We start from the raw sequence: 60,948 nt of genomic DNA, 5'->3' as shown, positions 1-60,948 counted from the left end.
CCCCACACTCCCCACGCTGCCCCCCACACTCCCCACACCACCCCACACACACACTCCCCACACCGCCCCCACCACCCCCCACACTCCCCACACCACCCCCACACTCCCCACGCCGCCCCCCACCCTCCCCACACCACCCCCACCACCCCCCAGAGTCCCCACACCACCCCACACACTCCCCCCACAGTCCCCACACCACCCCCACACTCCCCACACCACCCCCCACCCTCCCCACACCACCCCCCACACTCCCCACACCACCTCCACACTCCCCACACCACCCCCCACCCTCCCCACACCACCACCCACACTCCCCACACCACCCCCCACACTCCCCACACCACCCCCCACACTCCCCACACCACCCCCCACACTCCCCACACCACCCCCCACACTCCCACAAGCTCACTTCCCTTCCCTCAGTGGCTGCCTGCCTCAACCTTCTCACCCAGCCCATTCTCCCCTCCCCAGACACTGTCCACCTCACCCCTCCAACCCAACCCTCTCCCTACCCTCCCCCTTGGTTTTATGAGATCCAACCCTAGGCCTGAAAGCCACTCTAACCACCAGTTCTCCATTCCAATTCACATCCAGTCATTTCCAGCCTCCTCGTTAACTTTTGAAGTTTTTTATTCTTTTTTTTGTTTGTTTTTGTTTTTGTTGTTCAAATTTCCCTTTTACAATAAAACTATTGAGATGACAGCCATACCCCGCCACCTCCCACATGGCAACAGCAACTTCCTGTTCCCTGGATGGAGCAATTAGAAAAATCAGGAAGGAGCCGGGAACTACAGCAGAGCGATGACTTGACATCCGGTGGACAAAGCAACCACGTTGGCTGGTGATGGAGGTGGCGGCGGACTTGGTGCCCGAGGGCAGCTCTGGTCTCATACTGAGCTGGGAGGAAACTGAGGGAACACCCACTTGTGTACTGGGGGGCAGGAAGAGGTATAAGCTGGTCACTATGGAACAGCGGCAGTTGCTAAGTGCCACCGTCAGCTAGACCAGTCAGTAGGCCACCATTCTGGTCACTAAGAAGGGAGCTGTGTGGAGTCCGAAGAGAGTAGGAAATGGAGGATGTGATGAACAAGACAGCCATCTGGGCTATTGGGGGACAACACAGGGGTTCTTGGGGTAGTCCTGTTGAGTGACAGAGATTATACTGAAATGTGGAAAGGGAAGAAGACACTGGGCCTACCACCGCAGACGGCAGGCATCTTAGAAGTAGCACAGAGAACACAGGAAGGGAGGTCCTGGGACGGGCCACTGAATACCAGGAAAGTCCTCCGCAGTAAGGACTGTCCTGCTCCCCTTCTCCACAGAGTAAGGGCCATCCACCTCCCTCCCCTCCACCCCCAGACTAAGCCACTTGAGTTCCAGCCAGATGAAGGCACTTCCAGTTCCTGCTGCACTGCTTTTGCCACTTCGCCAGGCCCCTTCTGTCCAGGCCTGGCCGCTTCTTGTCTGGAGCAAATCACTTCCTGTCCCAAGTGACCCATTCGGCATCGGACCAAGTCCATCATGTGTCCCAACCAGTTCGTGTCTTGTCATTGGCCACTGGACGAACGGGATACTTCTCGTCGCAGCTGTCATAACCCACCCACCCCAAACGGCTGGAGCGAGTATGCAGAGGCCTGGGGCAGGGCAGAGACGGAGCCCCGCTGCCCATGCCCTGAGCGGGGGTGGGCTGCCAGAGCTTCCCCCATAAGGCCCCCGTTTTTGGCAGATTGAGGGGAGTGGTTGACAAAAGGTCAGGAGAGGGAGCTGAGGGGAGAAAAGCTTTGATGCCCCCACCTAGGGGATGGGAGAGGCACAGGATAAGAAGCCAAGAGGGTGCAAGGTGATGTAGGGAGGGGAATGCTAGGGAAGAGGAACAGACCTAGAGACAGGAGAGAGAGAGAGAAGAGAAGAGAAGAGAAGAGAAGAGAAGAGAAGAGAAGAGAAGAGAAGAGAAGAGAAGAGAAGAGAAGAGAAGAGAAGAGAAGAGAAGAGAAGAGAAGAGAAGAGAAGAGAAGAGAGGCAGAAAGAGGTGCCCAGCGAAGGCAGACTGTTCCCGCCCCAGCTCTCAGCGGGTATGGGGAGCAAGGATCCCTGGGCCATCAGAAGAGGTGGCCGAGTCTCTGCCTCCTTCCCAAGGGAACAGGACACGGGACCACAGACAGAGAGGGGCACACGTGGCCAACCACAGGGCAGGAAGTGATTCGGTGAAAACCTTAAGGAATCCTACAAGTAGAGGAGAGGGCAACAGCCAGGAGGAATAAAGAGGCTGGTGGGGCAAAGGGGGCCAAGGAGATGCCAGAGGTGTCCCTCCAACCATGAATTACACGGAGGAGCACCGCAAGGAGGGCTGGATCCGGGAGAGCAGGTGGGCGGAGCCCTCATACCTTGTAGTAGATGTTCGGAGGGCTCTGGGGGGGCCCGTCCTGCACGATGTACACAGGATGCCCATAGTCACCACTCACCTTCTCGTAATGGGGACAGAAGGGGGCGTCTGCAGCCCCACTGCCCCGGAGAGCTATCCCCAGTTCCCCGGGCTCAGCCTCCCTAGGTCCCATCCCACCTCCACCCCCCAGGCCCAGAGACCCTCCCCTCCCAAAGGAGCCAGGACCGGGGTGGCGACTCTCCGAAGGCTTGGCCCGCCGTCTCCGCCAACACATGGCACCCCCAGCCCCTGCCACGCCCAGCAAGAGCAGCGCCAGCCCCCCTGCTGCCCCGGCCACTGCGGGCATGCTGGGAGGGGGCAGGGGGCCTTCAGCACCCCGGGAAGTTGCATTGCTGGTGGGGTCACCTGGCAGGGAAGGGGTGAAGGAGGAAAGAGGGGAAGGGGCTGAAGGAGCCACCTGGGCATCTGGCAGCCAGCCTTGGGGGGCCCCGTGGGCTCCCAGTGCACAGGCCCCTTGGGGACCCCAAGTCCCCGCCACCCCTCCAAGCCCAGCTCCGAATCCAGGTGTGTCCAGCCCTTCCGCTCTGTGCCAGAGTCCTCCCCGCTTCTCTGACAGCCCTGATTGAAGCGCTGACTTGGCTAATTAGTTCTAATTGAGTCTTTTCCTCATTTGGCTTCCATTCCCTTCTCACCCTCCATCCTCTCTTCCCCTCTTCCACCACCACCCCCCAAAAAAAAATCTAAAGAAGGAGGGAGAGGGCGAAGGCAAGGCAGCTGGGATCCAAGAGCAGAGAAGGCTGGGGAAGGGAGGAGCCGGACCCCTCGTTCCTACCTGGCACGTTCTCCTTCCCTGGCTGCAGGCTGTGGGCTGCCCCTCGGTCTCTTTCCACCGGCATTTCAGACACAGGCTTTCGAGGGGCAGCCCCTCCTCGGGGACCTGGCAATAGCAAAGGCCAAAGAGAAAGGGGTGCTGACCGTGACGGGACTGCCCCCACCTCCCTCAGCTCCTCGGAGGCGCCCCAGCCCCACTCACTCTGTCCCACTCGGAGGAGAACCTTCATGCCTCTGGTAAGGCACACGCCGCCCTGCAGGCTCTCCAGACCTTCCCGGGTCCCGTCGGACGTGGCTGGGAGAGAAGACCCACAGGGACAGGTTGGCACACGAGAGTCTGGCCTCAATCTTGCTCCATGCCCTGGCCCCAACACCACCCCAGGGCATCAGGGGTCGCTCTCGGCTCCGGTGGTCCTCTCCCTCATCTGCCCTCCCTCCCAGGAGCACCTCCCCACTCAGCCCTGCCCTCTGCCCAGCAGTACCAATTATGTAGTAATCATGGTGCGAGCGGAACTCGTGGCCCCAGAGGTTAGGGCTATACTCCTGGAACTTGATGGTGAAGCGGAGATCCAGGTCTGGCCGGTCACAAGTGAGAAGGAGGTTTGGGGCAGGGGGTGCCTCACAGCGTCGGCCCTGGGCACCCCCTACCAGATACAGCTTGTAGAACTCATAATTAGGAGAGGAGTGGGGGCCGGGAGGCCGGGCCCGGGGGCAAAGCAGGTCTAGCCGGTCCCCAATCTGAGGGTAGAGCACATAACCACCCTCTGCCTGGAACCTATGGGGAGGAGGTTGAGGCGGACAAGGGGGAGAGGTGTCAGAGGTCTGGCCCCAGAGCTTCGCCTCCCTCATCCCACATCCCTGCAGGTCAGCCTTTGTCTGACTAGGAAGTCCGTTCCGAGAGAGCAGGCACTAAGGGCTCCGTCAGCTCACGCTGGAAGCAGCAGGAAGCCAGGCTCAGAGGTCTCCTGCCCCCTTGGTTGCCCAATTGCACTCTTCAGCCTGCCCTCACCACACACACACTACCATCTATCCCTTCATCACCAGCTCTGTTGCCCTGGCAACAGGATGCCAGTTACCAAGGAGCTGGCCTCTCTGGAACCACACAGCCCACCCCTCCCAGGTGACTTCACTATTCTATGGCAGTCAACCATGGGGGCAGAGCCTCCCCTCCCCCAAGCCACAACCGAATTTCAGGGTTTCAGAGCAGAAAGGGGGAGGGGGAAAGAGAGTGACTAAGACTAGGGTCCCAAGTTTGCCAGGCAATGTGGCAGGAGGCAAACGCCTGGCCTGGCAATGATCCTGAATGGGGCAAATGGGGACCAGGGTCTGGGGGCCAGCTCCCCCACATTGCCTTGCTCGGCACCTCTCTTCCCTCAGGTCTCCGACTTCCCAGGGAAAGTTGCCCCATTGCTTTGGAAAGGAAGGAGTTGCCTTTTCTAACCACCACCGACACAAGCCCACATCTCCCTCCGCTCAGGCACCCATCGGCCCAGCACAGCCACTCCTCGCCGGCCTGCAGCCCTTCCCTCTTCACGGATGGCAGACAGGTCTCAGAACTGGACCCCAGGGGACTGCTGCTCTGTATCTGACCACCCGACACCCCAAAGAGCCTCCCAAACACCCCGATTCCCTTTCCTCAACTCTATTAGAATAAGCCTAATGTCTTCAAGCCGAAGCAGATAAAATGCACCTGGGAGTTGACAGGTACGGGGCTGGGTAAGGAAAAGACAGTTGAGAGCCCTGGCCGGGTTAGCTCAAGTTGTTAGCTCCATTGAGCATCATCCAGATTCTCTCATATCAGAGAGAGAGAAAGGACAGTTGAGATTATACCCAAAGAAATGGGAGGGAGGCCAGAACGGTGAGATGTGGGAGGCTGTGAATGAAGTAGAGAGAAAGACCAATAATCCTAGTGAGTATGTATGTATGTTCCAACACCTCACCTCTGATCCTCTACGAGCTGTGAGGACTGGGGACACAAACCCAGAGAGGTTAAGGCGTGTGCCCAAGGCCACACAGCTCACCCATTAAGATCTGAAGTGCTCCAAAGTCCACCCTCTTCCCAGGGCCTCATGCAGCCTCCCCCCGGGGATTTTTTCCAAAACACACAACTCCTTTGCTGATGGGGAGAGAGGTTTGCAAGGAGGCAAGAGACCCAGATGACCTCCCAGGGTTCTCCCCAGTGTGGCTTGAAGTTTCATCTGACCCCTGGCCTTTCTCCAGAGCGAAGCAAGCCTGCCTTGCCACGGAGATCTAATGGGAGAGTTTGCAGCAAAGATGGGGGAGGGAGCCATGGAGTCCTGGGGACTTCAGATGCCAGGGGGGCCTCCCGGCTTCTTTCAGAAGGAAGTCCAGAAGCCAGAGCGCAGGAATAGCATCGGCGGGGACACTGTTCCACCCAGGGCTACTGTCCGCCTGGCTGGGGGCAAGAGTCGGGAGCCCGATTGTGTGAAGAGAGCCAACAAGCCCTGGGGAGTTGTCCCCACACTGAGCCCCCTTCCCTCCCATCTCCACTGGAGTCCTTTCTGGGGCGGGAGGCACCCTGCCTTTCCCTTCAACGCTTCAGCAGCACCTACTCAGCGGCTCTCCTGAGAGCTGACACTAACCAGGCTCCCGCCAAGTCCAGCCTCCGACACCAGGCAAGGCTCCCACAAACCCACACCACCACTCCACTGCCCGCCCGGCTCCCCGGGAACTTTCCGATCTTTGCCCTTGGGGTCTCTCAAACTCCCAGTACCTGGATATCACCACACACACCTCCAGCTCCGTGTGCCACCGGGAGGCTGGCTCCTAAGACCATCCGTCCAGTCACCATCAGCTTCCAGCAGGGCGCCGGCACCCTCCCTCCAGGGCCCTCCCAGCTCAGGGGATTCAGCTCCCAGGTCCCCCAGGCTCCCACACTCCCTGCTGGGAAGGGCTAGGGTCTCCCCAGCCCGGGTCGCTCACCTCTTATTCGCCGAATTCCAGTAGACGGGCTCCAGGCTGAGCCCAGACACCAGCCCCCAAAAACCGAGCAGCAGCAGGGCCCCGACTCGCACGCCCCCCGGCCTAGAATGGGGGGCCCCCATGACCCCGCCAAGGCCTGGGGGCGGGGCACCAACTCCCCCAAAGTCGATCACCCCCTGGGGTGACTGCCTTCGCTGTCCAGGCTATTCTGCCCCGACCCCCCGGGCGGCCGACACCCCCGCTCCCACGCGGACCCGCGTCCTGCTCTGCCCGCGCCCGGCTCCGGGGCGCTCAGCCCTCCGGAGCCCTTCCAGGGGCGGTCTGCGAGCTCCCCGCGCCCAGCCCAGGCGCCAGCACCCCGGGGTGGGAGAGCGGGCCTAAGTCGGGGACTGCGGGAGCCGGACGCCCGGCGGCGGCGGCATGGGGCGTCGGACGAGGGAGCGAGGAAGGGGGCGCCGAGCCGGAGCCCCAGCCTCGCCGGGATTGAGGGCAGCGGGCTAAGGGAGGAAACCAGTCCTGAGCCCGGGAGGGGGAGTTAAAGGAGAGACGGGGAGGGGGAGAGGGTGGCGGAGGGAAAAGCCGGAGCTGGAGCTCGCGGCGGAGCGGGCGGCAGGCTCCCGCAGCCCACGCCCCCACACCTCCCGCGGCCGCGCACCTCCCGCCGCCGCGCTCCCCGCTCCCCGGCGCGGGCTCTCACGCCCCCTTTGTGTTGACGACTCCGGTCTCTGGCTCAGTTTCTTGCCCATCTCCCCTCCGGAGCGCTAGGGATCTTCATCTCTCAGATTCGGAAAGGCTCTCGCCTTCTCCACCCCGGGAACCCAGCCCCTGTCGCTCCCGCAGCCGCCGCCTCCCGCATCCCAAACACCACCGCCGCCCCCGGGAGGCCGGGGAGAAGGGCGATAACCTTAACCTAGGGGCTGAGCGATCATGGCGACCACCTGTGTGCGGTGGGCGGGCAGAGCTAAATAAAGGAGCCCCATTGCAGTGATGAGGAAACTGAGGCTCAGGGAGGCCCTGGGACTAGCCCAAGGTCACAGGGTGTCTAGGAACCAAACCCAAGTTGCTGAAAGAGAAAGGGGTACCGAGGGGTCTTTTTACCCCTGGGGTCCTGTTGTCACAGCCTCCTGTGCCCTTTACTGCTATCCAGGGGTTGGTGAAAAGCAGGAGATTAGGGGGTAAACCTGGGCCCTTCTTGGATGGCTATGGGGAGACACAGGCTGGGAGAGGAAAGGGAGTACAGACAGCCCCAAACTCGCATTCAGCTGGAAGGCTGTTTCCAATTATCCTGGGGGAAGGGAGGGGGCTGCCTGCTTGTGTGCAAGAACCCTAGCTTTCAGCACCTCTGGGCAGAGGTGGCATTCCTCTCCCCTTTCGAGCTGTTACAGGCCTTCAGTCCCTTCCCTTTGATTTTGAGGTCCAAATCAACCCCCCTACTGACAGTCTCTTCAGATTCCTGCTGACAGTAACCCTTCACAGCTCCCCAATTCAGTGTTTGTCAAGGTGTGTGTGTTGGGGTGGGCGTCGGGGGGATGAAGCGGGGGATAAAAGGGGGAGCAAGCTGCTGCTTGAAATAACATACTGCCCCCCCTCAAAGACAGAGCAGATAAATGGAGAAACACCAGTAACAACTGCTGAATGAGAGACGCTCACCCTTGTCCTGCATCTAACGGAAATACAGATGTGACGTGTGTGTCTCTGAGCACCTTTACTCTTCTCATGTGTCCTTGACTCTGGCTACTGAGACAGGGCCTCCTGGGGGAGCCCAGGGGAGGGGGTGGGGGTGCTTCTGCTCCCCTCTCCCAGCGCTGAGTGATGGTCCCTCTGCTGCTGGAGGAGGGTAACTAGTGTTGAGCAAGAGAGAGCGGGTGTCTTGTCTGTCACCATCTGCACAGTCTCACATAGTCACGCCCAGCAGTCTGACACACAGCTCCTGCCACTCCTGCTCCGCCACGCTCACTGTGACCCCTGCCACCCCACCTTGGGAGTGAGATTTCAAACAGGTTCCCCCCTCTTCCGTTTATCAAGTTGCCTAGCAACCAACCAGTCAATGGCATGAAGCCCCACCCCCACTACTTGACTTCACGCTGAGCTCAGTAGTCCCATTGGCTCCTGCCTAGTACCACCTCTCAACCCTGGTTTTAGGAACAATATGCCAATCCCCACTGCTGCTGGACTAGGGAGCCCACTAATGGGCACACCCCCCACACCCCCGTACACCCCCGACCCCCCCACCTCTCCCACCGCCCGCAACCTTCTCTCCATCATTTGCCTTCCCAAACAGACACAGAGACTCTGGTATCATAGAAAACCTTTTTATAGAAACTCATCCCCACCACTGTTTGTGCCCCCCTGTTCCTTCTCCCCCTGCTGAGCATCAGGGAGACCGGGGTCTGGGCCCCCCCCACACCACCAGAGCTGAAGCTGACACTCAAGGTGGGCGTGGCGCATGGAGAGCAGGGGAAGGTCCGCCTCCTGCTCCCCCTCGTCCCCACTGTCCGTGGGCTCCGGAAACACACGCTGACCGGAGGCCGTGGCCAGCAGCGGCAGGCTAGGGTGCAGGCTGGAGGGAGAGACAGGCGGCGTCTGTCAGCACCCTCAGAGAGGATGGATGCTGGCTCCCTCTGCACTTCATTCCCCTCCCCGCCCGAGCCCCACGCTCTGTGGTGTGACCTCACTCCGTTGGTGCAGTCCCTCTGAGGCAGAAAGCTCAGCACCGGCTCCGGCTTCCTCTCGTGCCCGGCCTCGCCAGTGTCCCACACAGACACAGCCCCGCTCGTGCTGCCGCTCACCAGGAACTGCCCGGTCCTGGGGAGAGAGCGGAGGCTCGCTGGCACGGAGTCGTCGTCCCGGCCCAGGAACCCCTCACACCCGGGGGTTCGAATCTGGGCTGCAGGGGGCACCAGAGCCCTGGGAAGGAAGGACCCACGGCCACTCACGGGTCCAGATCAAAGTAGATGCGCTGGTTGGTGGTCACCTCACGACTCAGGGACCACAGTGGATGACCAGGCTGCCGGAGGTCCCAGCACAGAAGCTCAGCATCCTGAAGACATAGGACAGGGGCCTGGAGACCACCACCTCTGCTTCCCTCAGCTGTACAGGCACTCCTTTAGCTTGCGGTGATTTTTTTCTCATGTCTACCCCCAACATAGGCTACATCCCCACTCCTGCCTACTGCCCTTTGGGAGCTCAGCACATGACGCCTACCTTGCGGGCTCCTGAGAAGAAGCGGTTGCCATCCGGGTGAAAGCAGAGGTGGGTGATGCCCCCTCGGTGCCCTCCCAGCAAGGCGAGAAGGGAGCCATCGTCCGAGGCATACAGGCCCAGGGAGCAGCCATAGGACCCACAGGCGTAGAGGGGCTGGGCCGGGTTGAAGGCTATGCAGGAGATGATGCCGCTCTGGCCCTGCTTTTTTGCTAGAGGGAAGGGACAGAGTGGGGGAGCGAGCAGGGCACCTGACATTAACCGGGCTCATCAGAGGCGCACCTCTGTCCCTGTCCCACAGCTCTTGCGCCAGAACTCAGTATCTCCCCCACCCCATCTGCCACAAGATCCTCCTATCCCCCCCAACCCCCACAAAGGACCTAAATGCCTGAGACCTACTTCCTTCCTCTCAGATCTGTTTTTCCTGAAAGGAATGGAAAGCTGAAGGCTTGTAGTAAAATAGAGTCAGCTTCACCTCCAATATCCTAGCGATGCCAAGATTGTGGAGACCAAAGGGTACACAGCCAACAGGAACTGGGCTCAGAGCGAACGAGCTCTTTGCTCACCGGTTTGACCTCGGGAAAGTTTCATGCCTCCGAGTGTTTTCTCCTCTGCCCACCATGCACTCCTGCCTGCCAGGGCTGCACGGAGGAGGATGTGGCACACACACACACACACACACCCCAACATGTGGTCCCTGGCTCACACAAGGCCCCTCTGCGCATGGCAGTGCCCTTTCCTTGCTTCTTCTCTTAGAAGCACAGGTGCTTACCAAACGTGGCTCGGACCTCACAGTCACGGCCGGGCCGGGCCGTGGAAAAGACACGCACGGTCCGGTTGAAGCCACAGAAGAGCTGGGAGCCGTCCGGGGAGAAGCAGAGTGAGTGAGCTGCCGTCAGCTCATCCTGGGAGGACGAAAACAGGCCTCGTAAAGCACGTCACCCGTCCTCACGGCGGGAAAGCTGGGCCAGGACAAGCCGGGGCTGGGCGGGAGTCCCTACCAGGTGGTTGTAGGCGCGAAAGGAAGCCCGGAGCTCTCCGGTGAATGCATCCCAGATGTGAATTGGGTTCTCCCGGCTGCTGCTGGCCACGCTGAGAACAACAAGGACACTGAGGCCCTGCTGCTACCAGGGTGGGAAGCCAACTGACCGGCCCCCTGAGCTCACACCTGAAGGGCACACCGAGCTCCCTCCCCCCAGAATCCCTGGGCAGCCCTTGATTCTCGGTAGAGGATCCCCTTGGAACTGTTTGGGGGGTGGGGGTGGGGGTAGCAGAGGCAGAGGCAGAGGACTTCACTTACTAGGAGGTGTCTGGCTGGTTGGAAGACATCAGAGAATACCAGCAGTAATCATAGATGGTGTCGCCTTCCACCATCCGAAGGACGGGGACCTGGACAGAGATGGGATGCCTAGGTCACTGGCAGGGAAGGGAGGCATCTTGGACCTCCAGCAGCTTTACGGCAGAGGGAGACCATGTGTCATCATTTAACCAGGCAGGAGAGGGCAGATGGGGTCAATATGAAGAACAGAAGCTTTATCTCAACATTCAAAGGTCAGCTCATACGTTAATGTCAGACTTGGGCCACCAAAAGTCATACACATTCATCCTTTGCTTTTTAAACACTCAGAGAAGAAAAAATAAATAACATGCCAACAAAGAACCAACCAATAATATGCATATTTCATTTTTTTTATTGGTCTCAGAGAGGAAGAAAGAGGAAGAGAGAGATAGAAACATCCATGTTGAGAAAGAATCATTGATCAGCTGCCTCCTGCATGCCCCCTCCTGGGAATCGAGCCCACAACAGGGCATGTGCCCTTGACCGGAATCAAACCCAGGACCCATCAGTTCACAGGCCGATGTTCTTTTCTTTTTTTTAAAAAATGTATATTTTATTGATTTTTTTTATAGAGAGGAAGGGAGAGGGATAGAAAGTTAGAAACATTGATGAGAGAGAAACCTCGATCAACTGCAACCAATGTACATGCCCTGGGCATCAAAACTGGGACCTTTCAGTCCACAGGCTGACAATCTACCCACTGAGCCAAACCAGCTAAGGCAATGATACGCATATTTACTAAGCATCTACTAGGTGCCACTTGAGGCCTTAAACAATTAAACAGCCCTAGTCAGTTCAGTGGATAGAGCACTGACCCAAGGACTGAAGGGCACCCGGTTTGATACTGGTCAAGGGCATGTACCTTGGTTGTAGGCTTGATCCTGGCCTCAGTTCTGGGCTCATGTAAGCCAGGCCACTTTTGGGAGGCAACCAATCAATGTGTCTCTCTCACATCAATGTTTCTCTCTCTCTCTCACATCAATGTTTCTCTCTCTCTCTCTCTCTCTCTCTCTCTCTCTCTCTCTCTCTGTCTCTAGTTCAGTAGTTGGATGTTGACCCAAAAACCAACACATCAGCTGTTCAATTCCTGGTCAGGACACATGCCTGGGTTACTGGCTCAATTCCCAGTGCGGGGCGTGTAAGAAACAACTAGCCAATGATGTTCCTCTCTCATTGATGTGTCTCTCTCTCAATGCCTCTCCTTTTCTCTCTCTCTAAAAATCAATAAAAACATAGGTCGATGCTCAATCACTGAACCACACCGGCTAGGCTAAAAACACATATTTACTTTTTTTTAATCATTGGAAAATATCCTAAGGAGAGGGTTAACAAAAAAAATCAAAATTAAAAAGTTAAATAGTTCAAATATGCAAAGTATTAAAAAAAAAAACACAAAAAAAAACTGTAACTCTTTCACCCAGCTTAAGAAATAAAATATACAAAACAGTTAAAATTTCAGCCCTGCCGAAGCCGGTTTGGCTCAGTGGTAGAGCGTCGGTCTGTGGACTGAAAGGTCCCAGGTTCGATTCCGGGCAAGGGCATGTACATTGGTTGCAAGCACATCCCTGGTAGGGGGTGTGCAAGAGGCAGCTGGTCGATGTTTCTCTCTCATCGACGTTTCTAGCTCTCTATCTCTCTCCCTTTCTCTCTGTAAAAAATCAATAAAATATATTTAAAAAATAAAAACAAAATAAAATAAAATAAAATTTCAGCCCAATAAAACCTTCCCTCAGAGTTAAACACTATCCTGAATTTGCCAATCTCATGAATTTCTTTAGGAATACAGTAGGTCCTTGGGTTACATCGGAGATCCCTTCTTATGGCATGACGTACACAATTTTCACCGTAAGTCAGAACCCACCTATTATATATAAGCATCTATGTCACTCACATGGAGCACATACACAGCAGTAATGAAGTGAAACAGAAAAAAAAAATTTTTTTTTTAAAGATAACAATTCCTGACCTTTACTTGTGGTAAGTAAATAATAAAAAAGCATAAAGCACATATGTACATATGTCGAAATGACAGAACTTTTTTTTTTTTAATAAATAAATGGGAGATGGTGACATAACCATGAAACGATTTATATCCAGTTTGAAGTAACCAGAGGACTGCCTGTATATTTATACAAAAGAAAAACAATGTAGCCCTAACTGATTTGGCTCATCGGATAGAGTGTCTGCCTACAGACTGAAGGGTCCCAGGTTCAATTCCAGTCCAGGGTTGCAGGCTTCTCAGTGGGAGGCATGCAGGAAACAGCCCATCAATGATTCTCTCTCTGTCCCCCTCTGAAATCAATAAAATCACTGATGTTTCTATCTCTCTCTGTCCCCCTCTAAAATCAATAAAAATGTATTAAAAGAAAAAACAATGTATAGCATTGTCCTGCATGCCTTTAAACTTAATATTAATGATATCACACTGGTTGTGATTGTGAGATTTAGCCATGATGACACATTTGGTGCTAATTCGTGCATTTTCACTGCTGTAGAGTACTTCACTCATCTCTCCTTTCCTATCGACACTGATGTCTTTCCATTTTTTAGCTAGTGTGCTTTTTAACATTCTGGTACACAGAGGGTGGGTTTCTCTGTAGCTTCTGCTAACAAGGAAAATTGTTGGGCTCAATGGCATGTACTTTGCCAACTCTGCTAGGTAATGTCACATTTTTTCCCCAAAGGGCTCAACCCAATTCACTCTTCCACCGACTGCATGAGAGTGCCTGTTGCTCTGCATCCTGCTGCTATTGCCAGCCTTACATTTTTCTCAGTCTGAAGGCTGTGAAATGGTATAAATTGGCATTTCCTTCATACTACTGAGGTTAGACATTTATTTATGTGGGGTTTTTTGAGACACTTATCTGTTTATTAGCAATTTAAGTATGCCTTTTCATAATTTTTGTTCATTTTTCTACTAGGCTTTTCTCTTTTTCTTACTGATTTGAAGGAAATCTTTAAATCATCTGGACCAGTCCTTTGTTAGTTATTTGCTTAACTTTGAGTGATGTCATCCAGCTATGACTTCAGTTTTCACTTCTCTATTCTGAACCCATATATTCAACTGCCTGGTAGAAAGCTCCACTTGGCTCTCCCACAGGTACCTCACCCTCAATTTGTCCCTAAGGGACCAGCACCTGCCACCTTCAAGACAGCTGTCCCTCCTGGGCTCCACAGCCGATTTTCAAGCCTGAAATCAGCACCAGCCTGAATGACTCCTCCTCTGACTCCTCCTCTTTTCTGCCTTTCCACTCCTGGTCCAGCACAATATATTTTGCCAATTCCACCTCCTAGAGTTCTCTTGCATCTGTCCATTTCCCTTTGTTCCTCAAGGAGCCACTGCCTTCTTGCTAGCATTTCTACAAAACTTTAGATGTTCTCCAGGCCTCCCTGTACCCTCACACTCCAATCTACCCATCCATTCTCATTTCCACATACAGCCACATCGAGGCCCTACAGACCTTGTTAAATGGGATTCTGTACAGTGTCACCTTCTTAACATGATTCAATGACTCTTCATAACCCTCATATAACCCCCTCTTTACAAAGCTTTCCCTTACCAGGTGTCTACCCCATCCACCACTCATGGCTCACCTCTCAGTACTCACTCCTGAAAAATCCCTACATCCTACTATTTTGGCTCTCAGTTCTCACCATACTCTCAACCTGCAGGCTTTCACGCATACTAATGTTTCAGTCTGTAATACTCTTCTCTCACCTCTCCCAGCTTCTGGTTGAATCCTAGTCAGCCTTCAGGTCTCCTAGATGCTTCTTCTCCTGGGAGGCCTTCCCTAAGCCCTCAAGCTGAGCAAGGTGCCTGCTCCATGTTCCTATAGCCCTCTGTGCTCACTCTGCCCCGTACCTATCTGAGAAGGCAGGAACCACGTCTGTCTTGCTCGTACTGTTTCTCCAACATCTAGTATTTTAAATATTTTATTTTTTAATCCTCACCTGAGTACATGCTTACTGATTTTAGAGAGAGGGGAAGGAGCAAAGAGAGAGAGAGAGAGAGAGAGAGATCAATGTGAAACAGAAACATCGATAGGTTGCCTCCCATACATGTCCTGACTGGGAATCAAACCCGCAACCTAGATATGTGCCCTGAATAGAAATTGAATCTGCAATATTTTGGTGCATGGACGATGCTCCAACCAACTGAGCTACACTGGCCAGGGCTAAATAGTATTTTTGTGTGTTTTTTAAAATATATTTTTATTGATTTCAGAGAGAAAGAGAGAGGCAGAGATAGAAACATCAACGATGAGAGAGAATCATTGATCAGCTGCCTCCTGCAGGCCCCACACTGAGGATCAAGCCTGAAACCCAGGCATGTGTCCTGACTGGGAATCAAACCATGACCTCCTGGTTCATAGGTCGACACTCAACCACTGAGCCATGCAGGCCGGGCTAAATAATGTTTTAATGAGCAAATGAAGACAGGAGATTGTTTCAGTAACATAAGGCCCACAATAATAGGACCTTGAATTAAAGTAGAGGCAGTGAAATAGAGAGAAGTAGATGGATCAGAAAGATTAGGTGGACTTGATGGGATGTCGTAATTAATTAGATGTAGCGGGGGGAGGGGGAGGACATTAAAGGATGAGACCCTGGCTTTTGGTTTGAATACCTGAGTTCATCAAGATGGTGAAGAATGTGGGGTTCACGGGAGGGCTATGAGGTGCCAATGTCCTTGGTGAGGGTGAGCGGGAGAATCAGAAAGCAGAAGCCTCAAAGGAAAAGTTTTTACCAAGAGAAAGGACAATTGTCTGGATATAGTAGTTGGGAATGAGGGCTCCCCTCTGCCCCCAGTGAAATATGTAGGGCACACAGGACGCACAGTCTTCTCTGGAGAAGGCAAGAGGGAAGTAAATTTAAAAAATTTAAATTTAAATTTAAAAAAAAGAGGGAAGTAAATGCCTCAGGCAAGTGCCACAGGGAGGGAGAGTTCTCAGAAAGTGGCTGGGGAGTGGGAATAAGAGTTCTAGAAATGGGAGAGAAGGGAGGAAAGATAGTGGGAAACCACGTTGGGAAGAAGCAGTATGTGGATATACCCCAAAATACTCTGCAGCTTCCCTTCCTACATAAACTTTATCCATTTCCAAAGAGTAAACCTTAAAAGGAAATAGCTAACGAATGAGGTTGGGCTAGAACTGATACCCCCACAATGCTAACAGCATTGTATAAAAACACAAAAATGTTCAAGATAAATGGACTATCTATATCACAAGATACACAAATATATGTACTTTTTTAAACATAGTTTTATTGATTTCAGAGAGGAAGGGACAGGGAGAGAGAGAGAAACATCAATTGTGAGAATCTGATTGGCACACCCCCAACTGAGGATCAAACCTTCACCCTAGGGATGTGCCCTGACCAGGAAATGAAACCGAAACCTTATGGAGTACAAGATGAAGTTCCAACCAACTGTGCCACACAGGCCAGAGCCTGAACCCTGAGGCACCGCTGGTTTCTGTTCCAGGAACCGGGGTATGGAATGCCTTAAATTTTGCACTGAGAACTCAAAGGCCTGCAGCCTCCGCTCTTACAGAGCTGCATGCTGGATAAGCATTTAGGACCATCCCCAGAGTTTAATACCCTTCCTTCTTTAAAGAAACCACCAAGAATTTCTTTAATTCTCACCCTCTCTCCCCAATACAGGACAGGAGGTGGGTGTCAACTGTGCTCCCCACTGTAATTTCTAAGTCTTTCCACTGCTCCAAACTCTAGCTTCTCTCCAGTTCTTGCCATCAGTCTAGCTCCCCACTTTTTGTCATCTTCCCTCATTCACTGAGACTTTATCTCCTGGTTTATTGTCTCACTTCCTATAAATACTCCTGTTATTCTTGGTGACTTTCACTTCCACTGGGACTTTGAACTTGCTATTCTCTCTGCCCATTGTATTCTTTCCCAAAACATCAGCTTGGTTCACTCTCTTCCTTCCTTCACATCTCTGCTCAAATGTCATCTAAATAGTAAGGTCAGCTCTGGCTGGGTAGCTCAGTTGGTGGGAGTGTCATCCTATACACCCGAAGGTTGCGGGTTCAATTCCCAGTCAGGGTACCTACCTAGTTGTGGGTTTGATCCACAGGCTGGGCAAGTATAGGTTTTTCTCTCTCATTGAAGTTTCTCTCTCTCTCCCTTCCTCTCTCTCTAAAACCAATGAATCTTCTGATGAGAATTAAAAAAATTACGTGGACATAATCCTTGACTGCTTTTTTCCCCTCACCTCCACATTCAATTGACCTCCAAGTACAAAATATACTTCAAATGCATCCACATCCCTCCATCTCTCTTGACACCACCCTAGCCCAAGTACTACATATATGTTTTACTTTGTTATTTTTTTTAGTTGCCTATTCCCACACTAGAATATAAGTGTCACAAGGACAGGGACTTTTGCCTGTTTCTGTTTGACTAATCCTCAGCTTCTAAAACAGGGCCTGGTACATAGAATGTACTAAAAACAAAACAAAACAGTGTTGAATAAATGAATCAATGAAAGAATGGTGCATCCATCCAATATCATCCAATATCCATTCCTTCACCTCCTCCGCACCCACAGCCATAGCTGACACCATCATTGTGTCCTGGGCCTTGTCACCACCACAGTCTCTGGCTACCATCTCCAACCCATCCTGCTCGCTTGCTCTGCCATTTCTACCACAATTAATCTGCTTCATCAACAATATATTTACATCATGGCTGGTGTAGCTCAGTGGTTGAGCATCAACCCACAAACTAAGAGGTCACTGGTTCCATTCCCAGTCAGGGCACATGCCTAGATTGTGGGATCGATCCCCAGTAGGTGTGCAGGAGGCAGCCGATTAATGTTGCTGTTTCTCTCGTATCTATGTTTCTATCTCTCTATCCCTCTCCCTTCCTCTCTCTCTAAATATCAATAAAAACATGCCGAAACTGGTTTGGCTCAGTGGATAGAGCTTCGGCCTGTGGACTGAAAGGACCCAGGTTTGATTCCAGTCAAGGGCATGTACCTTGGTTGTGGACACATTCCCAGTAGGGGGTGTGCAAGAGGCAGCTGATTGATGATTCTCTCTCATTGATGTTTCTAATTCTCTATCCCTCTTTTTTCCTCTGTAAAAAACCAATAAAATATTTTTTAATTAAAAAAGTAAATATCAATAGAAACATCTATTTTTTTAAAAGACACCCTTGCCTTCCTCCCTGAGAAACCCCAACCAGACTATTCTCCATATTTGCACTCAACTAATATCAGTGACTACTTAGTGCTTACTATAGGTCAGGCACTGTTTTAAGCACTTTAATTCTTTTAATTTTCACAGCTATGTGAGGTGAGTGTTATTATCATCATCCTCATTTTACAAACTCAGATGACCAATTTACTTGCTGGGGAAAGATGCATAACCACGCTAATTTTTCTATTTTTCCTTTCCCACCCACTCTAATCATCTTCTGCCTCCATCACTCCTCTGACAGTACTCCTGTCAGGATCACTAATGTCTTCTTGGGTTATTCTCTAAACCTGCCTCACTTTCAACAGCATTTGGCATAACTCTGCCTCCATTTTTGTAATTTCTTCCGCACCCGTCCTCCATCTGCTGGGATGCCCAGAGCTCTGTCTGAGCCTTCTCCTTCTCCATCTACACTCTCTCTGGGACTGAATCCATTCTCAAGACACGACATACTATCTACATGCTCTCCCACTTCTCAATGTATATCCCTAGCCCCAATTTCTCCCCTTAGTTTTACACTTCACATTTAATGTACCCAAAAACTCCTGACTTGTCCCAATACCTTTTTATATCCCTGTTTCCTGCTCTGAGTAAATCATACCATCCATCTGGCAGCAAAACCTGGACACCACACTTGACTGCTTCCTTCCCTGCACCTCCACATCCAATCGACCTCCAAATCCTACAAAATATACTTCAAATCCACCCACATCTCCCCATCTTTCCTGATACCCTAGCCTAGGGGTGTCGAACTCAATCAGAGAAGGGGCCAAAATCTAAAATCCAGCCTAAATCGCGGGCCGAATGGTTTACTGAACAGTCATAAACTGACAATGTCATAAACTGACAGCGGAGTGCAGTGATGACAGCGCGGTGCGGGCCACATTGCAAGGCCTGGCGGGCTGGATTTGGCCCGCGGGCCTTGTGTTTGACACATGTGCCCTAGCCCAAGCAACATCATTTCCTGCCTGGACCATGAAAAACGCATCCTAATGAGTCTTCCTGATTTCACTGTTGCCCACCCACAATCCATTCTCTAAATTTCAGCCATCATTTTACTCCTCTGTTTTAAAACTCTACATGGCTTCCCAAACAAACTCCAAACGCCTTACTGACAAGATCTGACAACGTGGCTACGGGCCATCTCTCCATAACCAGCACGCTTCCCCTCTCACTGGCCTCCGTCCAGGTACATTAGTCTTTTTTCTGTTCTTCTTTCCCAGCTCTTGGTTTTTGGAAGATCACTGTCTCTCCCCAGAATGTTCTTTCTACAGCTCTTCACATGACTGATCTCATAATCATTCAGTTCTCAGTTTACAAGTCTCCTTTTCTTTTCAGAGGAGTCCATTTTTTTAAAATATATTTTTATTGATTTCAGAGAGGAAGGAAGAAGAGAGATATAAACATCCACGATGGGAGAGATTCATGGATCCGCTGCCTCTTCCAAGTCCCTCACTGGGGATGGAGCCCACAACCCAGGCATGTGCCCTTGACCGGAATCAAACCTGGGACCTTTTAGTTCGCAGGTTGACGCTCTATCCACTGAGCCAAACCAGCCAGGGCTCCCAGACGATTTTATCTCCGTGGTATCTTCTTGTTATTCTCTCCTCATTCTGTTTACTTCCTTCATAACATTTATTATAATTCATAATGAACTTGATTATTTATTGGTTTGCAGGTTTGTGTCTATCTCCCAAACAAGAAAGCAAACCAGCTCATCTGTCTCATTCACTTTATCCCAGCACCACACAGTAACTGATATATTGGTAATCACTTAATAAATACCTGTCGGCACTCTCCCTCTCAGGAGCATGCCCACACCTTTCTTCCTTCTCAGGCATGCATCTCCTAAACCAGGGGTCCTCAAACTTTTTAAAGTGGGGGCCAGATCACGGTCCCTCAGAGAGCTGGAGGGCCGGACTATATGAACTACTAATTCCTACTGTAATACCTCGGCTGCGCTCACTGCCCAAAAAACCTGGCGGGCCGGATCAGACTCCTCTGCGGGCCGCATGTGGCCCGCGGGCCATAGTTTGAAGACCTCTGTCCTAAACACTAAGCTCCCCCACAAGACTTGCAACCAGGGGAGCAATGGGCAGCGGCAGTTCAACCTGTCTCCAAGGTTCCTTTTCTCTGACTTTCCAGTGAGCCAAGGCAGCCCTGCCTAGAACCATTTTTTTCTTCTTTTTCTTTTTCTAAAATATATTTTTATTGATTTCACAGAGGAAGGGAGAGGGAGAGAGAGAGATAGAAATATCAATGATGAGAGAGAATTATTGATTGGCTGCCTCCTGCATGACCCCTACTGGGGATCGAGCCTGCAACCCAGGCATAAGCCCTTGACCAGAATTGAAACTGCAACTCTTCAGTTCGCAGGCCAACGCTCTATCCACTGAGCCACACCGGTTAGGGCGCCATTTCTATCTTATAACATTTCTACAGAGCCACAGCAGCCCCGCCTAGGCTCCCTCCTGTTGCTTCTTCTATTCTAAGCCCTTCCTTGTTTCATTGTGCCCAGCTTTAATAAATGTACTCTCAAAAAAAATCTGGGTCTAGCTAGTTTGGATAGGGATGATCAATCAACCCCAGGTATGCAGGGCCCCAGGTTCAATTCCAGTCAAGAGCCCATATCTCAGTTGCAGGCTCAATCCCCATGTGGGAGGCAACCAATCGACATATTGATGTTTCTCTCTGTCTCTCCCCCTCTACTCTCTCTAAAAATCAACGGAAAAATATCCTCGAGTGAGGATTAACAAAAAATAAAATACTACTAAAATAAAATGTTAGCCCTTGCTGGTTTGGTTCAGTGGATAGTGTCTGCCTGTGGAATGGAGGGTCCCATGTTTGATTCCAGTCAAGGGCACATGCCTGGGTTGTGGGTTTGTGAAGGCAGCCAATCAATAATTCTCTTTCATCCTTGATGTTTCAACCTCTCTCTCCCCGTCCCTTCCTTAAAAAAAAAAAAAGAAAGAAAAGAAAGGAAAAGAAAAGAAACAAAATAAAATTTTAAAAATAAAAAAATCTCTAAGTCAATTAAGTACTGTCACTACTCTTATGGAAAACACATATTCCTAACTAAAGAGGAGACAAACATCTCTTTAAATGACTTTATACCCTAGTTCAATTGGGTACAGCATCTTCCCAACACCAAGGTTGCAGGTTCAATCCCAGTCAGGTTGCATGCATAATTAAGTAGAACAACAAACAGATGTTTCTTTCTCTCTCAAATCAATTTTTTTAAAAAATAATAAAGGACTTCAGAATTTAGGGTAAAAAATGCTACCTATGGAAATTCATGATGGAGATGTTCAGTGTCTGGTGAAGAGGCTGGTTTAGCCCTTATCCTTACCATTTCTGCATATTCCAGCTGTTTCCCTTCATTGTACATCTCTGGGGGTAGGTTATAAATCCGCAGGATATTATCAGCACTATTGGTCAAGATGCAGGAACCATCAGGGGCCCTAGGAGTAGGCAAAAGTTAGAAAGCTAGACAGACCGACATTTTCCAAGTGTAGGGCTAGGGCTGAGCCTACGTCTAGGGAGTAAAGCCCCTCCGAGACCTAAGGGAGGTAGAAGACAAAATTCTAGGGGAAAGTGAAGTCCCGTCCAAGAGGGATTCTTACTCCTACTCCCACCTCTGGTGAATCCTTCTCCCAGAGAAATGAGGTATTTGAAGGTGAACATCCAGGTGTGTTTATCTCCCTGCCCCTTTTTCCTTACCACTTACAGCCTTTCAAGAAGTTCTCAGGCTGGGCGCTGAACTCTGACCAGGAACCACTGAGGAACTGAGGTAGCTGGGAGAAGCTGTAGCTCCAAGTGCTGGAAGGAAGATGGGGGACAAGAAACCTGAGTCGCCAAAGCAAAGAGGAAATAGGTCTGGAGAATTGGGACTGAGGACTGGAGGATAAGGTATATATCTCACACTTCCATGCATCTCAGATTTCCAATGTCCTCGGATTCCCTCAGTCAACTGCCGTCACCACTTACATGGATCCCTCATCCTCAGGAACAGGCTCCTCACACACACCTTCCATGGCTTCTCCGGGCCCCAAATCTGGCCAGTTCGTCTCCTCTGCAGGAAGGCTCACATTTTCAGAAAGCTCTTGCTCCTTGATTCCAGGGCTCAACTCACCAGGAGTGCAAAACCCTGTGTCCAGGGAAGTGGAGAGAAAAGCTGGGTCCCCCTCCTCCAGCTCCCGGGACAAAGGTGAGCCAACCATGGGATCCGGAGACGCGGGGGGCGGATCATCCCTTTCGGATGTCAGTGGCATCAGTTCTGGGTCCGTATTTTTATCCATCGGGGAAGCCTGAGGCGAGAGACGGGCTGAAGCTGGGGCTTTGTCTGCAGACAGGCAGTGGGGAGCTAACGGTGGCTCCTCGGACGTCTTCATACCGCAGAGGAAGCCCGGCAGGCATTGGCCTCGGCCAGGCAGCCCTCTTCCCACGGGCTGCCGGCAGGCTGCTCCGGCCGCTCCGCTTCCAAATGCACAAGGATCCCGGAAGCCGACAGACACACCTGCGCCTCCCTTCTTCTCCCGGGAGGGGGCAGAAGACCCCGGGAATGAAAAGTAGCAGCTGGGACACCTAGGTTGAAAGCACCGCGGAGCTTCGCGGGTTGGTCCCTTCGCGCCACTGGCTCTCGCGAGATCTGGGCCAACCTTCCGATTGGATCTCCGCCTCTCGGCTCAGATTTCGCGGGAGACCCGCGGAAGGGGCGGGGCCAGGGTTCACGGTTCCCAGGAAGCCGTGGGGCTCCTCGTGGCTCCTGGGAGTTGTAATCTGAAAGCGTCCGCCGGGGCGAGCCCCCGCGGTCGTCCTTAAAGCGCCTGCTTCCCACCTCAGCTGCAGGGGGCGCTAGCGCCATGCTTGATTTTTACAGGTTTTGAACTTTTCCTTCTCGCCAAGTTCCTCAGACTTTAGTATCTTCATTCACTAAGTACACATTTATTACTGACCGTTTAGTTGCTTCCCAGCACTGTACTAAGCCCTGGGAAATAAAACAGTGAATAAGACAGTAGACTAAAGCTTACGTTGCTGTGTATTTGAAGGCAAGGAACAAATATTTTCAGGTAGTAATAGGGCTGTGAAGAAAATAAAGCAAGATGGTGTGATACAGAGTAATAGGGGATCTTAATAAAAGCATTCCTAAAAGGTGACGCTTTCGCTGAGAAGAAACTGTCCAGCTACCTGGGAGAGAGGTGTTCCAGGCAGAGGGAACGGCAAGTACAAAGGCTTTCTTCCTTCCACCTTCCAATCGGACACAATGGCATTAGTCTTCCAAAATGGTTTCCACAAATTCTGCCCTCACGCCGCTGGCTCGTCTAACTTCCCCATCCCAAAATGTCGGTAGCTACAGCACCCACACGGCGGAACCCGGACTCTTCCCCCCTCTCCAATAGCCTCCGCCCGCCGGCACGCCGCTTGCCCTTACTTGTCATGGCCACTGCCCGGCTTTGTGCCAGTAGTCTCGCGGGGGTTGCTGGGATTGGGATTTTCCCCTCCCATGTGCCCGAACTGGCGCTAAAAGTTTTGAGCTCAAAAGTCCGAAGCCGCCGTCCTGGACGCAGGTGTCCCCTGGGCCCCCAGGGTCCCCTGGCTCCCGGCCTCGGAGGGTGCTTCCCAGGACGGGGATACGCTCCCCGGAAGCTCCGGTAAGCTCCCGACAGTGTGACAAGTCCTCTCCGAGCCCATGAGCTCTCGACCCCGAATATTTTCAGATGGGGAGGCTGGGTGCTGGGGGCTCGGCGATTCGGCCGGGGGTTGCGGGGAGAGGAGAAGCTTGGCTGGCGGCTCTGTTGAGAGGTCTGGGTGTAGGTAATGAGGATGTAGGGAACCTGAACACCGTGGGGGGGGGGGGGTTGAACTTCGGGGAACCTGAACACCTGGGCGCGGGGGTAGGGGGTGGGGAGGGACTTTCCGCTGGCCTAAGGGGTTCTTCACCACCCACCCATTCCTATCCCCATCCCAGGGCCGGGAGCGGGGAATCGTTAAATAGCATGATCTGAGACTTTTGAATCGGGAACTCCCGGCTCTAGATTTTATTTATTTATTTATTTATTTAGTCTAAACGGTTACATGTCTCCTTTTTCCCCCGATCGACCCCCTACCCCCACCCCCAGTCATTCCCACCCCGGCAATGCCCCCTCTGCCCCAGTGTCTGTCCATTGGTTATGCTAATATGCATGCATACAAGTCCTTTGGTTGCTCTAACTCCCCCCCCCCACCCCTTTGCCATTTGTCCCTGGATCTATTCTTATTCATTAAATTATGTTGCCGGCTCTAGAGTTTAGAGCTCATGGTACCCTACTGAAATCTGGGATTGCATTCTGAAATGATTATTCGGGGCGATCTGAGAGCCCACGCTGCTAAGGAAGGTCCCATAACTACCGGACCTTTGTCCTTCCTGGAATAATGTTTCCAACCGGCTCTGCTAGACGAAGAAAATCCAATCAAATACTGAGTCGTGGAAGTGGGAAATGCCAAAGGAAAGGTTTGCCCGCGAAATCCGGGTGGAAGATCCCGGTCTGAGAGGTCCAGGAGCCCTGTTATTGTTTGGCTCTCCATTTACATGTCTGCCCCTTGCAGTGTGCCACTTCCGGTTTCTTCCTTCGGAGCAGCATATTTACCCGACGAAAGGGAAGGGAGAAGAGAGAGAATGTCTTTTAAATTGGTTCCGATGACCTGGGGAGGAAAGCTGATAACCCTCTCCTCAATTTTTTTTTCCTTTTTCTTTCTGGACTACTTAAATTACGGCTTTGGGGAAGGACGGGCGTGTCTTTGTTTTGATGCTAAGCTCTCTCCCTCCCCCTCTGAATGGTGCGCTCCACCCTGGAGGACTACCTTCTAGGCGGACGCTACCATTGCGTGGGGAGGGTTTGTTTGTTTGTTTGTTTGTTTTTAAGTGTGCACAGGGAACCCCTGGGTATTTTCGCGAATGAGTACGTTTGTGAATTACGCGATGAAAGAGTGTATAACGACGGTTCATTTGAGGCGGAGAAAAAACTTGTACCCGGCTTTAGACTAAACCATTCCGACTCCGGACGCAGCCTGAACGTCGTGAAAGCGGAAGCGGAAGGGGCGGTCCCCAGTGCAGCGCCGGTCCCGCTAGGTGTTGGCCCGCGAGAGGCAGAACCTCGTCGAGGCCAAGCTTAAACATTTCCCTCGCATCTTCGTCCCCTAATATATGGTCGTCCTTTTCCAGTCACTTACAACGTGCCTGCGCGGTACCCGATGTGCTTTTTTATTAATAAACTGAGGTCCCATTTATACCCACTGCAATTAGATGAGTTATGGCATCGAACCACCGTGTAACGCCTTTCGATGTAGAATATTTTCATCGTCCCAGAAAAGTTTCTCATGCCTCTTCCCAGTGTATCTCTGACCCCCACCTTTATTTTTATTTCTGTTTAGAGTACTTAATATAAATGGAGTAATATCTACAGTGTGTGCTTCTTGGTGTCAGGCTTCTTCAGCATGGTTTTTGTGAAAGTCATCCATGTTATTGCATGTATGGGTAGAGTATCAGTGTTTTGATACTTTTCAGTTAGTAAATTACATTGGATTGTTTATTCTCATTTTGATGGCCTCTTGATTTCATGGGGTTATTTTGAATAAAGCTACTATTAACATTCTTTTTTAAAATATAATACCTATTTTTAAATAAATTTTATTGATTTTTAGAGAGAGGAGGAGAGAGATAGAAACATCAATGATGAAAGGAAAACATTGTTGTTGTTTTTAATATATATGTTTTTTAAACGTATTTTTTTTATTTCAGAGAGGAAGAGAGATAGAAACATCAGTGATGAGAATCATTGACTGGCCGCCTTCTGCACGCCCCCTACTGGGGACCGAGCCCTCAACCCGGGCATGTGACCTTGGCCACAATGGAACCCAGGACCCTTGAGTCCACATGCTCTATACTCTGAGCCAAACCAGCCAGGGCGAGCAACATTGCTTGGCTGTCTCCTACTGGAGATCCAGTAAGCAATCTGGGCATGTGCCCTGATCAGGAATCTAACCGTGGTCTCCTGGTTCTTAGATCGTTGCCCAACCAACAACTAAGCCACACTTTCCAGGCGCTACTAACATTTGCTGAATTCTTTTTGTGGTCATAGGTTTCCGTGTTTCTTGTTATAAAAAATTATAATTTTCAAAGTGGTTATACCGTTAGCAGTTGTCATGTGCTTATTGACCATTCCTATGTCATGTGAAGTGGCTCAAGTCTTTTCCCCATTTTTAAAATTGGTTTGTTTGCTTTTTTAATTATTGATTCGTAGTATTTTACATTTTTGGATATGTATCATATTTTGGATATGATACATGTGGGAGCTTTTTTTCCTTTTTAAAAAATGTTTACAGTAGAGGAGAAGAGGACATCTAATACTTTAAACAAGAAAGAAAAAATTGTTTAATATATTTTTATTTATTTCAGACAGGGGGAGAGAGATAGAAACATCAATGAAGAGAGAGAAGCATCAATCTGCTGCCTCCTGCACACCCCACACTGGGGATTGTACCCACAGTTGGGGCATGTGTCCTGAGTGGGAATCGAACCGTGACCTCCTGGTTGACACAACTATTGAGCCATGCTGGCAGCGCAACAATAAAGATAAATTAAAAAAAAAAAAAAAAAATTTTTATTTGTTGATTTTGCAAAGACATGGGGAAGGAAAGAGAGAAACATTTATTTACGCATTCGTTGGTTGATTCTTGTATGTTCCCGGACCAGGGATCTTACCCACCACTTTGGGGTATTGGGATGACACTCACCAACTGAGCTACCCGGCTAGAGATGATACATGTCTTTTTCTACTGACCTGTTGCTTGACTAGAGGAGAAAATTCATCATTTTAAGTGTTTGCTGTTACCTGTTTAGGAAGTCTTATCTCAAGGTCATGAAAGATACTCTTGTACACTTACTTTCTCACCTATTTCCTTCTATAACCTTTATAGTTTTTTGTTTTAGTGGGTGTTTTGTTGTTTGTTTTTCTATGTGGATATCCACTTGTTCTAGCTCCACTTTTTGAAATTCTCTTTCCCCACCGAACTGCTTTTACTTGAAGTGTTTGGTCCATTTACATTTAATGCAATTATTGTGAGGTTTGGGCTTCAGTCTGCTATCTTAATTCTCTTTTCTGTCTGTTTTATTCTTGGCGGGGGCTAAACAATATTAATACCTCAGACACACACGAGAAGGCCATGTGATGGATGAAGACGGAGATGGGAGGGATACATCTACAAGTCAAGGAGCACCAAGGATTGTCGGAGACCACCAGCAGTTAGAAGAGAGGTATTGAACACATTCTTCCCAGAGCCGCCAGGAGGAAACAGCTCTGCCAACATCCTGATTCTGGGCCTCTGGCTTCCAGAACTCTGAGACGATCAAGTTCTGTTGTTTTAAGCCAAAAAAAAATTTTTTTTAATTAATACCTTTCTTCTCACCTTCTAAGTTCTAGCTGGGCTAAATTAAATCAACAGAGACAGGCCGAAACTGGTTTGGCTCAGTGGATAGAGCGTCGGTCTGCGGACTGAAAGGTCCCAGGTTCGATTCTGGTCCAGGGCATGTACGTTGGTTGCGGGCACATCCCCAGCAGGGGGTGTGCAGGAGGCAGCTGGTTGATGTTTCTCTCTCATCGACATGTCTAGCTCTCTATCCCTCTTCCTTTCTCTCTATGGAAAATCAATAAAATATATTTAAATCAACAGAGACAGATTAACAGGAGGAAATCAAAGTTTTAATGCCTGTGCATGGGGAATTCACATAAGACACCGGAGAAAGAGGAGGCGGGGTATTAGGTTTCATAAGTGTGAATGGGTGATTCTGGAAGAATGGAACATCCATGAGGCAGAACATACGGCAAGAATCTTTCTGCGAAGCAATTGTGAGACAATGGAACACTGTCAATCTAGCTAACAGGCCCTTCCTGAAGCCCTCTTATTTACATTGCTTAATTCAAATTAGGCTAAGGAGAACATTCTAAGATCTTCCTGAAGCAGGTGTTTCTGTTTGAATCTCTTGGACAGAAAGGGGTTAGGGTCAAAAGTTCTTTCTGAGTCTTTTGTTTCTTAATAAACAGCTTAACAGCAATATTCCCAAAAATGGAAGCGTCGGGGTGGGGAAACTGGTTCCCTTCCTTCACTTCAAACATTTGGTGAAGAAACAATACCGATCTGTAGTTATAGATGAGGTAACATTGTCCAGCTCATTTTGTGAGATGAGTATAATTGCGATAACAAGCTCAAATCAAGGATGTTACAAGAAAAGGAAATTAGACCAATATTCCTGTTAGCATATATGTGCAAAATCTTATAAATTTAGCACATCAAACCTGGTGTGCTAAATATACAAAAATGACCAAGTGAAGTTTATCCCTGACTGCAATGTTGATTTAACATTCAAAAATCAGTGTAAACTGCCATGTTAGCAGATTGATGGATTTAAAATCCTATGATTGCCCTGGCTGATGTGGCCCATTTGGTTGGGCGCCATCTCATGCACTGAAAGTTTGCTGCTTTGATTCCCGTTCAGGTCGCTTGCCTGGGTTCCGGCTCAATCCCCATTTGGGGAAGGAGGGTCATGCAGGAGGCAGCAGATAAATGTTGCACTCTCGCATCAATGTTTCTCTTGTTTCCGCTCTATTTAAAAATCAATAAACTATTCTTTAAAATAAAAGTCCAATAATCATTTTAACATATGCATAAAAAGCAGATGACATGTGCAACAGCTATTTATGGTTTTTAAAAATATGTTTTTATTGATTTTTAGAGGGAGAGGGATAGAGAAAAACATCATCGATCAGCTGCCTCCTATACATCCCCTACTAGGGATCAAGTCCAAAACCAGGTATGTGCCCTGACCAGGAATTGAACCCTTAAAGAAAGAAAAACCAACTTCCCAGCCAACTAAAAACAGGAAACTTACTCAGACTGATAAAAGTTACCGCCAATCAAGTAACTAGAGGGTGGAGGGAGGGAGGTCCCTCAGCCTGACTTACAACTCTCACAGTCCGGGAGCCCTCAGAGGACATCCAACTGACAGCAGTTGGACATCCTTAGCACTGCTACGCTCGCCAGTCATGAGCCCTGCTTCTGGCTGAGCTGTGCTTCCCCTGTGGGAGCACATTGACCACCAGGGGACAGCTCCTGCATTGAGCCTCTGCCGCCTGGTGGTTTGTGCATGTCATAGCAAGTGGTTACATGGCCTTAACATATTAGGCTTTTATTATATAGGATAGTGACAGGCTTAATGCTTTTCCTCTAAGATCAGGAACTAAAGGATTCCACTTTCACCACTTCAGCAAGAAAAATAAGTAGCCTGGCCAGTGTCTCTCAGTGGTTGAGCATCAACCTATGACCCAGGAGTTAGGATTCAATTCCCGGTCAGGGCACATGCCAAGGTTACGGGCTTGCTCCCCAATATGGGACATGTAGGAGGCAGCAATCAATAACTCATTGATGTTTCTTTCCCTCTCCCTTCCTCTCTGAAATCAATAAAAATAACGTGTTTTTTTTTTTTTTAAATATATTTTATTGATTTTTGTACAGAGAGGAAGGGAGAGAAATAGAGAGTTAGAAACATCGATGAGAGTCATCGATCAGCTGCCTCTTGCACACCCCCTACTGGGGATATGCCCGCAACCAAGATACATGCCCTTGACTGGAATCGAACCCTGGACCTTTCAGTTCCCAAGCTGACGCTCTATCCATCGAGCCAAACCGGTTTCGGCAAAAATAATGTATTTTTAAAATAAACATTATTATTGAAAAGGAAGAAATAAAACTATTTTACTCATAAATGGCATGATTGTATACACAAAAAACTTCTTAACAAAATTATTTTAAAATTATCAGAACTAGCAAGTGATTATAATAGTCACAGTTTCAGCCGAAATCGGTTTGGCTCAGTGGATAGAGCATCGGTGTGCAGACTGAAAGGTCCCAGATTCGATTCCGGTCAAGGGCATGTACATTGGTTGCAGGCACATCCCCAGTCAGGGGGGTGCAGGAGGCAGCTGGTTGATGATTCTCATTGACATTTCTAACTCTCTATTCCTCTCCCTTCCTCTCTGTAAAAAATCAATAAAGTATATTTAAAGAAAAATAGTCACAGTTTCAAAGGCAGTATATATAAATTGTATTTCTGTATAATACGGTAGCAACCATTGAATCTGAGCTTGGAAAATGAATTTAAAATAGCATACAAAACATGGCATATTCGGAGGTAATTTAACAAGTGATGGACAAGAGCTCTATATTATAAACTGCAAAATATTGCTGATGCCTGGTCAGTGTGGTTCAGCTTCGACCTATAAACCAGGAGATCATGGGTTTGGTTTCCTGTCAGAGCACATGCCCAGGTTTCTAGCTCAATCCCCAGCAGGGGGCGTGCAGGAGGCAGCCGATCAATCATTCTATTTCATTATTGATGTTTCTATCCTAGCAGGCTTTTTTTATAGAAATTCACAAGCTGATTCCAAAATGAAAGAGTAGTACAAAGTTAAAAATTAAAGCTATAGGAGGATAACTAGTGAACAGAATACAGTCCAGGGAAAGACACACAAGTATAGTCAAATGATTTTCTTCCAAGGCCCCAAAGTGAATCTGGGAAAGAGATTATTTTTCTTTTTATAGATTTTCTTATTTTGGAAAAATGCAGAGAAGTATGAGAATAACAACGCTCATATTTCCACCAAGTAATTCTAACGTTTTGTCTTTTTTGTATCCATATTTTAATTGCGTATGGATATAATGTATGGATAAGCTCTTTATTCCAAAAGGTTTCCTCCTGATGATTGACTGCTTCTTTTTGTATGTATGTTTTTTTATTACTGACTTCTGCAAGAAGAAGGGGGAGGGAGATAGAAACATCAATGAGGAGAGAATCGTTGATCAGCTGCCTCTGCATGTCCACATTGAGGATCGAGCCCTGGCATGTGCCCTGACTGGGAATTGAACCAGGACCTCCTTGGGCCCACCATCCCGGAACAGCCCCTGCTGGCATGTTTACTGAACTGAGTTCCCTGAAAGGTGAACCAGCATTAATGGGGCAGTCCACAAAAGTCCCCCTCGCCGTCGGTCTGCGGGCTGAAAGGTCCCAGGCTTGACTCCGGTCAAGGGCATGTACGTTGGTTGCGGGCACATCTCTGGTAGGGGGTGTGCAAGAGGCAGCTGGTCGATGTTTCTCTCTCATCGATGTTTCTAGCTCTCTAGCTCTCCCTTCCTCTCTGTAAAAAATCAATAAAATATATTTTTTTTAAAAAGAAAGAAAGAAAGTCCCCCTAGCTCACAATCAGAGTTCTCGCAGAACAAATACTATGGAACTATCATGTAAACCAGGGGTCTTCAAACTACGGCCCGCGGGCCACATGCGGCCCGCAGAGGAGTCTGATCCGGCCCGCCAGGTTTTTTGGGCAGTGAGCGCAGCCGAGGTGTTACAGTAGGAATTAGTAGTTCATATAGTCCAGCTCTCTGAGGGACCGTGATCTGGCCCCCACTTTAAAAAGTTTGAGGACCCCTGATGTAAACAGAAGCATTTTTTAAGCTCTTACTATGTGCCAGGCACTTTTCTCAGTTGTACATTTTCCATAATATGTAGGCTACTGCTGCTATTTTCTTTTTTAATTTTTTGTTAATCATCACCTGAGGATAGTTTTCCATTGATCTTTCGAGAGGAGGAGAGACAGAGAAAGAAAGGAACATCGATTGGTTGCTTCCTGCATGTGCCCTGATCAAAATCAAACCCAGGACCCTTCAGTCCTCGGCTCACGCTCTTATCCACTGAACCAAACCGGCTAGGGCAAATCCAGAGATTTTTACTTAGGAGCCAGCCCTCTTCCATAAAAGTCTCCAAAGTTTTTTTGATCGCTGATCAAGACGGGACCCTGGCACTTCTTCCCAGTTCCCACTGGCCACTCCTTTGCCACCCCCTCTTGCCTTCCTCCTTGCGGGTACATACGTAGTTACCCCCCATCAGTTTTGGGAGTTCTGGCAGGTGATCCTTTGCCAGCCTCTGAGATGCAAGCTTTTGGTTAGCTAAAATCTGTACCTGAAGATTAATCTGTCATGAAGTATGCATCTTACTCCAAACAATTCACTTAGTCACCAGAGAACTCGACCAGGTGCGAGGTGTTATGCTAACACTATGATGAACACGATAACGTCCCTGTCCTGAGGCTGTTTGTATTCCACTAGACTAGAGGAAACAGATGCACAAATTAAAATGGGGTGATGGAGTTTGGCGAGTGGTCTGGGAAAATATCCCTGAGGAGGTTTCCAAGTTGAGGTCTGCAGTGATGGCACAACCAGCGTTCCCAGTAGAGGGAACCAGCAGTTAGGTGAACTGGGGAGTGTGAGAAGGGCAGCCGCAGCCAGAGCCTCAGGGAAGGGGCGATCTGGCAGATGAGATCAGAGAAGCAGGCAGGCAGGTTCCTGGTCATGAGGGACGGAAAGCATACACTGCGACTTCCGGGAGCTTTGGGATGAAGGAGGTCCAGCGAGGCATCTTCCCCCAGGTGGCGGGAGAGGGCTGAGCATACTGCATCCCTATCAGGAAGGAAGGCTTGTGGATTCATCGGTGGGAAGCTTGGAAGTCCCTCTCTGGTTTTCTCTTTTTTCTCAAGCAAGTGTGTAGTAAGGCTGGTGAGAGGTGGGCACGGAGCGGCCTGGGTTGTGATGGAAGATCGGAAGAAAGACGTGTGTGAGCCCTGCTCCTCAGGAAGTCGGGACTCCTATGTGTCAGACCCTGCTATGGTGTTGGGCGTGTTTCATGCTGGATGCTCACTTTTCCTCTCCCCACTGCAGCCACGCTGCCTTCCAGGGAGCTGCCTTCCAGGGAGCTGCAATGGATGAGCCGCCGTCAGAAGTCTCTAACCTCCCTCTGAGTCAGGAGACATTCTCAGAATTGTGGAATTTGTGAGTAGAGGGCCTATGGGAGGGACATGTTCACTGCCCACCTGATAACGACCGCCTTCCCCTGCCTACTCCCCCCCCCCCCACATTCCCCAGCACCCCAGCAGTAGAGGCCTGTAGAAGGCAAGAACCAGGACTGACTTTCTTTCTGCTCTTGTCTTTCAGACTCCCTTATAGACTCAATGACAGTGATAATCTGGTAAGGACTGGGGATGGGAGGGACCAGGGGCTATAGGGCCAACTGCCTGGGAACCCAGCTCTCTGACTCTCGCTTTCCTCGTGCACAGAATCCTGAAGACTCCCAGGCGTTGGGTGAACTGGACTGGATGCCCCAAGACCTCATAGACTGTCTGGACAGCGGTCCAAATGAAGCCTCCAATATGCCAGCAACTCCTGCACCAGCAGCAGCTGCCCCAGCGCCAGCCACCCCCTGGACCCTGTCATCATCTGTCCCTTCCCATAAGACCTATCCCGGGAGCTGTGGTTTCCGTTTAGGATTCCTGAATTCTGGGACAGCCAAGTCCGTAACCTGCACGGTCAGTGGCCCTGGGAGGCTGGCTTCCATATGACAATTCAATGCCTGACCGTATCCCCCTCCCACTACCCCACCCCAGGTTTTTCTATTCAGACCACTAAAACCTCTCTCAGCCTTTGGCTTGTCTTTCTACATTCTAGTCTGTGACCTTTGACCTCTGCCCCAAAGTTGCATTTTCTCCCTTGACCTTGGGCGTCATACTCCCAGCATCCCTCAGGAGGCCCGGGAACTTTTCTTTCTCTCTGCGCTCGCTCGCGCTCTCTCTCTCTCTCTCTCTCTCTCTCTCTCTCTCTCTCTTTTTAATAAAAAATTACTGGTTTTTGTTTTTATTTTTTTTAGATGAGTGATTTTCTTCATTATTTTTTTTAATATATTTTATTGATTTTTTACAGAGCAGAAGAGAGAGGGATAGACAGTTAGAAACATCGATGAGAGAATCATCGATCAGCTGCCTCTTGCACAGCCCTTACTGGGGATGTACCTGCAACCAAGGTACATGCCCCTGACCGGAATCGAACCTGGGACATTTCAGTCCGCAGGCGGACGCTCTATCCACTGAGCCAAACCGGTTTCGGCTCTGCACTCTCTTTCACTCCTTAGCTTTTATAAATAAGCTTCTGGGACACGGGTCTCCAACTCTGCCATCCCTAGCCACCCTCCCCACACAGTACATGGCTTTCAGTTGGTGCGTAAGCAGTGCTTGTCCCCTGACCTCCCATCCGTTCTTTCTCCTTTTCCCACAGTACTCCTCTACCCTCAACAAGCTGTTCTGCCAGATGGCAAAGACCTGCCCCGTGCAGCTGTGGGTCGCCTCCCCACCCCCGCTCAGCAGCCGGGTCCGCGCCATGGCCATCTACAAGAAGTCGGAGCACACGACGGAGGTCGTGCGGCGCTGCCCCCACCATGAGCGCTGCCCTGAATACAATGACGGTGAGCGGGCGGGCTGCGGGCGGGACGGGCAGGGCTGTGGCCCAGAGTCCCCAGGTGCCTGATTCTTTTCCTAACGACCCGTAGATCTGGCTCCTCCTCATCACCTTATCCGGGTGGAAGGGAATTCGCGTGCGAAGTACCTGGATGACAAAACCACTCTTCGACACAGCGTGGTGGTGCCCTACGAGCCGCCCGAGGTCTGGTTTGGCAACTGGGGTCTCTGGGAGGAGGGGGCTAGGAGGGTTTGTCCGTGGCTCCCGAGCTGGGATGCGTGCAGAGCGGGAGATGGGAGATCGCCAGTCCACGGGTGCAGAGCTGGCGCTCTCAGAGGCCACGGGCTTCGGGGCTGGGTGACCTCACCGTGGGCCTCTGTTTTCTCCCAGGTGGGCTCCGAGTATACCACCATTCACTACAACTTCATGTGTAACAGCTCCTGCATGGGCGGCATGAACCGGCGGCCCATCCTCACCATCATCACACTGGAAGATTCCGAGTAGGGACTCGAACACCGACCGCCCTTTGTGCTGGCGTGCCCCTCCCTGGCCCCTGCCTGTCTCTGTCCCCTGCGCCCTGCCCCTCCGCCATTTCTCCAGGAACCACCAGCCATCCTTGCCTCTCCCATCCTATTTGTAGAACCTCCTCGTTGCTCCCCCCAGTTTTCTTTTCTCTGGCTTTGCAACCTCTGACCTGTGGCTTCTCCGTAGGCCTGGCCCCGGAGCTTAGGCTCCACATCGGGTGAAGGTGGTTGGGAGTGGGTGGGACCTGGTTTGCGTGTAGTGCCCACCTCTCACCGCTTCCTGCTCCTCTCCTTGCCTGGGCAGTGGTAACCTGCTGGGACGAAACAGCTTTGAGGTGCGTATCTGCGCCTGTCCTGGGAGAGACCGACGCACAGAGGAAGAGAATTCCCGAAAGAAGGGGGAGTCTTCTCTCGAGCAGCCGCCTGGGAGTCCCAAGCAGCCCTCCAGGAACACTAAGCGAGGTAGGAAGCAAGCAGGGCGAGGGGAAGCAGAGGAGGGAGAGGGTGTGGTTCTGCCCCAGATTCACCCTTTCTCACCATCCCTTACCTCTTCCCCAGCACTGCCCATCGACACGGACTCCTCTCCCCCGCCGAAGATGCGCGTGGACGAAGAGTATTACACCCTGCAGGTACCACGTCTGGGAAAGGAAGCCGGACAGCCTCCTGCCCCTCCCTGGTGGGATCGGATAAGGATATAACAGATGTACATGTAGCCAGTGTGCGGGTAGGCCCATCCATCCCTTCTCTGGTCATGACCCACGGTCTTGAGATTAAGTTTCACCCGGAACATGTGGATGTGTCTAGTAGAAACGTAATGAGCCTGGATGAAGTTGCTTCCAACTTTGAGGGCAAGGACCGTGTGTGAGTCATCGAGGCAGCCCCAGCATCCAGCAAAAGTCAGCACCTTTGTTCAGGCTCAACGCGAGCACTGAGCGATTAGTTGGAGGAAAAGGAGCTTTGTTTACGGCCCTGCCAGAAAGAAGCCTACGGGGCTTCGTAAAGGTAACGGTGTGCCTTTCCTACCAGCCAGGGAGCCATGGTGCCCTCTGGAAGCTGGCAGCATCCATCTGCTGGTAACCAGCAATGGCGTCTACTGGGAACTGAACTCTGCCAGTAATCCGAATGATGAGCAAAGAAATGGACTGTCCTTCAGAGCCCCCAGAAGAATGCACCTGCTGCCACCCTGGGCTTTTAGCCCTGTGAGATCTGGGTCAGGTTCCTGACACACAGAAGATGACAGAGTGATGTTGTTTTAAGCCACTTAAAAAAAAAAAAGATTTAAGTTTCGAGTCTAGCATTCAAAAATGCTATTTTCTTCCTGGCTGCTTTCCCTGCAATTAGGGCATTTGCCATCAGGGGGCAGTGGTGCCTAGAGACTGGCTCCTGGTGATGTCTGATTTCAGGATGCCATCTTGTACCATAACCTACATTTTATTTATTTATATATTTTTTTTTCATAACCTACATTTTAAAGGGATCATCTTTCAAAAGAAAATTTGTTAAAAGAGAACATAACAATGGTTCTATGACTTTGCCTAGTACTTCATTATCCCCCTCCCCGCCACAGGTCCGTGGGCGCGAACGCTTCGAGATGTTACGACAAATTAACGAAGCCTTAGAGCTGAAGGATGCCCAGGCCGGAAAGGACCCAGGTGGAAGCAAGACTCACTCCAGGTGAGTGACCTGGGTCCCCTTTCAGCCCACTCCCCTGCATTCCTATGTTGGAGAGCCTGGGATTCCATTGTAATCCTGCCTTCAAGGTCAAAGACAACAGAATTCTCCCGTTGGGTCCTGGCCCTGCCTGGACTCCTTCACTCGTCCTCTGGTTGAATCATGTGACCACTTCCCTGCGTCAGGTGGAGTGGTCCGCAGACCCCTCAAGCCCAGATAGGAGCATGGACACTTCCTTGCCATTTCTAGCCTCCTCTGTCTCCGATCTGGGGTCCCCCGTCGAGGCCTGGTAACTGTGGGAGTGCCAGGCAGAGCCGGGGTGTGGGGTCAAATCTCTCACCTTCCTGAGAGCTAGCAAGTCCTGGGTGGCTTTGCTACTCCCCCTTATCGAGCCCAGTTTCCTCGTTTGTCAAATGGGATAAGGAGTTTAGTACAGACAAGTACCCCCAGTGCTCAGTGAGCGTGTCTGCAGTTGATGGTGACTATTTTAACCTAAATTCCCCTTGGTCCAACCTCAGGCCCTTCAAAGCCCAGATGTGGGACGAGAGGCCCTCCCCCTCTCACTCTGATGATGCCATCTCCACCCTTCCCTCTTCTGTCTCCACAGCCACCTGAAATCTAAAAAGGGGCCGTCCACCTCCCGCCATAAAAAGAAGCTCATGTTCAAGAGAGAGGGGCCTGACTCAGACTGACACCCCTGCTTCTGTCCCCCACGGACACCCCCACCCTTGTCCCCTTCCTGGCATATTTTTGGGGTTGGGAGCTTAACCCTCTGCTTGGTCTAGATGTGCCTCAGAAACACCCCAGAATTCCGTTTGCCTGGCTGAGACCTCTCCTCAAGAAGCTGGCCTGCACTGGTGGGTTTTGGGGGAAGGTGGCGGGAACTCAGATGTTTCGGCTTCACTTTTAAGGTCTTTCCTCTAGAGGCCATTTGGGGGAGGGGGGAAGATGTTCCTGCATGCAAGGGCTAAGTTTTAAACCCGCCGTCAACACTGGGTTGGAAACTAGCCAGGGAAGTTATCTCGAGTTTAATTTCTCTAACTTCCTCGTCCACATGGACGGGGCTGACGGTGAGGGTTAATGAAATATGGGGTTTGGGACTAGGCTCCCTCAGGGATGCCGGTTCCTGTCCCCGTCCGGCTGGGCAGCTAGTTAAGAGAAGGAAGCTTCTAAATGCTTTTCCACCGGCCTGGCCAAAGCCCGTCGGAAGCCAGGGAACCTCACCACCTAACGGGAGACCTCGATGCCTCATCCCACCGCCTGGAGGGTCCCCTCTCCAGTGGAGGATCTGTATCTTCCAGGCTCTGTTTTACTTCCCGCAAACGCTCAGGTTCGATTCCCCCTGGGGTCTCAGAGGCACATCTGTATTCCTCACCCGCACCCCTCCCCCTCTTCCACTTTTATACTACTTTTCTTTTTTTTTTATATTGGTTTCTTGTTTTACAATAAAACTTTGCTGATACCTGTGTGTCTGAGGGTGAGAGCCAGTGCCGGCTGCCTGGGGCCTGCAGGGCAGGGGTGCGTTAAGGAGGTGACCCTGGGAAGCAGCCACCTGAGTCTCCAGGGAATGTGGGCTGGGGAGCCCCCACCCCCGGGCTGCGGGAGGAGAACAAAAGCTGGAGACTGGGTCAGTCTGCAGGCTGCATGACAACAAGGGTGGGGGTGAATCCATAGCTCTGTCCCTCTCCCTTCCTGCCAGGGCTGGCACAAGGTCCTCTCCTGCCCCCTTGTCAGCCACTCACCACGGATTAAGGGATTTAAATGTCTAATTTAGCAAGCCTGAGCCTCTGGGGTGGCCATCTGCTCCGCGGGAAAGGGGCAGGATACCTGCCTTCCCCAGAGGACAGAGGGTGGGTGCCATTTGATAATGAGAGCAAGCAGCGGGAGGCCTGCCAGCCCGGGTCCCGGGAAGTGGGGGCGGCTAAGGTGAAGGCTGGGGTGTGGGGCTGGGGCCTTCCCAGCATCCCCTCATCCTGGGCCTCTTGCCAGGCGGTTGAATGAATTGAAGCTTTAAACTCTGCCAGGAAAACCTTTCAAAGGGCTCCTTGGGTTAGGGTGGAGAGCTCAGCCGCTCCCGCCCCCGGCTCATCCTGCTGTAGGCTCCCAGGGAGGGGGGCTGGGGGCGAGCTAGCTCTGGCCAGTGCTCAGGGGGTGGCCGGACAATGGGGACACAGCTTGTCCTGCCTCCTCCCTGTGGGTACAGGGGGACGTGCTGAGGTTGGGCCATTGTGCTCTCAGCCTCCAGCCAGGCTCGCAGTGCCAGCGGGAGTCCGTTGGCTGGCCCTGTGGATGCAGATGGCTGTGGAGCCACTGGCCACCCTGGTCTCAAAACCATTTTTCTCTTCATTGTGAAGGGATGCCAAACACCTCCCCAGAGACCAGAATTACCGTCTCTCCCACCTACCGGGCCCTTGGCAAACTCATCCCTGTAGGCCATCACCTTAAAGCTCCCTTTCTGATCAGCGTCCAGCTCCCATTACTCCCATTTCCCTAGAATGTGTCCCCCCTGGCTGTTTCATTTCTGCTGTACTTCCAAAGCGCATCCGAGCCCTTGCTGGTGTGGCTCGTTGGCTGAGTGTCGTCCCATGCATTTAAAGGTCACTGGTTCGATTCCTGGTGAGGGCGCCTACACAGGTTGTGGTTTGGACCCTAGTCAGCACATGGTTAGAGCACATGTGGGAAGCACCCTATCAAAGTTTCTCACATTGATATTTCTCTCTCTCTCTGAAATCAATAAAAACATTTTTTTTAAATATATTTTATTCATTTTTCACAGAGAGGGATAGAGAGCTAGAAATATTGATGAGAGAGAATCATCAATCAGCTGCCTCCTGCACACTCCCCACTGGGGATGTGCCCGCAACCAAGGTACATGCCCTTGATCGGAATCGAACCAGGGACCTCTCAGTACACAGGCCAACGCTCTATCCACTGAGCCAAACCGGTTTCGGCAAAAACAATTTTTTTAAAAAGATCCATTCTGGCTCTGCTGATCCCTTTGTGAGCTGACAGGTTACTAAACTGAGAACTATAAGATGGGTTGTTGGGCAGCTCTGCTGAGCTGTGTGACTTTTAATGAGTCCCTAACCTCTCCGGTCCCATCTGCTCACTTCAGTGTGTTCATCTATCTACCCTTCTAGCCAGTCTGTGCCCATCACTGTTTAAGCCGGGGCCCCATGGCAAACATGGTGGCCCCTGTTCTCATGGAGCCCAAGCCCCGCCCCATGGCGAACATGGTGGCCCCTGTTCTCAAGGAGCCCAAGCCCCGCCCCATGGCGAACATGGTGGCCCCTGTTCTCATGGAGCCCAAGCCCCGCCCCATGGCGAACATGGTGGCCCCTGTTCTCATGGAGCCCAAGCCCCGCCCCATAGCGAACATGGTGGCCCCTGTTCTCATGGAGCCCAAGCCCTGCCCCATGGCAAACATGGTGGCCCCTGTTCTCATGGAGCCCAAGCCCCGCCCCATGGAGGTTTGGAATAAGTTCGGACACTTGTTTCCCAATTTCAGGAACACGGGGCACCCAAATCTGTGAGACACCCAGCAAGAGTGCTCCGAGGAAAATGTATAGCCATGCTTTCCTTATTTAGAAAAGATAGGAACCTAAGCAAGCTTAATTAAAAGGATAAATCCAAAAGCAGTGACTTTAAAAAAAAAAAAAAATTTTAACTCAAGCACTAGATTGAGGGGGTGAAGAAGAATAAGAACCAACGGTCCAATGAGCGGTACTTCAGTTGTCCTGGGCCTTAGGGAAAGAGTGAAATTTCCAATTCATGTAAAGTGGTTTTAATATTAAAACCTAATAAAGACCAGTTTGGCTCAGTGTATTGAGCATCATGGACTAAAGAGTCAAATCCGGTCAAGGTGACATACCTTGCTAGTAGTTGCAGGCTCAATCCCTGGCTAGCTCCAGTAGGGCTGGAGGCAACCAATTGGCATCATCAATGTTTCCTTCTCTGTGTCTCTCCCATTCCCTTCCAACTCAAAAAAAAAGTTAATGGAAATCCCACCTGGGTTAGATCAGTGGTTGAGCGTTAGCCTATGAACCAGGAGGTCACGGTTCCATTCCTGGTCAGGACATATGCTTGGGTTGTGGGACTCCATCCCTGATTGTGCAGGAGGCAGTCAATCAATGATTCTCATTATTGATGTTTCTATCTCTCCTCCCTCTCTGAAATAAATTTTAAAAATATTTTTTAGCCGAAACCGGTTTGGCTCAGTGGATAGAGCGTCGGCCTGTGGACTGAAGGGTCTTGGGTTTGATTCCGGTCAAGGGCATGTACCTTGGTTGCGGGCACATCCCCAGTAGGGGGTGTGCAAGAGGCAGCTGATCAATGACTTTCTCATCGATGTTTCTAACTCTATCTCTCTCCTTTCCTCTCTAAAAAAATCAATAAAATAGATTTTTAAAAATATATATATTTTTTAAAAAAACTTGATAAAGATACTAAAAACCTAGAAACCAAATTATGGCTGCAATATTTCAAAATAATACCTATACATTATGTCTAAAGACTGTTAAGGGGAGGGAGGTTGTGGGGTGGGTGAAAAGGTGAAGGCATTAAAAACAACAACCTCTTAACGCACAGACAGCAGTGTGATGGTTTCCAAAGGGAAAGGGGGAGGGGAGAGGTAGAAGAGGGTACAAGGGCATAAATCCTAATGGAAGACTTGACTTGGAGTGGTAGACACACAAGACAATACATAGACGATATTTTATAGAATTAGACACCTGAAATCTATTTAATTTTCTTAACCAATGTCATCCCAATAAGGTGAATAAAGAAAGAAAAAAGATGGGTAGGAGTAACCAAAAATATTTATATATAATTAACACTAAGTAGGGTTTATTCCAGGAGCACAAGGTTGGTTTAATAGAGAATCTGTCAACATAATTCATTACATTAACAAATGAATGAAGAAAAATAAGATCATATCAACAGATGCTGAAAAGAATTTGATTAAATTTCACCAGCCATTCTTTAAAAAACAGTAATGGAATAACAGAAAGTATCCTAATGGTTAAACATAAGATAATTTCAATTAGAATCAAGAACTAAACAGGGATGCCCACTAACAAATGGTTTTTTTAGGACACTCAAGAAGGGAAAAATATATGTGTTTTGTGTTTTTTTTTAATTTTCTACCTTTTAGATCACATGTGCCTAAAAGCTCAAGCTTTATTAGAGACGTGATAGAACTGAGAGAATTTAGGAAGGTAAACAGATAATAGAGAAATATTAATGGTTTTTTAAAGCACTGAAAAAAAAAACCATTCCATTTAAAATAACAAAAGCAGCCGAAACCAGTTTGGCTCAGCAGTAGAGCATCGGTCTGTGGACTAAAAGTTCCCAGGTTCCATTCCGGTCAAGGGCATGTACATTGGTTACGGGCACATCCCCGGTAGGGGGTGTGCAAGAGGCAGCTGATCGATGTTTCTCTCTCATTGATGTTTCTAGCTCTCTATCTCTCTCCCTTCCTCTCTGTAAGAAAATCAATAAAATATATTTAAAAATAAAAATAAAATAAATAAAATAAAATAACAAAACCAGGCCTGGCCTGGTAGATCAGTTGGTTAGGGCAGTGTCCCTAAATGCCAAGGTTGAGGGTTTGATCCCTGGTCAGGGCACATACAAGAATCAGCCAACCCTGGCCGGGTTTCCCAGGTTTGATTCCGGGCAAGGGCACATGCCCGGTCTGCTGGCTCGATCCCAGAGGCAGCCGATCGATGATTCTCTCACATCGTTGATGTTTCTATCTCTCTCTCCTTCTCCCTTCCTCTCTGAAATAAATTAAAATATATTTAAGAAATAAAAGTAAATAAATAAAAATAAAAAGAGAACTGGGTCGAGACCGGTTTGGCTCAATGGATAGAGCGTCGGCTTGGGGACTGAAGGGACCTGGGTTCGATTCCGGTCAAGGGCATGTACCTTGGTTGCGGGCATATCCCTAGTAGGGGGTGTGCAAGAGGCAGCTGATCGATGACTCTCTCTCATCGATGTTTCTAACTCTCTATCTCTCTCCCTTCCTCTCTGTACAAAATCAATAAAATATATATTTTAAAAAAAAAAAAAAAGAGAGAGAGAACTGGGGGACTTACTTGTTAAATATGAAAAAGCATATCATGAAACAACAGATTAGAGCAGTACAGCTTGATCTATGGAGTGGTAAATAGCCCCTGTGCAGCAAGCAGTGAATCAGAAGTAGACCTCAGTATATAGGAAATGGTATTATGTGGCCTAAGTTTTTCAATTCAGTGGGAATAAATTATGGACTTTTTTAAATGAAGCTAACACAACTGGAAAAATAAAATTGGACTCCTAATTTACAAAAACAAAAATAAACCAGACGAATTAAAGGAAATGTCAATTTTAAATGAAATTTAAATCCTGCCCTGGTCCATGGGCTCAATGATTACAGCATCTGCCTGTACACCAAAGAATATCTGGTTCAGCCCTGACTGGCTTGGCTCAGTGGATAGAGTGTCGGCCTGTGGACTGAAGAGTCCCAGGTTCGATTCCGGTCAAGGGCATGTACCTTGGTTGAGGGCACATCCCCAGTAGGGGGTGTGCAGGAGGCACCTGATCGATGTTTCTAACTCTCTATTCCTCTTCCTTCCTCTTCGTAAAAAATTAATAAAAATATATTTTAAAAAAAGAAGAATCTCTAGTTCGTGTGGGAGGCAGCCAATGTGTCTCACACTGATGCCTCCCTCTCTCTCTCTCTCTCTCCTTCGCTTCCACTCTAAAAGTCAATGGAGAAAATATCCTCAGGTGAGAATTGACAACAACAACAAAAAATAAAAATCCTGTCCCTCCCCCCCGCCCCCAAAAAAATCTAGAAAATAATGTGTATACCCTAGTGTCTGGAAACTCAGAAACTACAAAATAACTGATATTTGACTATCTGAAAACCCAACCCTCGAACAGTCAAAGCAGGCACAAACTAAAGAGGCAAACCATCAGTTGGGGGAATTTTACAATGTAGAAAACAGTTAATTCTGCCGCTGTAACAAAGTAAGAGAAGAATGAACCAACAGGAAAACATGCCACCATTTAAAAATGATTAGAGCCCTACCAGGTGAAGTAGTGACAAATTGATTGAGTGAAGAAAGTGAGATGCACAAAAGTGCATAACATTATCCAATTTTGAAATAACAATAACCAAAACCCACTGAGCCACGCTGTTTCTACAATGCATTCGGGATAAAATTGCATATCTGCACGCATGTGTAATTGAGCTATTTTTTGAGGCAAATACTAAGACCAACGTATCTCAAACAAAAGCAAATAAGCCCCAAGGAAAAAGTTAGCTATAAACCCATCCCATATATTTCAATAAACATTGCTGGGTAGACCTATCCACCCATTTTCCTATGCTTGGGCATACTTTTTCTTTTTACACAAAATTACGATCATATGGTTCTTACCGTTTTGAGATCTGTCTCTTCTAGTCCATTTTTCTCATCTTTCTAGACATTTGCTGATGCTATTCTCACCCCAAACTGCCCCATCCTTTAATCCTTTAAAAAACCTCCCATTCGGCCCTAACTGGTTTGGCTCTGTGGATAGAGGATCAGCCTGCGGACTGAAGGGTCCCAGGTTCAATTCCGGTCAAGGGCATGTACCTTGGTTGCGGGCAGATCCCCAGTAGGGGTGTGTAGGAGGCAGCTGATCTATTTTTCTGATCTCTCTCATTGATGTTCCTAACTCTCTATCCCTCCCCTTTCCTCTCTGTAAAAAAAAAAAAAAAAAAAAAAAAATCAATTTTATATATATATATATATATGTGTTTTTTTTTTAATAATAATAAAAAAAACCCTTCCATTCGGAGCACCCCAACAGAGTGGTTGGCCACTCTGAATTTTGTCCTCACCAGCTTTCTCCCCTTCCTTGAGGCACATTTTGGTCTACCTGGAGTGAGTTTCTTGTGTGCTCCTCACCCCTCCCGTTAACCTGGGGAGCTCCTTGGGGGCAGGAACTTTGCCTCTTTCCTAAGTGTCCTCACATAGTAGGCGCTTCATATGTATGGTTGTACAAAGGGACATAGGCTTCTTGTCTCTGCTATTGCGTGATCTCAGATAGTATAGTGACGGAGTGACCTAGGAGGCAGATGCTGAGACACTGCACAGCCAGAGGTCACATCTGAAGAGCAGCCCAAGCGCGGATCACCCCGGGTCACCCAAACCCGCCCTCCACCCCCTTCCCAGGCTCTGCCCAAAGCTCAGAAAGGAACACCCGCACACAGGGCTCCACGTATGATATATATTTATATATATAATTTCTCTCATTTTATTGTACTTAATTCTCTTTTTACAGTAGATCTGACACAGGCATTAAATAACTGCGGAGAGAGACCCCTGGGGTGTGGGGAGTGCAGGAAAAGACGGGGACCCAGAGTGAAGAAACAGATCCAGCAAGAGGAAAAAGGAGAGGGTCCATCTGTGGGTGGGGTGTGGAGGCTGCAGCATCGGAGAAAAAAGGGGGGGGGATTAGAGAGGCGAGGAAGTGAACAAATGGCGCTGAGGAGACAGTTAAAACGCCTCTGTAACTCAAGAACACAGGAGGTCCCTCTTTTCCCATTCTAAGGGCACTAGGGGGCTGTTGGAAACTGTAAAGAGATCCGAAGGAGACGGAGCCAGGAAACTCAGGGCCTAAATGGAGGGGGGATTTGCCAGTTTCAGGCTAGAATGCAGAGGAAAGGGTAGGAGTTAGTGATTAGTTGATAAACTGCAAAGAGAAACCGGCGAGAGGGTGCTGGGGGCAGATCCGGGCCCAGGGAAGCTGGTGGAATAGTCCCAGCCTGCTGACGTCTCCGCGGTGGCCACTGGGGACAGATCCAAGGCGGCCGCCCCGCCCCCAGGGCTCCTGGGAAGTGGAACGTGAAGGATATTCTGGGAAAGCCGACAGGGGTAAGGGAGCCATCCGCAAAAACAAAGTGGATATTCAGCCTGGGTCAACTCTGCCCCTCTGAGCGGCGCCCATTGGGGCGATAGAGATCAGGGGGAGAATGTTCCAGCAAGACCCATATAAACTTCCAAACCCTTACTCCCAGCTCACACCGTCACCTTCGGATGAAAAGTGGAATGTACCAGGAGCCGAAACCGGTTTGGCTCGGTGGATAGAGCGTCGACCTGCAGACTTGAAAGATCCCAGGTTCGATTCCAGTCAAGGGCATGTACCTTGGTTGCAGGCACATCCCCGGTAGGGGGTGTGCGGGAGGCAGCTGGTCGATGTTTCTCTCTCATCGACGTTTCTATCCCTCTCCCTTCCTCTCTGTAAAAAAAAATCAATAAAATATATTTTTTTAAAAATAAAGAAAGAAATGTACCAGGAAACAGGGAAAAGACTACGGAGCCAACTGTCCTGGAAAGAAGAGAACAGGGATGGAGAGGAGGCGGAGAAAGACCTACGAGAGGAACCAGATAAAATTAAAAGCCACCAAGACAGCAACAGCGCATAGTGGGACCTCGGGGGCGGTGGCAGCGGCTGCACTTAGGGACGGGGGAATGGAGTGCCCTGTTCCTGTCTGGAAGCTAAGGGGTGAGATGAGGTTGTGTTTACGTGCGTGGGAAGATTGGGGGGGGGGGCATTTTCTATCTCTCTCAGGGGCTAGGAGGGCAGCTGCGGGGACACCCCACTCACAGCTAAGCCAGAGCCAGAACGGCCTCTCCCCAGTGACCATGGGGGGACCCCACCTTCCCGCCTGACTGAGAGGGGCTGGGAGAAGACGGCGGACAGTGTGCGAAAGCGGGGAAATCACAACGGACATCCATCAGGCTGGGAGCGGAGGGAAAGGGAAAGGGACATTCCAGAAGCATCCATAGGAAAGAGGTGGGGACAGGAGGAAGGGGGGGGGGGGGGGGGCCTCAGGTTTTGTTGATGCGGAGTTTGAAGGCCACCCGGCCGGCGAACTTGTCCCGCTCGTCGTCCGTGGCGATGTTGACGGCGTTGATGCGGCATTCCACGTTCACCTCCACGTTGGGGGTCACGTTCAGGAACTTGACGGCCACGAGGGGCTGGGTGTAGTTCACCTGGGCCGGAGGAGGAGCGTGAGGGGCCGGGGACTCTGCTCCCCCCGAGGAGCCATCGCCCCGGGCCCCCCCAGAACTCACGTGGAACTTCTTGCCGTAGTAGGGGAAGTACATGAGGTCGATGTTGCCGTGGGCGGGGAACATGACGAAGCTACCCAGGTTCTCGGCATCTTCTTCCCGCTGCGGGCGCAGGAGGGCGGAAGGGGGAGCTTGTGAGGGGTGGGAGGAGCGCGGACGCTCACTAGACTCCCCTTTGTTTTCTTCACCCCAGGTTTTCCCGTTTCCCTCGCGTCTGTGAGCCTGTGTGTGCGTGTGTGTGTGTGAGCAGGAGGAGGGATCCTGTCTCTCTCAATAGACTGGGAAGGCGTGGAGAGCGCTAACGATACGGAAGCCTCCTACGCCACTCCCACCTCGAGCTCTTACCCCATCCTCAGGAGTCAGTTTCTAGAGCAGAGCCCAGAGAGAACAGATACATGAGTGAGGCTCGGTAGCAAGCAAGGAGAGGGGTTGTGGGAAGGGCTGGCAGGAAGTTTCTAGACAGGACAGAGGTGGAGACAGGGGGGTTCCATGGACACCTTAGTGGGAGCAGATGGTGCCGACAGATCAGCGGCTACCAGGTCCCTAAAAGGAACTGGGGGACAGCTGGGATACGGGAGGGAGGACAGAAGACATGGTGACCAGGGAGGAGAGAAGAAGGTGGAAAGGTTAAAGAGGGAAGCCAGAGGCCAGGACTTGGGTGGAGTCAGGAAGGGGGGATGTCTAGCCACACAAGAGCTGGTTTCTACCAAAACCGGTTTGGCTCAGTGGATAGAGCGTCGGCCTGTGGACTGAAAGGTCCCAGGTTCAATTCCAGTCAAGGGCATGTGCCTTGGTTGCGGGCACATCCCCAGTGGGGGGGTGTGCAAGAGGCAGCTGATGGATGATTTTCTCTCTCATCGATGTTTCTAACTCTCTGTTCCTCTCTCTTCCTCTCTGTAAAAAAATCAATAAAATATATTAAAGGAAAAAAAAAAAAAAAAAGAGCTGGTTTCTGCATCCTGGAGAGAAGCAAGAGGAACAGGAGCCCCTTGGAGTCGGATCCATATTGGAGCCTCTTACCCCCTCATCCCTATAGTGATGGGGCTTCTGGGATCAAAGATGGGAAGGGATGAGTGGATTACGGGGAAACCATGACACACAAACAGGTGGGCAGGTGGACACGGTCCAAAACGCTCACCTTCCCCACACAGGTGACGTTCATGCTCTGGTTTGCTCCTGCGTAGAAGTTGATGACCTGCAGTGAGGAGAGTGGTGAGAGTTAGAAAAAGACGTTGCCAAAGACACACCTTCGGGCCATGGATCTCAGCCTCCAACGGCCCCATCTTTCTCGTTCTCTCAGCTGCTCAAACGTCCAAAAATCTCTCTAACGCCCAGTGGCCTCAGCGGAAGGACGCAACTATCAGTAGATGGTGGCCCCCATCCCCTCCTCCATTCCCCCTAGGGACCAGGGTCATGGTTACCCGGTTCATCTTTTCAAAATATATATTTTATTGATTTTGTACAGAGAGGAAGGGAGAGAGATAGAGAGTTAGAAACATCGATGAGAGAGAGTCATTGATCAGCTGCCTCTTGCACACCCCCTACTGGGGATATGTTCGCAACCAATGTACATGCCCTTGACCGGAATCGAACCCGGGTCCCTTCCAGTCCCCAAGCCGACGCTCTATCCATTGAGCCAAATACCCGGTTCATCTTGATGAAGACGCAGGGCTGCCCGGTGCTGTAGCCGTAGTGGGTGGGGTCCCCGAGGCCGGAGCAGTCGCCCAGCTGGGTCCGGTTGAACTGGCAGGCCCGTTTCGGGTAGTTGAGGACGCCGTTATCCGGCTGCTCGTAATAGCGCCCGGGGCGGCAGATGTCGTTCTTCTGGGCTTGGACGGAGTCGTTGTAAGCTGAGGGGACGGGGAGGGGGGGGGGTGAGCGCGTGGGCCCCGTGTTCCCTTCCGGGGTCTCGAACCCCCTGCCCGCGGTCCCGCGCCACCCCCTCTTCGACCCCGCGCCACCCCCTCTCCGGCCCCGCGCCACCCCCTCTCCGGCCCCGCGCCACCCCCCTCCGGCCCCGCGCTCACGCTCCAGGAACTTGTTGAGCTTCTGCACGTGCTGGCCCCAGCTCTCCGCGTCGCTCACGTTGACGACGACATCCAGGTTCTCGGTCTTGGGGCGAATCATCAGGCCTACAGCCAGACCAGGGCAGGATGCGGGCTGTGTGTGAGGTGTGGGGCCACACACAGCGGGCAGGAGACGGAGACAGGGAACACCGGGGGAGGGATGGGACAGAGACCTAGGATCCTCTTCAAGGGAGGAAGCTGCCCCAGGCCCCGTGGCTCTCAGCTGTGGGATGTGGGAAAGGAAGGCGGACCTCGAGAACTTCCCAGCAGCCGGGACTGGTTTGGCTCAGTGGATAGAGCATCGGCCTGAGGACTGAAAGGTCCCGGTTTCGATTCTGGTCAAGGGCACTTACCTTGGTTGCGGGCACATCTCCAGTAGGGGGTGTGCAAGAGGCAGCTGATCGATGTTTCTCTCTCATCGATGTTTCTAACTCTCTATCCCTCTCTCTTTCTCTCTGTGAAAAATCAATAAAATATATATTTTTTAAAAAAACAACTTCCCAGCACATGGTGGTTGGATCATCAGATCCACACCTCTGAGAATTCCGCATTTTTTTTTTTCCCTTTTTTTTAAAAAATATATTTTATTGATTTTTTTTACAGAGTGGAAGGGAGAGAGATAGAGCTAGAAACATCGATGAGAGAGAAACATCGATCAGCTGCCTCCTGCATACCCCCCCCCCCCCCCCACTGCACTGGGGATGTGCCCACAACCAAGATACATGCCCTTGACCAGAATTGAACACGGGTCCTTTCAGTCCGCAGGCCGATGCTCTATCCACTGAGCCAAACCGGTTTCGGCTCCGCGTTCTTTCCAGCCTTGGGGTTCCTGTGGGAGGCTGAGGGGCGAGAGAGCCGCTCCAGGGGCTGGAAGCAGAGTCTCCTCACTCACCTGGCGTGGCCAGTCGGTCCTGGTACTTGGGGGTGTGGTCAGAGACGGTTTGCAGCATCACCCACATGGTGAGGGTGAACATGGCCGTGAGGAAGCCATAGAAGACGAAGTAGAACAGGAGGATGAAGGCTGGGGAGGAGGACACAGGGTCAGCTGGTGGTCCTGCCGTGACCTCACCTAGCCCCCACGCCCCTTTCCCGATCAGAGGCTCTGCTCAGGGGCAGGTCACAGAGCCACGGGGACCTCGGACGGCCTTCCCCGGGGGAGGGAAATGAGAGGCTGCAAACAGGCCACTGTGCCTGGCTCCCAGCCAGGACTCCCAGCCCCCTCCGGTCCGAGGGCTCCGTGGAGCTTGGGAGACCTGACCTTGTGGAGGCCACACGAGACCTTCACTCTCGTTGCTGAGACAACCCCGAGGATAGGCCACAGTGATTCGCTTCAAATGACATTCCCCACTCCTCAACCCTTCACAGCCTGAAAAAGCACATCTGTGGCTGCTGTCTCGGCACACAACGTTGGAAGCTGGCACTGGCTACCGGGTCACAACCAAACTCTCAACCCACCCCTCACGCTCAGACAGCAACATCTTCTCTCTCTCCCGGCGCCCCACGGAAGCCAAGTCTTGAACACAGCTCCCTCCTAACTACAGTGTCTCTCAGACGGAATGTCCAGAACCGTCAACACTCACCCCACCCCCCACGCACACACAGAACGCCCAGGCCAGGGGCGGGGAGTGAAGGCAGAACCTCCCCAGCCGTCCCAGCTGGGAGCAGGTCTTTGGCGGCGATGAGAGGGCACTGTCAGCCTCACTGAGTGTGGGCAGCCGCTGTGTCCACCACGGGCAGCCCCTGGTCCTTCCACTCCCCCCGAGAAGCTCCCTCAGCTTCTCCAAGTGCTCACGGACCCCAAGGACTGGACTTGAGGTTCCCTCCGGGCAAGAACTGCCTTGGACCTACCTCACGGGCCCGGGTGGACGGGCTGATGGGGACATCCTTGGGCCAGGGTAGATGAACTGTACATGGCGTCACCCCGTGCACCCTGTGCTCAGATCTCCCCGTTTGGCTCTCCCTTTTGGAAGCATTCCACCCTCCCCTGCAGCCATATGCCCAGCACCAGACCCTCCACCAGACCCAACTCCATCCACACACCCCGAGTCCTGCCGCCCCCACCCCAGGCCACACTGGGCCGGAGGATGCACACCTCTCCCCACCCGTGGGCACCCCTCCCTGCACCTGCGCCATCTCAGACAGACACCCAGCCTCAACCTTCTCACAGCGACTCTCCTCCCAAACCCCCCTCACCCCCCACCCCAGCAGCCACAGATGGCTCCCCAGGCTCCACAGCGGGACCCAGACAACTTCCGCCAGGAAGGACCCCCTCCTTGCAGCTCCCATTCCCGCCGCTCCAGGCCCGCCTCCCGCGCGTTCCCAGGGTCGGGGTGGGCGCGCACTAAAAATAGACGGCCTGGCCAGCTGGTGGGGAGCCGCGGGGAGGAAAGGGGCGTCTCCTGGGGAAGGGGGGCCGCCGCGCGGAGCAGACCGGCCCCCGGGAGCGAGAGGAGCGCGAGCACCGAGAGGCGGGCGCGCGCGGAGCCCGGACCCGCGCGGGGGGCTGCGGGGGGCGGCGGGCGGTGACCTACTTTCCCCGCCTCCGCAGCGCCGGCCGCGGAGATTAGAGCGCGGCCGGCCCCCTCCCCGCCCGGGCGCCGCGGGGGGCGGACGCGGGGCCGGGCGAGGAGCTGGGGCGACGCCAACCGGACCTCGTGCCCCCGGGGCATCACCCAGCGGGGACCCCGGCCCCCGCCCCCGCCCCGCGTACCCCAGCTGGTCCCGGTGCGGCCCATGAACTGGTGCGTCCGCGGGTTCCACACGAACTCCTTCCACTCCTCAACCACCTGCCCGCAGCTCTTCTTCTCTTTCTGGGTGACCATCTTGGCGGCGGGGCGGGGGGCTACGGAGAGGCCGGGGTGCGGAGCGCTGTAGCCCCCCTCCCACGCGCCGGCACGCGCCGGGGGCGAAGGCAGCCGGAGCGAGGGGGACCCCCGCCTTCAGAGGTGCAGCCGCCGCGAATCCCGGGGTGCTCGGCCACGCGCTGCGGGCGGCTGGCAGCGCGGCGTGGGATGCACTGGTCCTAGGCCCCCCAACTGCGATCAACAGGGGTGAGGTGGGGGGTCAGAGCAGGGGAGGGTAAAAAGGGGAAGGGGGACGAGTGCAGCTTCACGCCACCTCCCAGAAGCAACAGGAAAAGGGATGCAAAAACAGACGGCAGCCAAGGCGGGGAGGAACGCAGTGCAAATCGGGGTGCAAAGAAGCAGAGCGAGAAGAGGGGGAGGGGGCCGCCCCGAAATCCGCGATGGAAAGAGCCGGTGGAGAGGGTTTGGGTGGCCACCGGAGGTTCCTCCGCCGAGCAGATTCGGGGGGCGCGGCCTCCGGGGTGCGGGGGGACGCGCAGTCGGGGTCAGCCCGGGACAGGGACCCCGGCCCAAGGCTCCGCTCCGCAGCAGCGCGCGCCGGCGGGCGCCGAGCGCAGCCTTTATAGTCGGCAGCTTTGGGGCTGCCCGCCCCCTTCCCGCCCCCAGAAACCCCGCCCCCGGCCGCCGGCCCCGGCAGTCTCATGCATATGCAAATATGGAGATGCGGGGCCCGCCCCCCGCAGCCTCTCCAGGACCAGGAGGTCTCCCCCTTACAGCCACCCCAGGGCCTGGACTGGATAAAGTGGGTGGAGGAGAGAGGCCGTGGCTGGGCAGGATGCGGAGAGAGAACCCCAGAGAGAGAGACGCAGAGGCTGGGAGGGAAGCAAGCACATGCTGAGATGGGGACCCAGGCAGAGAGTGAGAAAGAGATGAAGATCCAGGAGAAACACAAGGCAGAATGGGAAAGGAGCAGAGGAGGATCCAGAAACCAAGAGAAAGGGGTAAAGGAGACTAGCCAGGGCGCTGGGCCAGCAGAAAGGGAGCTGGAACAGGGCACGCGGAGATGGATAGAGGCCACCACAGAGGGCAATTCCTCTGGTGGGAGCTGCTAGCAGGTGGCCCCAACCCCCTCCTCCCCATGCCTCCTTTTCCTGTCCCACAGCCCCTTCTCCCACTTCCTGTTTATCCCCAAATCTCAGGGCTCCAGGGCCTCCCATCACACCTGTTAGTGAATCCCTCTCCACACCACCTTCCCAGGCCCCCGTGCTGCCCTGAGGACCCAGCTCTGGAGCCGGTCTGCTGGTCTGCTGAGGTGTTCTGCCTCCTCCCACACCCATGTTGTTTGTTTGTTTGTTTGTTTTTAAATATACTTTATTGATTTTTTTACAGAGCAGAAGGGAGAGGGATAGAGAGCTAGAAACATCGATGAGAGAGAAACATCCACCAGCTGCCTCCTGCACATCCCCTACCAGGGATGTGCCTGCAACCATTGTACATGCCCTTGACCAGAATCGAACCTGGGACCTTTCAGTCCGCAGACTGATGCTCTCTCCACTGAGCCAAACCAGTTTCGGCCATAATTTTTTTTTTTTTTAATCCTCACCTGAGGACTTTTCCCCCATTGATTTCTAGAGAGAGCGGAAGGGAGGGAGGAGGGAGAGAGAAAAACATTGACATGAGAGAAACACTTCAGTTGGTTGCCTCCCACACAATGTCCCTTCTGGGCTGAGGAACCCGCAACCCAGGTACATTTCCTTGGCCGGGAATTGAACCTGCTACCCTTGGGTCTGAGGGTCAGCGCTCTAACCACTGAGCAACTGGCGTGGTTCTTCAAAATTCTTCATAATGTTGTCTTTGAATTTGTGTTTTGTAAGGGAAGTCTCATGGGACAATAGAGCATGAGTGTGAGCAGAGACAGTATGTACAATATGCCATTCATGATGCTCCATGAGCACAGAACTCGGATGTAATCACCGTGCATGGCAGTTCAGGGAGACTCAGAGTGAGGACAAAGTAAGTGTGTTATGTCTACACCTGAATACGAGGAAATGCTGAGAGCTGAAGGACCAAACTTTCCTTTCGAGCAGGACTTTCTTTGAAAACAGGAAGAAGGGAGTGGTCTTCTAGGAGACGTGAATGCTCAAGACTATATGTTCTTTCTCAGTCATACTACTTCTCTGATTTAGCTAAGCACTTCTTTTGAAAAATATATATTTTATTGATTTTTTACAGAGAAGAAGAGAGAGGGATAGAGAATTAGAAACATCAATGAGAGAGAATCATCGATCAGCGGCCTCTTGCACACCCCCTACTGGGGATGTGCTCCCAACCAAGGTACATGCCCTTGACCGGAATCGAACCCAGGACCTTTCAGTCCGCGGGCTGACACTCTATCCACTGAGCCAAACCAGTTTCGCCAGCACTTCTTTTTTAATTTTTATTTATTGATTGATTTTAGAGAGAGAGAGATGCCCGGATCATTGTAGCTCAGTTGGTTGAACATCATCCTGTGCCAACCAATTGATGTTTCTCTCTCACATCAGTGTTTCTCTCTCCCTCTGCCTCCCTCCCCCCCACCTCTCTAAAATCAATAACTATATTTTTTAAATGGTAATTGAGCCGAAACTGGTTTGGCTCAGTGGATAGAGCATCGGCCTGTGGACTGAGGGGTCCCGGGTTCGATTCCGGTCAGCGGCATGTACCTTGGTTGCGGGCACATCCCCAGTGGGGGATGTGCAAGAGGCAGCTGATTGATGATTCTCTCTCATCGATGTTTCTAACTCTCTATCACTCTCTTCCTCTCTGTAAAAAATCAATAAAATATATATTTTTTAAAATGGTAATTGAACAACAGCAAATAGCAAATAAAAATGCCAAGAGAAGTTGAAAAAAGAACTGTGGAAGAAAGGAAAACATTTATATTTCAGTAGTTTGAATGGCTCCTTTTTCCTGCTTTTTGAGTATATTTTTTATTTATTTTAGAGAGGAAGGGAAAGGGAGAAAGAGAGGGAAACATTAATGATGAGAATCATTGATCAGCTGCCTTCTGCATGCCCCTTACTGGGGTTTGAGCCTGCAACCCAGGCATGTGCCCTTGACCGGAATCGAACCCAGGACTCTTCTATCTGCAGGTTAAAGCTCTAGTCACTGAGCCAAACCAGCTAGGGCTTTCCTGCTTTTTATTTTTTTATTTTTATTTTTTAAAATATATTTTTATTGATTTTTTACAGAGAGGAAGAGAAAGGGTTAGAAAGTTAGAAACATTGATGAGAGAGAATCATCCATCAGCTGCCTCTTGCACACCATGATGTGCCCCCAACCAAGATACATGCCCTTGATCGGAATCAATCCTGGGACCTTTCAGTCCACAGGCCGACGCTCTATCCACTGAGCCAAACTGGTTTCGGCCTTTCCTACTTTTTGAACAAGGAATCCCGCATTTTCATTTTGCAGTGGGTCCTAAAGTTATGGCGCTGGCCCTGCTTCAGTCCTTTTAGCAGCAGACTCTGAATTAAGTTTCTCAAGATCCAGTTTTAGGCCCTGGCTGGGTAGTTCAGTTGGTTAGAGCGTCGTCCTGATACACCAAGGTTTCAGGTTCAATCCCCAGAGAGAGAGAGAGAGAGAGAGAGAACCAGAGACCCGAGAGGTAGACAGGAACCAAATCATACAGGTCCTTGTAGGCCAAAGGGAGTATTTGGATTTTAATCCAACCATCACAGAAGCAATTCCAGCGTTTTAAGCAGGGGAGTGACGTGACTAAACATAATGAAAATCACCCTGAGACCAAGATTACAGTGAGGAAGGCTTTGCAGCCTCCAGGTGGAGAGCCTGGCTGGCTTGGACCGGGTGGGTCGGCAGGTGTGCAGACGGAGAGGAGAGGCTGGGTTCAGGATCTACTTTGAAAATAAGTGACGTGAACAATGGGGATGACGGGAAGGGGAAGCAAGGCTACTGATGAGGCTTTGTTTCGAGCAGTTGGGCTGAAACTCTGTGTGTTTTACTCTTTTAACCAGACTGTAAGCTCTTTGAAAGCAGGCTTTTGTCTTAGACTTTGCATACATCCCCAAACCCCAGTCTCCACAGAGCATACATCCCCAAACCCCAGTCTCCTCAGAGCTACCGAATATAATGCAACAGCTTCTTCTACAAGAACCCTCAGGAAAAACGACCTGTCCTTTCCTTCACCCGGCAAGGAGCATGCAAAGGGACAGCCTCGATCTGGAGAGATGAGGCTGGGGCCCTGCCCTCAACATACATAGTTCGGCTAACGCAGGCCTGGGAATGGTCTCCAGCGGCTGGCTGTCTCTGCCCTGAATCCAGGGTCACTTGGAAAAGACAGAATAAATGTCTTCTGTGCATTTAGGGGGTCCCAGGGTGAGGGTGAGATACCTTTACTTCTGCCTATACCTCCTTCTTCTGTGAGGACCACCGTGAGGAGGGAGGGGGATGGGGAGGAGGGAGCACTCTACTAAATGCCCCCTTGGTGTTCACAGGAGAAAAATGCTGAGAAAGGGCTGCAGGGCAAAGAGTCGTTATAGATCTCCAAACTCTTCCTGGAACCCTGCCCTCCCTCCAGCATCTCCCAAAAGGGACTAAGAGCCCCCACACCCCCTCTCCCATCTCCAGAGCCGATTAGGAAGTCTGTGCCCCTTGATCTTTCTCCTCCCCTAAACCCACACAACCCCAGGGACTCAGCTGTCTGGGTTCCAACTACATGGGTCTTTGCAGAAACAAGAATAAGGAAAGCCGAAACCGGTTTGGCTCAGTGGATCGAGCGTCAGCCTGCTGACCGAGGGGTCCTGGGTTCGATTCTGGTCAAGGGCATGTACATTGGCTGCAGGCACATCCCTGGTGGGGGATGTGCAGGAGGCAGCTGGCAGATGTCTCTCTTTCATCGATGTTTCTGGCTCTCTATCCTTCTCCCTTCCCCCTTCCTCTCAAAAAAATCAATAAAATATATTTTTAAAAAATAATAAGGAAAGAAGAGAGTTCTGCAGCATAGCTATGGGGAGAGGGAAAGTGGGAAGTGTTATTTAATGGGGACAGAGTTTCAGTTAAAAAAAAAGGGGGGGGGGAGGGATCTGGAGATGGGCACGCCCTCCCTCTCCAGAGCAAGCCCAGGCCTGCCTTTCCTTCCTCCACCTCCTTCTTACCCACCAACCCTCCCGGCCGGCCCCCACCTCAGTGTCTTACCTTTGCCCTTCCCTCTTCTAAGCTCCAAGGGCCCTTCTGCCTCTGTAACTTGTTTCCTGAGCCTCTGCAGCCCAGCTGGCTCACTCCAACTGCCTTGTGACTTTCTAAATAAACTTTCTCTTATACTTTGAGGGAAAAAGAGTTCTGGAGATGGGTGGTGGTAATGGCTGCACAAAACTGTGGAATTGAACTGTACCGTTAAAAATGGTTAAGATGGCCCCGCTGGTGTAGCTCAGCGACCCAGCATGGATCCATGCCCCGAGAGGTCATTGGCTCAGTTCTTGGTCGGGGCACGTGCCTGGGTTATGGGGCTCGATCCCCAGTGTGGGGTGTGCAGAAGGGAGCTCTCTTATCAATGTTTCTATCTGTCTCTCCCTCTCCCTTTCTCTCTCTCTGAAATCAATAAATATATTTTAAAAAATGGTTAAGATGGTAAATTTTGTTATGTGTATTTTACTACAGTTTAAAAAATAAGTAAATACAATACAAAGAAAAACAGATGTTCCCTTGCTGAACAGATCAAGCTCCAATTCTTTAAAATATATATATATATTTTATTGATTTTTTTTACAGAGAGGAAGGGAGAGAGATAAAGAGTTAGAAACATTGATCAGCTGCCTCCTACACACCCCCAGCTGGGGATGTGCCTGCAACCAAGGCACATGCCCTTGACTGGAATTGAACCCAGGACCTTTCAGTCCGCAGGCTGACGCTCTATCCACCTAGCCAAACTGGTTTCGGTACAAGACCCAATTCTTTATCAGGACTTACAAGGCCTCTCACAATGAAACCCATGGAATATTTCCAGTTTGCCCTTCTATCACTGCCTGCCCCTGGTTCAGCCACATCACACTGTTCCTCATCCTATATAATAAAAGGGTAATATGCAAATTGAATGCAAAATAACTGGTTGCTATGACATGCACTGACCACCAGGGTGCAGACGCTCAAAGCAAGAGCTGCCCCCTGGTGGTCAGTGTGCTCCCACAGGGGGAGTGCCGCTCAGCCAGAAGCCCAGTAGTTGGAGCCTCTCTCACCTCCAAATAAGCGCTAAGGATGTCCCACTGATGGTTTAGGCCTGATCTCTGCCAGGAGCAGGCCTAAGCCATCATGGGACATCCCCTGAGGGCTCCCTGACTGTGAGAGGGTGCAGGCCGGGCTGAGGGACCTTCCTCCCATGTGCACAAATTTTTGTGCACCAGGCCTCTAGTATTTTATAAATCTGCAGGCTCAGATTTGTATTTCAAGAAATGCTCAAGGCCCCGGCCAGGATGGCTCAGTTGGTTGGGTGTCGTCCCATGTACTGAAGGGTCACTGATTGGATCCTCGGTAGGGAACGTGCAGGAGGCAGCCTATCAGTGTTTCACTCTCACATCAATATTTCTCTTTTTTCTTCATCTCTCTAAAAATCAATAAAAATATTTTAAAAGAAATATGCACAAGGCTAATATCAACAAGAGCAACATCTCTCATATATTAAACACTTTTTATTGTTGTTGTTAATCCTCACCTGAGGATTTTCCCCCAATGTTTTGTTTAGTTAATTAATTTATTTTTATATATTTTTATTGATTTTAGAGAAGAAGGGAGAGGCAGAGAGAGATAGAAACATTAATGATGAGCCGAAACCGGTTTGGCTCAGTGGTAGAGCGTTGTTCTGGGGACTGAAAGGTCCCAGGTTCGATTCCAGTCAAGGGCATGTACGTTGGTTGCGGGCACATCCCCGGTAGGGGGTGTGCAGGAGGCAGCCGGTCGATGTTTCTCTCTCATCGACGTTTCTAGCTCTCTATCTCTCTCTCTTCCTCTCTGTAAAAAATCAATAAAATATATTTTTAAAAAAAGAAAAAGAAACATTAATGATGAGAGAGAATCATTGACCAGCTGCCTTCTGCACGCCCCACCCTGGGGCTCAATCCTAAAACCCGGCCTGTGCCCTAACTGGGAATTGAACTCTGACCTCCTGATTCATAGGTTGACACTCAACCACTGAGCCATGGGGCAGGATTCCATTGTTTTCTTATTTGTTTGTTTCTTTGTTTAATATTTTTTAAATTGATTTCAGAGAGGAAGGGAGAGGGAGAGAGATAGAAACATCAATGATGGGAGAGAAATTATTGATTGGCTGCCTGCTGCGCGATCAAGCCTGCAACCCAGGCATGTGCCCTTGACTGGAAATGAACCTGTGACCCTTTAATCCACAGTCTGACACTCTATCCACTGAGCCAAACCAGTTAGGGTTCTTTTTTTTTTTTTCTTTTTTTTTTTCTTTTTTTTTTAGAGAGAGAGAGAGAGCGTAGAAAAGAGGGAGGAAGAGAGAAAAATAGAGAGAGAAGCATTTATATGAGAGAGACACATCAATTGGTTGCCTCCCGCAGGTGCCCAAACTGGGGGCCGGAGATTTAACCTGCAACCCAGGTACCTGCCCCTGACCAGGAATTGAACCCGAGACCCTTCAGTGCTCGGGCTAATGCTCTAATAACCACTTAGAAACACCGGCCAGGGCCTGAGCACTTTATGCCAAGCACTGTGCTAGGCATTTGCCCTACATGATGTCATCAGATCCTCACAGCAAGCCTATGAGTAGGATAACTTGCCTGTTTTGTAGACGGGGAAACGGGAATTTCAAGAGAATTAATAATTTGTTCAAGTTTGCACCTCCCATAACTTACCTCTTTGATGTTCTTCAATAGAACTTACAACCAGGGGCCTCGGCACGTCACCGAGATCTCTGCTGAGGCATTTAACGTGTCTGATGGTCTCCCAGGACCCTGGTGCTCCGGGGCCAGGACCAAGGCCTATTCATTCCTACTTAGAGTCCTTGTGGACTACCTAACCCAGCACTTGGCATGCTGTCAGGAGCCAATAAATGTTTGTTGAAAGACACAAAAAGAGAGAGGTAAGGAGGGAGGAATGAGGGACAGAGGGAGGGAAGAAGGGAAGGAGGGAGGGAGGGAAAAGAAGAGAGGCAAAAAGGAAGGTGGGGTGAGTGGGTAAACCCGGCCTGGAGACCGCAGGGGACGCTGCCAAGGTCCGGAGAAAGTGTTAGGCGTGTGGAAGAGGCAGGGACACTGGGCGGGCATTGTGGGTGCCCTTGGTGGGGGCCTGGCAGACTCTGTGTCAGAGCAAAGTCAGTCTTAATGAGAGAGTGTGGACAGCTCTGAATGGTAATCAGGAATCTTGGAATCTAGGGCAGGCCGGAGAAAGAGGTTGGGGGCACAGTGTCCCGAGCAGGTCGGGTGGAGAAACAAGAGGAGAGCCAGCCTCATGACACAAGGTCAGCAAGTCGCCACTCAGAACAGCCCCCTGATGGGGGCTCAGGTGTGTCCGGGTCCTTCCACCGCTCTGTGAGCTGGCTCACACTGGAGGCACCGGGACCTGTTTCTTTTCATTATTCAGGTCTTTGCTCAAGTGACGCTGTCTCAGAGAGGGCTTCCCTGACCACCCAGCCAATGCCGCCTCTCCCCTATGACCTATTGTATTATTTTATTTTATTCCTTTTATAGAGCTAACCACCAACGGAAATAATCTTGCTTATTTGTTTCTCTCTCTCTCTTTTTTTTAAATATATTTTATTGATTTTGTACAGAGAGGAAGGGAGAGAGATAGAGAGTTAGAAACATCGATGAGAGAGAGTCATTGATCAGCTGCCTCTTGCACACCCCCCACTGGGGATATGCCCGCAACCAAGGTACATGCCCTTGACCGGAATCGAACCTGGGACTCCTCAGTGCCCAAGCCAACGCTCTATCCATTGAGCCAAACCGGTTTCGGCCTTATTTGTTTCTCTTGTTTATGGGCTGTCTGGACACCCCTTCCTTATTTTGTGAGCTTTGTAAGAGCAGATGGTGCCTATCCTTTTCATCAATGCATCCTCAGTGTCTATAGGTGCTTAATAAGTCATAATCAAGTGACCCAGGCTGACTCTGAACATTGATGGGAACTAACCAGAGTTGAATCTGGATTCCCTGTCCATGCTGAGGTCTCTCCTACAAAGCACCGTGACTGGGTGGAGGTAGCTTTAAGATCCTGCAAACTGGAGATTGGGAGGGCCTAGGATTTCTGTCTTCTACCTTACAGACTCTCCGGGAGCCTCCTTACCCTGCACTCACACAGGTCTTAGCTGACCCCTGTGGAAGGGGCCATCAGGGTCAGTGGGTGACTCACCCTGTTGTCTGAATTACTGGGAGGAAAGTCCTAACTAAGCAAGAAGGCTAGGATACTTTGGGGTCTGAAAATGGGGAATGGGTTAACAGTTCTTTTTTTTTTTTTTTTTTTTTTTTTAATGGGCACCAGGACCAATGA

At 50.8% G+C, this 60,948-nt stretch overlaps 4 protein-coding genes across 5 annotated transcripts; 1 reads left to right on the top strand and 3 right to left on the bottom strand.

The window, feature by feature from the left end:
- Positions 1-612: 612 nt before the first annotated feature.
- On the bottom strand, positions 613-6,980 carry EFNB3 (ephrin B3). The gene is made up of 5 exons (XM_084862704.1): positions 6,158-6,980; positions 3,697-3,989; positions 3,417-3,509; positions 3,216-3,320; positions 613-2,788 (listed from the first exon to the last, which is right to left on the bottom strand). Exons 1-5 carry the CDS (start codon positions 6,277-6,279, stop codon positions 2,379-2,381), a joined length of 1,023 nt encoding a protein of 340 aa, XP_084718830.1. The 5' UTR covers positions 6,280-6,980; the 3' UTR covers positions 613-2,378.
- Positions 6,981-8,455: 1,475 nt separating this feature from the next.
- WRAP53 (WD repeat containing antisense to TP53) lies at positions 8,456-23,121 on the bottom strand. Its single transcript, XM_084863848.1, has 10 exons — positions 21,899-23,121; positions 21,632-21,730; positions 21,261-21,372; positions 10,659-10,747; positions 10,360-10,450; positions 10,131-10,263; positions 9,362-9,570; positions 9,094-9,197; positions 8,828-8,962; positions 8,456-8,717 (listed from the first exon to the last, which is right to left on the bottom strand). Exons 1-10 carry the CDS (start codon positions 22,300-22,302, stop codon positions 8,471-8,473), a joined length of 1,623 nt encoding a protein of 540 aa, XP_084719974.1. The 5' UTR covers positions 22,303-23,121; the 3' UTR covers positions 8,456-8,470.
- A 130-nt stretch (positions 23,122-23,251) lies between these two features.
- TP53 (tumor protein p53) lies at positions 23,252-37,936 on the top strand (the record flags this gene model as incomplete). Of its 2 annotated transcripts, XM_084863846.1 has the most annotated exons (12): positions 23,252-23,562; positions 27,096-27,203; positions 32,714-32,824; positions 32,987-33,020; positions 33,109-33,357; positions 34,100-34,286; positions 34,371-34,483; positions 34,670-34,779; positions 35,108-35,265; positions 35,362-35,432; positions 36,371-36,477; positions 37,082-37,936. In XM_084863846.1, the coding sequence occupies 12 exons, from the start codon at positions 23,252-23,254 to the stop codon at positions 37,164-37,166; spliced, it is 1,644 nt and encodes a 547-aa protein (XP_084719972.1). In that variant the 3' UTR covers positions 37,167-37,936. The 2 variants fall into 2 exon arrangements, with proteins under 2 accessions (XP_084719972.1, XP_084719973.1); XM_084863847.1 differs by lacking the exon at positions 27,096-27,203.
- A 7,849-nt stretch (positions 37,937-45,785) lies between these two features.
- On the bottom strand, positions 45,786-52,064 carry ATP1B2 (ATPase Na+/K+ transporting subunit beta 2). The gene is made up of 7 exons (XM_084863867.1): positions 51,360-52,064; positions 49,542-49,670; positions 48,611-48,715; positions 48,228-48,433; positions 47,722-47,778; positions 46,587-46,685; positions 45,786-46,505 (listed from the first exon to the last, which is right to left on the bottom strand). Exons 1-7 carry the CDS (start codon positions 51,469-51,471, stop codon positions 46,341-46,343), a joined length of 873 nt encoding a protein of 290 aa, XP_084719993.1. The 5' UTR covers positions 51,472-52,064; the 3' UTR covers positions 45,786-46,340.
- Between the last annotated feature and the right edge of the window lie 8,884 nt (positions 52,065-60,948).

This window comes from Pipistrellus hanaki, assembly GCF_964339955.1.
Source record: "Pipistrellus hanaki genome assembly, chromosome: 16".
Taxonomy (NCBI): domain Eukaryota; kingdom Metazoa; phylum Chordata; class Mammalia; order Chiroptera; family Vespertilionidae; genus Pipistrellus; species Pipistrellus hanaki.
The sequence above is the reverse complement of the archived record's forward strand: the minus strand, read 5'-3'. Positions and strand labels throughout refer to the sequence as shown.

Coding starts and splice junctions, on each gene's coding strand:
- ATP1B2 (XM_084863867.1), bottom strand. CDS start 51,471: ATGGTCACCCAGAAAGAGAAGAAGAGCTGCGGGCAGGTGGTTGAGGAG. Junction 48,434..48,610: donor GCTCAACAAGTTCCTGGAGC/GTGAGCGCGGGG, acceptor CCGTCCCCTCAG/CTTACAACGACTCCGTCCAA. Junction 46,506..46,586: donor ACTACGGCAAGAAGTTCCAC/GTGAGTTCTGGG, acceptor CCTCCGGCCCAG/GTGAACTACACCCAGCCCCT.
- EFNB3 (XM_084862704.1), bottom strand. CDS start 6,279: ATGGGGGCCCCCCATTCTAGGCCGGGGGGCGTGCGAGTCGGGGCCCTG. Junction 3,510..3,696: donor CCATGATTACTACATAATTG/GTACTGCTGGGC, acceptor CTTCTCTCCCAG/CCACGTCCGACGGGACCCGG. Junction 3,321..3,416: donor TCTCCTCCGAGTGGGACAGA/GTGAGTGGGGCT, acceptor TGCTATTGCCAG/GTCCCCGAGGAGGGGCTGCC.
- WRAP53 (XM_084863848.1), bottom strand. CDS start 22,302: ATGAAGACGTCCGAGGAGCCACCGTTAGCTCCCCACTGCCTGTCTGCA. Junction 10,451..10,658: donor AACCAGCCAGACACCTCCTA/GTAAGTGAAGTC, acceptor TGTTGTTCTCAG/CGTGGCCAGCAGCAGCCGGG. Junction 9,571..10,130: donor TGAGGTCCGAGCCACGTTTG/GTAAGCACCTGT, acceptor CCTTCCCTCTAG/CAAAAAAGCAGGGCCAGAGC.